Below are 60810 nucleotides of genomic sequence, written 5' to 3'. Positions count from 1 at the left end.
GCATGAAGCTAGCATGAATTAGCATGAAGCTACCATGATGCTAACATGAATTAGCATGAAGCTAACATGAATTAGCATGAAGTTAGCATGATGCTAACATGAATTAACATAAAGGTAGCATGATGCTAACATGAATTAACATAAAGGTAGCATGAAGCTAACATGAATTAGCATAAAGCTAGAATGATGTTAACATGAATTAGCATGAAGCTAGCACAATGCTAACATGAATTAGCATGAAGCTAGCACGATGCTAACATGAATTAGCATGAAGCTAGCACAATGCTAAAATGAAGAAGCATGAAGCTAGCATAATGTTAACATGAATTAGCATGAAGCTAGCATGATGCTAACATAAATTAGCATGAAGCTAGCATGATGCTAACATAAATAAGCATGAAGCTAGCATGATGCTAACATTATTTAGCATGAAGTTAGCAAGATATATTATGAAATTAGCATAAAGCTAGCATGAAACTAGCATGAAGCTAGTTTGACCTAGCATGAAGCTAGCATGAAGCTAACATGACCCAAACACCCAACCCCCATGTCTCTATGATGTTCGGATCCAGAGATATAAGGCTTTGTTTATTATGTTGCTAGGGTGCTCATATTTCGTTGCTAGGGGCGTGGCTTAATACCTATGTAAGGATCCTGAGAGACTGATTGGATGCCTGAGTAAAATGAGCCCACCCCCATGTCTCTATGACACTGTGGTGCAAAGATATCCATCTGGGCATTTTATAATGGCAGTCTATGGGAGATGTTGCTAGGGTGCCCAAAATTGTTGCTAGGGGCGTGGCTTAATAGCTCTGGGATGATCCTGAGAGACTGATTGGATGCCCGAGTAAAATGAGCCCACCCACTTATCTCTACGACACTGTAAAGCAAAGATATTCCATCTGTAACTGCTTTATTCCCTTATATGGGCATGTTTCCTGCCCCCATTTTAAGTCAATGGGAATTTTCGGGTGCCTCTTACACCCCAGGGGTACAACTTACACCCCAATGTCATGTATGTTCTTACAGAGCCTACCACCCTCTTCAAATGTTGTAACCCACATGTTTCTACAAAATCCTCGAGCGGAGCTATGACTCGTCAAAGTTGGGCGCAATGTTAAGTCAATGGGATTTTTCGGGTGGTTTTTCGCCCCCCTTTCAGAAATCCTGCACCCGATCGCCTATAAAAGTCATAGCACACCTCTCCTCAATAATCCGGTCGATTTGAGCCCTCTTTCATGGGACTATGTTAAACCGTGCGGGACGAGTTACGCGCCGAAAAAGTGTCCAGAAAAAGAATAATAATAACTAGATTGGTACATTTCCTGAAGAAAATGTGAAGTGGTGCTTGCCGTGGCAAATTTCGGGGGACAATATATGATTATACTCCAAGCCAAAAGTAAAACAATTCAACCCACATGTCTCTACGATATTCTGATGCGAAGATATAAGGCTTTGTTTATTCGGTTGCTAGGGTACTGTATTTGGTTGCTAGGGAGAAAATTGGCATCCACTAGTGATTACACTCCGAGTCACGAGTCAAACGGTCAAACCCCCTTGTCTCTACGATGTTCTGATGCGGAGATATAAGGCTTTGTTTACTCTGTTGCTAGGGTACTGCATTTGGTTGCTAGGGAAAAAATTGGCATCCACTAGTGATTACACTCCGAGATACGAGTCAAACGGTCCAACCCCCGTGTCTCTGCGATGTTCTGATGTGGAGATAAAAGGCTTTGTTTACTCTGTTGCTAGGGTAATGTATTTGGTTGCTAGGGAGAAAATTGGCATCCACTAGTGATTACCCTCCGAGTCACGAGTCAAACGATCCAACCCCCGTGTCTCTACGATGTTCTGATGCGGAGATATAAGGCTTTGTTTACTCTGTTGCTAGGGTACTGTATTTGGTTGCTAGGGAAAAAAATGGCATCCACTAGTGATTACCCTCCGAGTCACGAGTCAAACGGTCCAAACCCCGTGTCTCTACGATGTTCTGATGCGGAGATATAAGGCTTTGTTTACTCTGTTGCTAGGGTACTGTATTTGGTTGCTAGGGAAAAAAATGGCATCCACTAGTGATTACCCTCCGAGTCACGAGTCAAACGGTCCAACCCCCGTGTCTCTACGATGTTCTGATGCGGAGATATAAGGCTTTGTTTACTCTGTTGCTAGGGTACTGTATTTGGTTGCTAGGGAAAAAAATTGCATCCACTAGTGATTACCCTCCCAGTCACGAGTCAAACGGTCCAAACCCTGTGTCTCTATGATGTTCTGATGCGGAGATATAAGGCTTTGTTTACTCTGTTGCTAGGGTACTGTATTTGGTTGCTAGGGAAAAAAAATGGCATCCACTAGTGATTACCCTCCGAGTCACGAGTCAAACGGTCCAAACCCCATGTCTCTACGATGTTCTGATGCGGAGATATAAGGCTTTGTTTACTCTGTTGCTAGGGTACTGTATTTGGTTGCTAGGGAAAAAAATTGCATCCACTAGTGATTACCCTCTGAGTCATGAGTCAAACGGTCCAACCCCCGTGTCTCTACGATGTTCTGATGTGGAGATATAAGGATTTGTTTACTCTGTTGCTAGGGTACTGTATTTGGTTGCTAGGGGCGTGGCTTGAGAGTGGCCAATGATGTGCCCAGTGATTACACTCCGAGTCACAAGTAAAACGGTCCAACCCCCGTGTCTCTACGATGTTCTGATGCGGAGATATAAGGCTTTGTTTACTCTGTTGCTAGGGTACTGTATTTGGTTGCTAGGGGCGTGGCTTGGGAGTGGCCAATTATGTGCTCTGTGATTACACTCTGAGTCACAAGTAAAACGGTCCAACCCCCGTGTCTCTACGATGTTCTGATGCGGAGATATAAGGCTTTGTTTACTCTGTTGCTAGGGTACTGTATTTGGTTGCTAGGGGCGTGGCTTGGGAGTGGCCAATGATGTGCCCAGTGATTACACTCCGAGTCACAAGTAAAACGGTCCAAACCCCGTGTCTCTACGATGTTCTGATGCGGAGATATAAGGCTTTGTTTATTTGGTTGCTAGGGTGCTCAAATTTGGTTGCTAGGGGCGTGGCTTGGGAGTGGCCAATGATGTGCCCAACTGTTACACCCCTAGTCACAAGTAAAACGGTCCAACCCCCGTGTCTCTACGATGTTCTGATGCAGAGATATAAGGCTTTGTTTATTCCGTTGCTAGGGTGTTCAAATTTGGTTGCTAGGGGCGGGGCTTAACACCTCTTGGCATTCACTAGTGATTAGCCTTCAAGTCCTGAGTAAAACGGTGCAACCCCCGTGTCTCTACGATGTTCTGATGCAGAGATATAAGGCTTTGTTTATTCCGTTGCTAGGGTGCTCAAATTTGGTTGCTAGGGGCGTGGCTTGGGAGTGGCCAATGATGTGGCAAGTGATTACACTCCGAGTCACAAGTAAAACGGTCTAACCCCCGTGTTGCTACGATGTTCTGATGCCGAGATATAACTGTTTGAATTTTATGTTGCTAGGGTGCTCAAAAGTGGTTGCTAGGGGCGTGGCTTAGTAACTCTGCAAGGGTCCTGAGAGGCTGATTGGATGCCTGAGTAAAATGAGCCCACCCCCATGTCTCTGTGACACTGTGGTGCAAAGATATCCCTCTGGGCATTTTGTAATTGCAGTCTATGGGATAGGTTGCTAGGGTGCCCAAAATGGTTGCTAGGGTAACATTACAACCCCATTGCGGGGGACGTCCTGACAGAGTCTAGCACCCTCTTCAAATTTAGTAACCCACATGTTTCTATGAAATCCTGGCTCGGACCTATGACCCGTCAAAGTTTTTGCAATGTTAAGTCTATGGGATTTTCCCCCATTGACTTTTCATTGGGCATTTTTGGGCACCTCTTACACCCCAGGGGTACAACTTACACCCCATTGTGATGTATGTTCTTACAGAGTCTACCACCCTCTTCAAATGTTGTAACCCACATGTTTCTACAAAATCCTCGAGCGGAGCTATGACTTGTCAAAGTTTGGCGTAATGTTAAGTCAATGGGATTTTTCGGGTGGTTTTTTGCCCCCCTTTCGGAAATTCTGCACCCGACCGCTTATAAAAGTCATAGCCACCATCTCCTCAAAAAACCGGTCGATTTGAGCCCTCTTTCATGGGACTACGGCAAACCGTGCGGGACGAGTTACGCGCCGAAAAAGTGTGCAGACATAAGAATAATAATAACTAGATAGGTACATTTCCTGAAGAAAATGTGAGTGGTGCTTGCCGTGGCAAGTTTCGTGGGACAATTCATGATTATACTCCAAGCCAAAAGTCAAACGATCCAACCCCCGTGTCTCTACGATGTTCTGATGTGGAGATATAAGGCTTTGTTTAGTCTGTTGCTAGGGTACTGTATTTGGTTGCTAGGGAAAAAATGGCATCCACTAGTGATTACCCTCCGAGTCACGAGTCAAACGGTCCAACCCCCGTGTCTCTACGATGTTCTGATGCGGAGATATAAGGCTTTGTTTACTCTGTTGCTAGGGTACTGTATTTGGTTGCTAGGGAAAAAAATGGGATCCACTAGTGATTACCCTCCGAGTCACGAGTCAAACGGTCCAAACCCCATGTCTTTACGATGTTCTGATGCGGAGATATAAGGCTTTGTTTACTCTGTTGCTAGGGTACTGTATTTGGTTGCTAGGGAAAAAAATGGCATCCACTAGTGATTACCCTCCGAGTTATGAGTCAAACGGTCCAACCCCCATGTCTCTACGATGTTCTGATGCGGAGATATAAGGCTTTGTTTACTCTGTTGCTAGGGTACTGTATTTGGTTGCTAGGGGCGTGGCTTGGGAGTGGCCAATGATGAGCCCAGTGATTACACTCCGAGTCACAAGTAAAACGGTCCAACCCCCGTGTCTCTACTATGTTCTGATGCGGAGATATAAGGCTTTGTTTACTCTGTTGCTAGGGTACTGTATTTGGTTGCTAGGGGCGTGGCTTGGGAGTGGCCAATGATGTGCCCAGTGATTACACTCCGAGTCACAAGTAAAACGGTCCAAACCCCGTGTCTCTACGATGTTCTGATGCGGAGATATAAGGCTTTGTTTATTCGGTTGCTAGGGTGCTCAAATTTGGTTGCTAGGGGCGTGGCTTGGGAGTGGCCAATGATGTGCCCAATTGTTACACCCCTAGTCACAAGTTAAACGGTCCAACCCCCGTGTCTCTACGATGTTCTGATGCCGAGATAAAAGGCTTTGTTTACTCTGTTGCTAGGGTACTGTATTTGGTTGCTAGGGGCGTGGCTTGGGAGTGGCCAATGATGTGCCCAGTGATTACACTCCGAGTCACAAGTAAAACGGTCCAAACCCCGTGTCTCTACGATGTTCTGATGCGGAGATATAAGGCTTTGTTTATTCAGTTGCTAGGGTGCTCAAATTTGGTTGCTAGGGGCGTGGCTTGGGAGTGGCCAATGATGTGCCCAATTGTTACACCCCTAGTCACAAGTAAAACGGTCCAACCCCCGTGTCTCTAAGATGTTCTGATGCCGAGATATAACTGTTTGTATTTTATGTTGCTAGGGTGCTCAAAAGTGGTTGCTAGGGGCGTGGCTTAGTAAGTCTGTAAGGATCCTGAGAGACTGATTGGATGCCTGAGTAAAATGAGCCCACCCCCATGTCTCTATGACACTGTGGTGCGAAGATATCCATCTAGGCATTTTATAATGGCAGTCAATGGTATAGGTTGCTAGGGTGCCCAAAATGGTTGCTATGGTAACCTTACACCCCATTGTGGGGTACGTCCTGACAGAGTCTAGCACCCTTTTCAAATTTAGTAACCCACATGTTTCTATGAAATCCTGGCTCGGACCTATGACCCGTCAAAATTTTTGCAATGGTAAGTCTATGGGATTTTGCCCCATTGACTTTTCATTGGGACACTTTTGGGCACCTCTTACACCCCAGGGGTACAACTTACACCCCATTGTGATCTATGTTTTTACAGAGCCTACCACCCTCTTCAAATGTTGTAACCCACATGTTTCTACAAAATCCACGAGCGGAGCTATGACCCATCAAAGTTGGGCCCAATGTTAAGTCAATGGGATTTTGGGGGTGGTTTTACGCCCCCCTTTCGGAAATCCTGCACCCGATCCCTTATAAAAGTCATAGCACACCTCTCCTCAATAATCCGGTCGATTTGAGCCCTCTTTCATGGGTCTACAACAAAGCGTGCGTGACGAGTTAATCGCCGAAAAAAGTGTCCGGATGTAAGAATAAAATATAATAATATCCCTGAGCAATAGTAATAGTGATGCTTTGCATAAATGCAAGCACCACTAATAATAATATCCCTGAGCAATAATAATAGTGATGCTTTGCATAAATGCAAGCACCACTAATAATATCCCTGAGGAATAGTAATAGTGATGCTTTGCATAAATGCAAGCACCACTTATAATAATAATAAGTATGAGCAATAATAATAGTGATGCCTTGCATAAATGCAAGCACCACTAATAATAATAATATCCCTGAGCAATAATAATAGTGATGCTTTGCATAAATGCAAGCACCACTAATAATAAGTATGCAAGATAGTAATAGTGATGCTTTGCATAAATGCAAGCACCACTAATAATAATAATAATAATAATAAGTATGCAAGATAGTAATAGTGATGCTTTGCATAAATGCAAGCACCACTAATAATAATAAGTATGCAAGATAGTAATAGTGATGCTTTGCATAAATGCAAGCACCACTAATAATAATAATAAGTATGCAAGATAGTAATAGTGATGCTTTGCATAAATGCAAGCACCACTAATAATAATAATAATAAGTATGCAAGATAGTAATAGTGATGCCTTGCATAAATGCAAGCACCACTAATAATAAGTTTAAATACAATATCAGTATGTTGGCTTTGTCAAGCCAACATAATAATAATAAGTTTAAATACAATATCAGTATGTTGGCTTTGTCAAGCCAACATAATAAGTTTAAATACAATATCAGTATGTTGGCTTTGTCAAGCCAACATAATAATAATAATAATAATAAGTATGCAAGATAGTAATAGTGATGCTTTGCATAAATGCAAGCACCACTAATAATAATAAGTATGCAAGATAGTAATAGTGATGCTTTGCATAAATGCAAGCACCACTAATAATAATAATAAGTATGCAAGATAGTAATAGTGATGCTTTGCATAAATGCAAGCACCACTAATAAGATATAAGTTTAATAGCAATAACAATATGTTGGCTTTTTCAAGCCAACATTATAAGTATGAGCAATAATAATAGTGATGCTTTGCATAAATGCAAGCACCACTAATAATAACTAGATAGGTACATTTCCTGAAGAAAATGTGAAGTGGTGCTTGCCGTGGCAAATTTCGGGGGACAATATATGATTATACTCCAAGCCAAAAGTAAAACAATTCAACCCACATGTCTCTACGATATTCTGATGCGAAGATATAAGGCTTTGTTTATTCGGTTGCTAGGATACTGTATTTGGTTGCTAGGGAGAAAATTGGCATCCACTAGTGATTACACTCCGAGTCACGAGTCAAACGGTCAAACCCCCGTGTCTCTACGATGTTCTGATGCGGAGATATAAGGCTTTGTTTACTCTGTTGCTAGGGTACTGTATTTGGTTGCTAGGGAAAAAATTGGCATCCACTAGTGATAACACTCCGAGATACGAGTCAAACGGTCCAACCCCCGTGTCTCTGCGATGTTCTGATGTGGAGATAAAAGGCTTTGTTTACTTTGTTGCTAGGGTAATGTATTTGGTTGCTAGGGAGAAAATTGGCATCCACTAGTGATTACACTCCGAGTCACAAGTCAAACGGTCCAAACCCCGTGTCTCTACGATGTTCTGATGCGGAGATATAAGGGTTTGTTTACTCTGTTGCTAGGGTACTGTATTTGGTTGCTAGGGAAAAAATGGCATCCACTAGTGATTACCCTCCGAGTCATGAGTCAAACGGTCCAACCCCCGTGTCTCTACGATGTTCTGATGCGGAGATATAAGGCTTTGTTTACTCTGTTGCTAGGGTACTGTATTTGGTTGCTAGGGAAAAAATTGCATCCACTAGTGATTACCCTCCGAGTCACGAGTCAAACGGTCCAACCCCCGTGTCTCTACGATGTTCTGATGCGGAGATATAAGGCTTTGTTTACTCTGTTGCTAGGGTACTGTATTTGGTTGCTAGGGAAAAATTTGGCATCCCATAGTGATTACACTCTGAGTCACGAGTCAAACGGTCCAACCCCCGTGTCTCTACGATGTTCTGATGCGGAGATATAAGGCTTTGTTTACTCTGTTGCTAAGGTACTGTATTTGGTTGCTAGGGAAAAAATTGGCATCCCATAGTGATTACACACTGAGTCACGAGTCAAACGGTCCAACCCCCGTGTCTCTACAATGTTCTGATGCTAAGATATAAGGCTTGGTTTACTCTGTTGCTAGGGTACTGTATTTGGTTGCTAGGGAAAAAATTACATCCCATAGTGATTACACACTGAGTCACGAGTCAAACGGTCCAACCCCCGTGTCTCTACGATGTTCTGATGTTGAGATATAAGGCTTTGTTTACTCTGTTGCTAGGGTACTGTATTTGGTTGCTAGGGAAAAAATTGGCATCCCATAGTGATTACACTCTGAGTCACGAGTCAAACGGTCCAACCCCCGTGTCTCTACGATGTTCTGATGCGGAGATATAAGCCTTTGTTTACTCTGTTGCTAGGGTACTGTATTTGGTTGCTAGGGAAATATTGGCATCCCATAGTGATTACACTCTAAGTCATGAGTCAAACGGTCCAACCCCCGTGTCTCTATGATGTTCTATTGCGGAGATATAAGGCTTTGTTTACTCTGTTGCTAGGGTACTGTATTTGGTTGCTAGGGAAAAAAATTGGCATCCCATAGTGATTACACTCTAAGTCACGAGTCAAACGGTCCAACCCCCGTGTCTCTACGATGTTCTGATGCCGAGATATAACTGTTTGAATTTTGTGTTGCTAGGGTGCTCAAAAGTGGTTGCTAGGGGCGTGGCTTAATACCTATGTAAGGATCCTGAGAGACTGATTGGATGCCTGAGTAAAATGAGCCCACCCCCATGTCTCTATGACACTGTGGTGCAAAGATATCCATCTGGGCATTTTATAATGGCAGTCTATGGGAGATGTTGCTAGGGTGCCCAAAATTGTTGCTAGGGGCGTGGCTTAATAGCTCTGGGATGATCCTGAGAGACTGATTGGATGCCCGAGTAAAATGAGCCCACCCACTTATCTCTACGACACTGTAAAGCAAAGATATCCCATCTGGAACAGTTTTTTTTCCCTTATATGGGCGTGTTCCCTGCCCCATTATAAGTCAATGGGAAATTTCGGGGGCCTCTTACACCCCAGGGGTACAACTTACACCCCAATGTCATGTATGTTCTTACAGAGTCTACCACCCTCTTCAAATGTTATAACCCACATGTTTCTACAAAATCCTCGAGCGGAGCTATGAGTTGTCAAAGTTGGGCCCAATGTTAAGTCAATGGGATTTTTCGGGTGGTTTTTCGCCCCCCTTTCGGAAATCCTGCACCCGATCCCTTATAAAAGTCATAGCAGACGTGTCCTCAATAAGCCGGTCGTTTTGAGCCCTGTTTCATTGGTCTACGACAAACCGTGTGGGACGAGTTACGCGCCGAAAAAGTGTCCAGATATAAGAATAAATAAATAAAGATATAATAATAAGTATGAGCAATAGTAATAGTGATGCCTTGCATAAATGCAAGCACCACTAATAATAATAAGTATGCAAGATAGTAATAGTGATGCTTTGCATAAATGCAAGCACCACTAATAATAATAAGTATGCAAGATAGTAATAGTGATGCTTTGCATAAATGCAAGCACCACTAATAATAAAAAGCCCAGTAAGAACAGTACAGCGCATTTTCAATGCACTGTAATAAAAAGCCCAGTAAGAACAGTACAGCACATTTTCAATGCACTGTAATAATAAAAAGCCCAGTAAGAACAGTACAGCGCATTTTCAATGCACTGTAATAAAAGCTTCAGAGAAACCAGAAGAGGGAGGAGTTCCTATAGTGTCAGCGGACGCAATGTCTCGTTCCCGTCTCTCAGGGAATCGAGGTTACGATAGTAACTGAGACGATTTTTTCGATCGGGTAGGGTACAAGTGTTTTCAAACATTTCAGCCACTTCTAATTTTAATTTGCTGTAAACATGTTTAGCTAAAAAACTGCCAGTTTATCATTTGTTTTTCGTTCTGTCGATGTTGCGCTGCACTTAATGCTGCTGGCAGAGGCAATTTTGCCGTTTTAAAAATCCAGCGGTGCGTGTACTGTACAGTAGTACGCATGCACTCTTCTGATGACGAAAAATTGTGTCACGCACACTGTACACGGACCCTCGCGTACGTGTAAATAATGGACCATATTTGACTGTAAACCTGAAATGCTTGGAACAATGCATTATTATATTAGATCTCAAAAATATGGAGATTTTTTTATACACAAAAATGATAAAGAAAGACAAGTAAAAGTCAATGATCTGTCATGCATTTTTATTAAGAAATAAATGGATAGTAAGTAATATTTATATCTGAAAAATCTTTGCTGATAAGACCACATAATATGGCATTTACAGCAAACACACTACCAGCCCTGCATCTCAAAAGATAAAAATGACTTTAGTGACAATGAGAAGGGCTTTTAGAAATAGCTTTGTAATTCATAATCCAACATACTTTTGCATTTCTTTCATTTCCACTGTAAACCTTGACCCACGATGCACAGGTCTGGGTGTGAGGCAGACCTAACTGTGCCTCTGAGTTCAGTTTGGTCATTCCATTGTGTGTTTTCCCCATTGGAACCATCTTCAAACCTGTAACAATAAATCAGAGGTTATTAACATGCTAAAGAATTATAGAAGTAGGCGAGAACTAGTTACAATTAGTCATTTAGCAGACGCTTTTGTCCAAAGTGACTTACAAATGAGGTAACACATGGGTCTTTAACCGGGGGTCCGCCAAATTATGTTTAATCACAAGCACGTAAAATACGTAAAATATATGTACAAAACGTAACATGTCCCCATTAAATTGCGCACGTGCACGGCTGGCAGACCAAAGTAAAATAATTGAAGATTATAAATGTCCACTCAGAAAGCAGCAGTAGTGACAGAAAAAGCATGACAAAACAGTTAAATCATAAAGGCACGTGTGTCTTTTTTTAGAATGTTATTTTAGAATTATTGCGACATGTTATCTCATCTACATTTTGAACTTGGACGTCTGTTTCACGCTGTTCAGATTTGTAATTGCTAAAGCACTAATTCAACAGGCAAATGACACCACACCACGACTGCATTATAAACTGTGACAAAACTATCGCAAAGAGATGCTGCGGAGTCGTTGCATGTTGTTCTCCTGAGTCTAAACCTGCGCTACTCAAACTCATGACAATGATGATCCCCAAGAAAGGCAACAGACCTCAGAAATATAATGTAGCACAACCTCTATCCCCACCAGAATAGAGAGTTTTTGTGCAATTCACCATAATCAGTCATCTTTATAAACTGAAAGCCTGGTAAATGTGTCCATCTCACAGTAAAATGAAAATGTATTACACTGCAAATACCTTAAAATAATATTTAAACTAAATCTACTTTAGCAAAAAAATATATATACACATAAAATTATGCATGTACAACAACAGCATAATAGTGCTAATGTACTGTCTTAACTCTTTCACCGCCAGCATTTTTAAAAAAAGTTGCCAGCCAGCGCCAGCGTTTTTCATGATTTTCACCAAAGTTTAATGCCTTCCAGAAAATGTTCTTCTTTAAATATATAAACATACAATATACCAAATGAAAGAACAGACCCTCTGCTTTCAAACAAAAAAAACCGTTTCATCCTACCTTTAGTGGTTCTTTTGTAATCAGCTTTTGAATATGGGTAGGTTTTTGCAAAAACATCATATTTTGAGCAAAAAGCAGAGATAATTCCATTTTTATGACGGACTTTTCATAGAGATCCCATTCAGAGCGATCTTTAAAACAGACACGGACATGCAGCAGCTTGCCATAGGGCAATACTTCCGGTTTTAAAAAGTTGCGGAAGGGCGCCACCTGGTGGATAATAGCGGTATTGCGGAAAGACGGAAAATCTCGTCATTGGCGGGGAAGCGTTTTCTCTTAATTGACGAGATATCTCGTCAATGGCGGGGAAAGAGTTAATATAGTATGGCTGTGTGACAATATGGTTTGTTTCTATTTATTTATAAGTCCTTGATTCTGATTGTGCCTAATACGAAAAACAGCCTCTCATACCTTACTGCTTACTTAAATATCTCAGTTTTACACATTTAATATCAGGGAATCCCTGCTTCATGCCTCTCTCATCTAATTACATCTAATACAGCTTGTGTGGAAGAAGCCGACACTCGCATTGAGCAGACAGAGAGGGCACTGGAGACAGTTGAGACAGCTTTGGAATCAGTTACCAAACGAGTCACTTTCCTTGAGGCCAAAACAGATGACCTGGAGAACAGGGGAAGGAGAAAGAACCTGCGCATATTTGGGCTAAAAGAGGGAATAGAGGGAGAACAAACTCTCCTTAACTTTATTACCGATATGCTGCCAAGATGGCTGAGACTACCACAAGAAAAGTAATTCATATTGGAGCAGATTCATCGCACACTGGCCACGAGGAAACCAAATCAAAACAGAGCTTTGCTTGTTCGCTTTTTAAATTTCCAAGAGAAGGAACTTGTGTACCGGGAGGCAAGGAAATCAAACACGATGGGACCAAGTTCACATTCACTCAAGACCTTTCCGCGGAGATAATACGCATTTGACGGGGGTTTCACCCTTTCATACAACGGTTTGTCGACATAGGAACATTAATCTTTGTTGAAAGTGGGTCATATTTGTAGTCGAAATGTAACATAAATTTAGAATTTTGTGCCTATTTGACCGAGAAAAGACAGAACATGACTTTAGAGCACATTTGTATGAAAAACTACAACTCCCACTATGCACCACAATGCACAGCTCTGCAAGCCACGTCTCAGATATGCTATTGTGTACATAAATGCCACGTTAGTAAAACAAAGAAAATAGCCACCACTGTGTCTGACAGACACCAATCATGACTTACTTTTAAACGTGATGTTACATTGTGTTACACACAATAACACTCTGGCCTGGTGTGTAGCAAAGTCTTTTTCAAACAGTAATGTGTGGTTTCAGATCCGCAGTACAAATGTCTTTCCAAGTACTTAAAAAAGGGTATGCATATTAAATGTTTATTTAGTTTTACCAATTTTCTTTTGTCTCTTGTTTACTGTAATTACATCTGTGTAATATCAGCCTTATTGCTTTCACATAGACATATAAAACACCGCTCAGAAATGCTATTGTGTACATAAATGCCACCTTAGTATAACAAAGAAAATAAAAACACTCACTTTACAGTCAGACGTCCGTTTATCCCTGCATCCTGCACACAAATGCGTCCCCTGCACAATATCTCAACAGACGCGCGCCTCAGCTCTGTGCTCGTAAGCGGAAACACGTCTTTGAAATAAACATGTCCAAACACGCGCAAAGTTGCTCTCTTGCCTCGAAACATTCACCAAACAAACGTTCATATCCTTATATGATGCAGAAATGTTATAAATAAGGCACACAGCGAGAGTAGAGGCACTATCAGTCCGGGCTACTCTACACAGCAGAGGCCGATGGTTGCGGCGTCCTCCCCGGGCTCCTCTACTCAGCCTAAGCCCAGGCTCCAGCCTACTCCTCGGGCTTCTGTTCCTCCATCTGCCTCAGCTCTTTGCTGTATTGTGGCTCATAAAGGTGTAATGAACTGCGGATTAGAGAATCATGCTTGCGAAATCACTCTCTTCTATATCATATTGATTAACTTCCCCTGTTATTGTAACACAAAGTCTGACTCGCTCCACAACGTCTGTTTAGCTTAGCTTAGCATAAAGATGGTGGCTGATCGTTTTTTCGTCTGTGTTCGTATATTTTCGTAAGTCCCACCCACTGATCTTTAGTGTGAGTGGTCCCACCCATAGCCCCCACCTTGGAAAAATAAGGAATGAGTGTCTGTAGTCTTTCACACTTACAGGATTTCCTTCTTTCAATGACGCAAAATGACGATTTGTTTAAGTGTAAACCTCATGCCAGTGACTTTGTAATTTATCTTGTTTCGTTTCTATAGGTTATGTAACAAACTCTTTATCGCATAAGTTATTGTGCAGTAGCCATTAGATAGCTAATTACTTCAGAAAATAATATCACAGATCCCCTGACAGTTAGTACATCATACATGTTGGTAATCTCTTGAAAATTGTTGCTAGAAGATTAAGGTAACGCTTCAACACTGTTTATGTTTTAGATTTATTTACTAAATCTTTCACAGCGAATATAGCAAAAATGTTTGAAACTGTAAACTTGTAAAATCATCAGTGGCAACATAATACAGAATGCTTAGGTTTTTATTTAGTAATCCTTTTAACATAAAACTTGAGAGTCTGTTGCATGCAACAGCAATGCGATGAAACACATCGTGACAAACAGTAATGTGTGTTAAAACCTTTGTAAATTGAGTCACAACCATCTACAACTTGGTAATGTTTGAAATAGTATGGTCACATTTAAACAGGTACCATTAGATTGAAAACATCTATATGACGGTGAAGGTTGTTTTGCAAAATACTTAGATTTAACATTTCGGCATCGATCCTTAGTGTCAGTTCAGGCAGGACAACTTTTGTCATACACATTTGTTTAAAGATGAAAATAAACAGCTTGTGTCTAAAAATACGCCAACAAACCTTTGCATACAGGTTTTTATGTTATTAAACATTGAGACTTGTGATATGATTAGATCTGTGTGTAAGAAACATTACAGCTTACTGTTTTTAAAAATCAGGACGCATATAAATTATGTTAAAGTTCAAAACTTTTGCGTTGTTTCTCTGCATTCATATAATTCCCAAACAATCAAAGGTATTTGTCACAGCAACACATACTCATGGGAGCCACTTAAAAGTAAAATGTTTCATCATTTTGTAAATGTTAAAATGGTGTCATGTTCTGAAGTTTTCTATAAAAATCTAGACCGAAAACGCACAAACATGTTTAAAACGAAGTAAAACAGTTTGCACATTCAAAATTTTTGGTGCGTTTGATGTGAACGAAATAAATTGATGACTTTAAGGCGTTGAATCCAAAAGGTTTTGAATGTAAATGGATGTTTTGTGAAATCAGAGTACGCATACAAACAACATTTGTGGCTAATATTGATAGATCATCGATCTAGTTGAGACTGAAATCACAATGTGATGTACACATGTATACTGAAAACGTAAAATCTGTGCATTTCTGTGTGCTTAACTAAAATTTCAGTGTTGAGTTATACTAAAATAAACAAAAACCTTTCGGTACCTTAAAAGTGAGTGATGTTTGATGATGACCTCCTCATCTTTTTGGGCTTGTCAGAATTAGAGATCTTGACTGTCAAATGTATTTAGTTTACCGTGGTTTACATTTGATGTGTTGTGTATATGAAACTAAAGCTCTGTCAGGATTCGTAGAGACATGAAGTAGATGATCTTTGACTATGTGACAGACGTCAGGCAACAAAATTAGGATCATATCGTGCATGTGCTGTTTTAGATTCCCATACTAACACTGTTGACTTTTATTTTTACGCCTCTGAAAAAACATGTGATGTAGCCACATGTAATTTCTATTAATCTTTCACATTTCTCAGTGTGGATTTGCAAAAACATATGAAGAATGAGCAATGTCACACGTTGTCTGAACAAGATGTCTAAATGTTCTAATGGTAACAACACAGACATTAAGACCAAAAATCCTTGTATATTTTTTGTTTTTATGAAACCGGTACAGCAAAACATAAAAAAAAAAAAAACATAAGCAGTAAACAAAATCAATGATGAAAAACAACAGTGACCATACATTGAAACTACTAGAACATAGTTTTTGTTAAAGTATACAAATGTTGACGGACATGGATTGCCATCATAATGTTGAGTAAAAAATAAAACAGAATGAAACTTTTGGAAAACTAAAAAACAACTGTAAAACTTGCGTAAAAGATACCATTGGCTTACAGGTTTGGTTTTTTAGTCATCATTAAACGTTATGATATTATCTAGATACCATAGAAAGTGCATGCATGATCCAAGACCCCTATCAAACATGAAATCTACGGCATTTTCTATGATTTCACACACATTAATTTCTCGTTTCTTTACAAGGATATCAATGCATACGTCAATTACAAAGGCCGACATAAGTATGATATTGATGATGTAGAACTCGGCCTCGTCACATTCATAAAATATCTCTAGGGCCTTTCTAATAATCACACGGGGTTCCTCTTGGGCCTGTACAACCGTCTGTACCATGTTATTGAGAGAGCCATCTATACTTTTCACACCATCTGTTTTTTCCTTGAGTCTGGTTACACGACCGGCGTTAGCTTCGCAATAGTTTGGAGGCATGCACACATTGGCATCTTTGTATATCACAGTACATAGTAGATTGGACATCTCGCGCTTGTAGTTCTTTTTAAGCATATCTTTAAAAAGGTCGGTCCCGTACACATACCCCCTTCTGGCCATTGCGTAGTCGTTCGAATGATCTTTGTGCCATCTTTTTCAAGAATCCGTAATTTCGTAGACAACTTTGCTTGCTTGTTTGTTTCTGAGTTCAATCGCCTTCTCAGCAACAAAAGGCTCGTGTCCACTGTTTCCGCTGCGTTGCGTTTGATAGTTTGTTTGCGAATTCGGACACCTTGGCAGCATCAAAAGTTTCCACAGTTTCTGCAAAACATAAAACAGACCTCTGGTGTGTACGAATCCGACACGGTTGTTCAAATTGTTCTGTGATGTGTTAATCCGGGGTTACGTTTTTGGTAAATGTTCTGTGTTCAGAAGGAAAAACTTCTCATCTATACAGAACACATTCTTCGCTTCACAACCCCCGCAGCGTTGGTCGTTTGGTCCGCACCACGTGATAACAGCCATTACACACCCACACCCACACACACACACACACACACGCACACACCATATCCGCTGGGGGTTTTACGATGTAATTCGTAAAGCTATAGACACTGATTCATCTTAAACCTAACCTAATATCAGATTAAGGTTTACCTATTTAACGTAAGCCCGTGATTTTAATATTATGTAGAACCATGTCCTAACTGTTGTTGTGTTTATGGACGCACACAAGCATGTTTAACAAAATGTCAAATTTGTTAAATGTTTTGTCTTTAAAGAAATGATTGTTGTCACGTATGTGACAACCTGTTTTATAACAACATCAAACTTTGATAAATAATATTTGCACCCGTTTTGTTGTCCTCTAAGGGCTAACACAAGGGTTTAAGTCATCATAGGATGTGTGATGAAATGTCTTAAAACTTCTAAGTTTCTTTAAATTACGAATAAGAAATAACATGATTTAATCTGTATCTGAGTAATGAAGCCTGAAATCTAAAATAAGCCTTTTACTTTTTGACAATGGGGGGCTGAGTTTCTTTTATTTTACCAACACTCCCTCTGTCCAGACATCTGGGGGTTGTCTGCTGGTTGATAGCGGACTGGTGATAGAGAGTGTGAGAGAGAGAGAGAGAGAGAGAGAGAGAGAGAGAGAGAGAGAGAGAGAGAGAGAGAGAGAGAGAGAGTGAAACTGTTCGTCCAAACAACAAACTTTTTCCACATCAATAAATATGTCGAACACTCGCAAAACAAGAAACAACCATTGGAATAACATGTTCAAGAACCCTTTTATTTTGACAAATGTGTACCGTGTTACATTTATCGTAAATAGACATGTACACACTTGGATATTAGATGACATTAATGAATTAAACTCAGAATAGGGTGTGAAATGTCTTAAAACGTTTAAAAGGCTCTTAACGCCAGATATATGAGCGCATCAGCGTACGTTTTCTGGCAACGTTGGTACACGCATTCACATGTTTTAATCAGAGACTTTGGTTAAAGAAAGTCCCAAATCTAAAATAAAACCCCTATTATACCGGTGCGGACAGAATTACATTTTATTGTGTAATAAACACATATTCACAGTTGATTTTAAGATGTCATTAATTTAAAACAAACTCAGAAAATGATATGAAAGTGTTTTTAATCGTTTAAAAGTTTCTTAACTGTGGATATGAACACTCATCCGCGTATGTTCTCTATTGTAAACGCCGGAGCGCGATCTAATGGTGTGTTCAGAATACTATGTCTGAAAAGATTAAACTTTTATTTAGTTTAAAATAAATAGCCTTTAGTCTAAAGAATGTGTTATTGGTGTCCCCGGTGGTTTTGGCACTGTTCATCGCTATACCACTGCTGAATATTTCATTAAATAATTTGTTACAAACAAATGCTTTATTTTTGACAGAGTGTCCATATTACATTTTACCATTACAGTTTTAAAAGACTCTACATAGATTACAAACCGACCCTGCTGTGAAATATCTATCACATACGGTCATAAGTTCAGCATCAGAAACTTTGAGGCTGTTCAGTAAAATATAGCTTATAGTTAAATAGATAATAGTACATTTAAGGTTAACCAGTTACAACTAAAATATTTTATTCTTGCGTGACTTTAAAGAAGTCTCTTGCCAATACAAACGTATTATCAAGTTGTATTTATAAGATACACGCAGGCAATTGACCTAAAATCTACATAATAATTTATTTTTGTCAGAGCAGACAATATTGTATAATATACACATATTCACACATGTTTTAAGAAGCCTTTAATTAAAAATAAAACCCTAAAATGAGGTGAAGACATCTTAAAAAACATTTAAAAGTTTATTACGTCAGATATAAGTTTTCTGTCACCATCGGTTCACGTATACACATGTCTTAATCAGAGACTTGGTTGAAGATTCCCCTAAATCTAAAATAAATTCCTATTTTGCCATAGTGGACAGAATTACATTTATTAACTTTATTTTAAAATGGCAGATATGACCGTTCACCCGGCGCTTTGTCATGCACCGCCGGATCTTTAATACGCGTGAAACTATAGAACAGGTCATGAAAAGATTCACGGAACTCATGAATCGTTTAAAATTGTATTTAGTTTAGACTTTCGTCTAAATATTATAGTATTGCCGGCTCCGAAGGTTATGGCTCAGATCATTGCCTAAACTATACCCGTATACGGAATATTTAATTAAATAACTTGTGATGTTACAATCAAAAGTTTTAATCAGAGACATGGTTAAAGATTCCCCTAAATCTAAAATAAACTCCTATTTTGCCATAGTGGACAGAATTACATTTATTAACTTTATTTTAAAATGACAGATATGAACGATCACCCGACGCTTTGTCAGACACCGCCGGATCTTTAATACGCGTGAAACTATAGACCAGGTCATGAAAAGATCCCCGGACTTCATGAACCGTTTAAAATTTTATTTAGTTCAGACTTTGTGTCTGATCAGAAACTATAGCTCGATAGAAAACATCGGCTTTAAGCGTAGCCAGGTACATCTAATATATATATATATATATGATTCGTGATTGCCTTTAAATAAACTTATGCTTTTGCAAAACTTTAGATTCAACAACACACCCGCGGTGTGACACGCAGTATTGAGAAGCGCACGGGCGAGCAAAGGAGGGAGGATGGTTGAGAGCTGACATCAAATGTCAATAAACAGCAAATGTCACAAACACGAGCCGTCATTAAACATGACAGCATACGCTTGACATAAAACACACTCAGGAAAAACAATCACTCTAAATCACCGGCCATAAAACCATTAAATACTCTCTGTCTAAAGTTGACAAGGGGTCATAAAAACGACCTGTCAGACAGCAACTGTCACCGGGTGGGGGAGGGGGTCATAAAAGTTTGACGAATGCAGTCCCCATACAACTACTAGGGTTGTTTATAATAGGTTCAGTGTTGAGTGTGTGTGTGTGTGTGTGTGTGTGTGTGTGTGTGTGTGTGTGTGTGTGTGTGTGTGTGTGTGTGTGTGTACCTGGAAATTATCACGTTGTGGGGACAAAGATAGGAATACCAGTGTTTTTGTGACCTTGTGGGGACATTTTGATGTCCCCATGAGAAAACAAGCTTATAAATCAAACAAGATTATGTTTATTGAAAATCTAAGGTACAAGAAAGGTTTTTGTGATGGTTGGGGTTAGGGAATGGGGCAGGTAAAGGGAATAGAATATACGGTTTGTATGGTATAAAATGCATTACGTCTATGGAATGTCCCCACAAAACATGGAAACCAGAATGTGTGTGTGTGTGTGTGTGTGTGTGTGTGTGTGTGTGTGTGTGTGTGTGTGTGTGTGTGTGTGTGTGTGTGTGTGTGTGTGTGTGTGTGTGTGTGTGTGTGTGTGTGTGTTTGAATGTATGTGTAAACTTGCATCTCTATAATAAGGTTTGTCTTCTTCTTTTTTTTCTTCATTATTATTATTATTCCAGACATACTTGAATGTTAAAATCGTGTATGGAAACAGAAAAAAAGTTTGACTAATAACATGAGTTGGAATTTCAGAGGACTGAGGAAAATAACTAAATTAAAAACAAGTATTGAACAGGATAAAAGATCTAAAATCAAAGATTATCTTCATACAAGAATCACATCTGACCACAGTGGATATACAAAGACTAACAAAATGAAGACCTGGCCAGGTCTTTCATGCCTCCCTCAATAGTCAAGCTAGAGGGGTTGTTATTCTTATACACAAATTAATACTGTTCCAAACAATAAAAGTTTTCAAACGTTAACTGTACCGTAGATCCGGTTTTGGACAGAACTAAATTTGACAACACTACAAAACCCAGAAAAATTCTCCATACTTATATACATGACCTTAGACTATATGACATCTGGAGATTTAAAAATCCTAATTAGTGGGAATATTCATGTTATTCTAGTTCATATAAAAGTCATTCTAGAATGGATTATTTCATAATATCTGTAGAGTTACAGCCTCAGGTTAAAAACGGCTGGTATAACAGCATTGTAATTAGTGATCATGCAGCAGTGTCTATGGAAATCCAATTGGATAAGATAGGATGTTTTCCAAAAAGATGGAGATTACAATCATTTTTGTTAAAGGATCCAAACTTTGTCAAATTTGTTGAAAAGTCTATAGACACGAATTTTGAAATTATAAGCTAGAACAGTAACAACATAACCAATATAAACAAATACAGTCATTGGAAAAACAAATTAAAAAGATAGTGAGTGAGTTTTATTATGACAAAAATCCCAAAAAACTACAAAACCTGAACACTATGACATTTAAATATGATAAACTTACTACTTACAAGACTGGCTAGGAGTTTAATGTGGACTAAACAAGCATATTATGACCAAGGTGAAAAAGCAGGTAAACTACTGGCCTGGCGAATTAAGAAAACACAGGCTGAAAGGACAATCCATAGTATAAAGTCAAAAACAGGTACTTTAACGATTGACCCCACAGAGATAAATGATAACTTTAGAGAGTTTTATGAGCTGCTATATAAATCTGAATACAATGAAAATTAAGGGGCACAGAATACTTTTCTTGACCAGTTTCAATTTCAGACATTATCAGAGGAAGATAAAGCAATAGTTGATAATCCACTGACAAAAAAAGACATTTTAGATGCTATAGGAAATATGAATAGTAGTAAAGCACCTGGGCCAGATGGGCTCCCAATAGAATTTTATAAAGAATTTAAAAGTAAATTAGTACAGCCACTTCTAGACATGTACAATGAATCATATGAACTGGGTGTCCGAATTCATTGAGAGTAGCTACAATAACTCGTTTATTTAAACCAAATAAATCCCCAACGGAATTTTCTTCCTATGGGGGAATACGTCTTATGGGATGTGACACCAAGATACTATGTAAGGCTCTGACCAGGAGACTAGATAAATATTTACCTAAATTGATAACAGATGACCAACAAGGTTTTGCTAGAAATAGACAAGGTTATCATAAAATCAGACAGGTCCTAAATAAATTATATGAGAAACGCAACACTAAAGACACAGCAATGTTAACTTTAGATGCATGCCAGGCATTTGACAGAATAGAATGGAATTACCTCCTGGAATTGCTCACAAGTTGATCAGCCAGTTCATCTGGAACAATAAAAAAGCTAGACTTCGCCTAAAATTACTATATCAGCCTTATGAGAAAGGGGGGCTTCAGTTTCCAAATCTCAAGTGGTATTATATAGCAGCCCAATTGACATCAGCTACATATTATTTTTGTACTTCACCCCCATCCTGGGTAAGCATTGAACAAGAATCAGTTCCAAAGTTGTCCTTACATAGTTATCTATACTCTTCAGATGAAAAAGACTTAAAAAAAAACATACAAAAAATCCCTTTCTGAAAAAAACACGATTGTCGTAGCCATTTTGATATTTTTTACCTTCATTTGCATAATCATGCTCTTAGTAATAGCACTTAAGTTATTTTATAATTATTATTTAATGGTTTTGAATGTATGTGTTATTTGGTATGGGTTTAAATGTGTGTGCCTGTTTACTCTTAGTTTTATGGTAAGTGTGCCTGTTTACTCTTAGTTTTACGGTAATATGGAATACATGTGCAACTGGGAAAGGCCTAGGTAGTTGTTTTTTGTTTGAGTTAGGAAACAGGCAACACAAATGTGGGATCAGGTGAAGGTGGTTAAAACAATCTTTTGACCACTTTTCTCACTTATGTAGCATTTAAGTTGTAATATTAATGGAAATGTCAAGCCTGTTCAACCTTTAAATAAAAGGATATATTTTTGCATAAAGAAAGTGTTGGAAGTGCGTACAGAGGGACCACCTGTTCACTCGATCCACGGCCTTAATTTAGACTGTTAAGAACCATTGGAAGGCCGATACAACGATTTTAGTGTGGTTTGCTGCACATAAACTTATGGGGGACTCTCTATTACTCTCTCAGTTCACCCCTATTTGGGGTAATGAGCAATTCACACCTGGTAAAAAAAAGATGGTGGGTTTCAACTATGGCATGCCAAAGACATTCAGATGGTAGTGGATTTGTATACAGATGGAGTGTTGCTTACTTTCAATCAATTATGTGAAAAATACCAAATTCCTCCAAAGCATTTTTTTAAACATCTACAATTGAATTTTTTTATTGTATCCAGATCAAAGCAGATTATACACATCCCACCATTATCAAAAATAGAGGAGGTTTTCCTTGGGCACATGGGAAGGAAACACCTACTCTCTATTTATTATAATTTATTAATATCTACTTCTAAAGATTCAGCAATGGATAGATTCATCTTTGGGAACCATCTATGAACATTATAGAATATGGAATGTAACTTTTTCATCTGTTACATTGAAGTTTATAGAGACTTATTTTATTTCAAAATTTTACATTGATGTTGATTTTTTTCCACAATGAAATATGGATTGTGCAAGTTTGTGTGTGTGTGTGTGTGTGTGTACCTGGTATTTATTATGTTGTGGGGACCAATTGTCCCCACAAAGCAGGCGCGGAGCCCAATCAGAAATGTAAAAAAATACTACTCTGTAGTTAGACATGGATTACTACTTTATGTGGTGTATTTTATCTATAGCATGTTATGTTAAAAACAGTAAAATTATAAGTAAGCCTGATAACTATTTAAAAACTATTAAAAAGCAGTTGAATGTTGCGTTACAGTATGGTTCTAATGAGAAAAATATTCCCGAGCAGCTTTCAGCCATGATCACTTTGAGAACTTTGGAAAACGTATTTTGAATAACACCACATAAATATGTGCTGTGTGCTTTCCTCTCAATAACATAAACACACAACAAATATGACAGCGGGGTAAAAAATAGAAAGAAAACATCTGATCACAGTGATGTTGTTTGATATAGCCTATACCAGCTCTCTAACTCAGCACTATAAGTCACGCCACGTTTATTGCTACACTTTATACAATATAGCCTATTGGTTTTAAGCAACAAATAGCCTATCATAACTACCTATAAGCCTACTGTGTAATTGGGACATTAATTTAAGAAATACATTAAAAGCAGAAAGACGTAGGTTGCGGAAATAGTGGGTTCACTTCAATCCACACCACAGACGTTCTTGGTTTGCTTCTTATTTATTAAATTGAGGCAATTGTTTGATTAAACATTGATTAATATTAAGATACAATTTATACAAAACGAAATTTACTTTAAAGAAAGTCTTTCTACAAAACAAACCTATGCAGGGCTCGCAAAATCGCTCGACGTCCCGGGGCTATGGCGAATTCCTGTCGGGCTACAAAAATGTATTTGGAAAAAATTTTGTAATGTGTTTGCATTCTCTCTGATTTAGTTAGGTAATTATATTGTATGTAATTCGGCGTCATCTTGTTAGTCATTACTATCTAAGTGAAACTGTCAGAAAATGAAGTGAAAGCATAATTAAACCTATTATTCCTTTCGTGTTCACGTCTGACATGCGCGCTCCTCGGCTCCGCTCTTTACGAGTAGGCTACATGCTTGCTCTTGTGCTCATCAAAAGGTATATTAAATGTTTATTTATTTATCATTTCGTTTAACCTCAGAGTCTAACATTATTCTAGCAATTTCATTTTTCTTTCTTTATTTAGTAAGTTAACTTAAATATGTGAGAACGAAAATATATTTTTAGTGATTTGCATAAAGAGAATCAACCTGATCTCACGAATTTCCGTGGCATAGTCACGGAATTTTTTGCTAATTTTTCCGTGACATTCTCACGGATCTCCGCATATTTCCGTGGCCCTGCCACGGACTTTCTTTTCCGTGGCATTCTCACGGATTGGTAACTCAACTGTTTTGTCCTATTTTCTTACCATTGTCGCTTTGGTTTAGGGTTAGATTTACATAAAATGACATCCCTACCCAAACCCATCTCTAACCCCAACGCCAGGCAACAATTGATTAAAGTTTAGAAAATATAAAAGAATACATCAGAAAAAATAGTATAAACCAATACTTAAAGTGACAAACTAACGCAAACACCAAATCTAACCCTAAACTGAAGCGACAATGGTTTGAAAATAGGAAAAAGCAGCTGAGTAACCAATCCGTGAGAATGCCACGGAAAAGAAAGTCCGTGGCAGGGCCACGGAAATATGCAGAGATCCGTGAGAATGCCACAGAAAAATGAGCAAAAAATTCTGTGGAACTTTGTGAGATCATGTATAAGAGAATATGACGTTAGAAGCTTCATTTTAAGCATTTAGTAGCCTAATTTATTTAAACACTTTAATAGGCTATTTATAAAAGTATTAGGTTTTTTGTGTTCATTAATATTTCTTGTCACTGTGTGCGGGTACTTTTTTTGTAGGCTATGACAGCTTTTTTTCCAAAAAGGCTTAGTTAATGTCACGTTGCATTACAATTTAAAGTATCAATAATGTCAAAATGTGACGTGCAATTCGGGTGTGTGTTTATGCTGTTTAAATAGTGTTCTCACCAATACGCTTGTGATTCCTGAAGTTTTGACGAATTTTTTAGACTTGTTATAGTTTCTTATTCAAAAGTGACACCCATAGATTCAGGCCCACCCGGACTTAATCCATGCCCACCCATATGTCACGTTCTGCATCCGCCACTGCCACAAAGATAGGAATACCAGTATTTTTGTGATCTTGTGGGGACATTTTGATGTCCCTATGAGGCAACAAGCTTATAAATTAAACAAAATGATGTTTCTTAAAAATGTGAAGTAGGAGAAGGGTTTTCTGTGATGGTTGGGGTTGGGGAATGGGGTAGGTTAGGGGAATAGAATATACAGTTTGTATGGTATAAAATGCATTATGTCTATGGAATGTCCCCACAAAACATGGAAACCACAATGTGTGTGTGTGCATGTGGGACTGTTATTAGTTCTATCTATGATGTGTTGCAGTAGTTTAAAGGTATTGCTGAGGATTTTCTTATTCCGGGTGGATCATCAAGACTATTGGTCCTCCTAGTTGTCAATCAGGAGTTTTGCGCAATTGCATTTTGCAAAAAGTGGAGAAGGCGGTTATTTTCTAAAATTCAAGAAAATCCTCCGCTACACCTTTAATGTTCTATAATGCAATCAAAAACCCAATAAATATATTAGAAGATATGTCACTGCAGGCATGCTGAGATGCGGGCATAAACCGTGGACTCGCCATGAACAGCAAGTGGAGTTGTATATCATCCGCATAGCAGTGATAAGAAAAGCCATGTTTCTGAATGCTCAAGAGTCTTGGTAATGAAGGAAGGAAGACATACAGGTCTGTAGTTTTCTAACATTGCAGGATTATGTGTGGGTTTCTTCAGCAGCGGGGTTCTCCAGGCCTCTTTTTAAAGCTGTGGGAAATGTACCAGTGGAAAGAGATGAGTTGATAAGGTGGGTAATAGCAGGATAATTGATGGAGAAATTGGCTGAAGGAGATGGGTGGGTATGGGATCTAACGGGCAAGTAGTCAGGTGTTTGAAGCAAGATCTTTGAAACATCCACTTCAGATAAGAGAAAAAGAGGGGAGCGAGCATGCATCAAGAGTTTGAGCATCTGCAAGAGGTGGCAGCCCAGAGAACTGACTGCTGATAGAGTTTGTTTTCTTCACAAAGACAGAAACAAAATCATCAGCCATTAAGGTGGGTTTGCAAAGTGGAGACTCGCAAGAAGTCAAACGATGCAGTCAGGGTGTTGAAGTCGGCTGCCTTTCTCAAGGTGGATGTTGAAGTCACCAAGAATTATTAGAGGAGTACCATCCTCTGGAAAAAAAGCAAAAGTACATCCAAGTCCTCTAGGTCTAGGAAATGTCCAAGCTGACCCGGGGGGCGATAGATAACTAGAAAATTGATTTTAGTAGGGTGGATGATAGTAACAGCATGCAACTCGAAAGAGCTGCTGTCACACGAGGGTGAAAGCTGTTGAAATTCCAGTTGTTTGGAATGAGTAGACCGGTCCCTCCCTGTAGTGCGAGGACTGTGGGGAAAAAGTATAATTGTTAGAGAGGCAGCAGGAGTTTCCATGTCCTCTGGTTTGATCCAGGTCTAAGTAAGTCCAGAATGTAAAGCAATAGCTGTAATGAAATCTGTTTGTTGACAGCAGATTGACAGTTCCATAAGCCAATGGGAAAAGTAATTGATGCAGTCGTGGATGATGAAATAGTGCAGAGATTATTAGCATTGCATTGCCGTCGATGTGATTCAGCTGACTTACAAACTGTAGTGAGACTAGAGATTTGAAAACACATAGTCAAAAGAGGAGAATATGAAATGTAGAAGAGTGAAAAAGATAAAGATAAATAGATAAATTAAAAAATTAGTACAAAAAGTGCCCTGTGACCTTGCTCAGTGGAGCCAGGCAGGTAGATTTGCTAGTCTTTACACTATTCCTTATTCACATAAGGAGGGCTACTGTACACGTGATGACACTGCTGCGACAGCTGCCACAGTGGACTGAATAATGCTGGATGCACGAGAACAAACGCAATTTCAGCATGTGAGAATGGTAAAAAAGACAGTGTTTTTTTAGCAATGAGACTGCTTTAACAAGACAATGAACAAATACACATTTTTTGAAGACTTCTGTTTATAAACTGCTTCACCTAGAGACTAAACTCTTGACTGTTTAAATACTTTCCCTGGCGTGGGCCATGCCCAACAATATTCAACAACAAACAACTGAAACAAACGCGAGAACGCATGAGAACAAATGCAATTTCAGCAATGAGTAATTGAGTGATTACGTTTTATTATGTATGTGTCTTTTCATATTTATATTACAGCGTTACTATATTAAATTGACCCTTTTTACAAAATGTACTGTTATAAAAAGTCTTAAGTGTCCACAGAATGTGTCTGTGAAGTTTCAGCTCAAAATAGGGTTAGGGTTTTTATTATGCAGTAGCATAGGTTTGTACTTTGAATATCCTGGCAACAACAAAACAAGAGAATTTCTAAACAATCTGCATCTTGATTCAACAATGATCAACAAGCTATTCACTTTCACACATGCTTGATAGTTACTCTGACTTGAATGAGACAGTATTTTGCAGTGTCTGTTTTTAGTTGGAAAAGTTAGAAAGTTAATAAAATGAATTTAATGTATTAAACACTGAGCATCACATACTTTATGGGTATATCAACACAGCTGAGAAATTAAGTAGAAACAGGCAATAATGCATTTTACAGCTCTGATCAGCCCCGCCGCTCCCATAACGCGCATCACGCGCTGTGCGTAGGGCACCAGGTGCTGAGAGGGCACCAAAACAATAGCCTAATGAAAAAAAAATTATAATGCTGATAGAATTTCATTAGCCTATAGAAATATTATTAGGCACTTTTTATCCATGTAAATGTTACAAAAAAGGGGGGACGAGATAATTTAATTGCGCTAGTATAGAAAGTATGCCCCCCAGCCTTTGATGGTCCGTGCAGGTTGATCGCGCGGGCGCCTGACGAAGTTTGACAGAGGCCGTTTCTCAATCTGAAGGCTGCAGCCTCCAGAGGTCGCATTTATAGGCTGCATACATCATCAAAACGTTCTTATTTCGTAATATTAACGATTATGAAGTTGACTATTATTCTTAGTTAATCGTAAATTGTTTAAATATGCTTATGACTTGCTAATGTAATGTTCAGTTAACTAAAATAAACCAGGCTTGATGACGTATGCAGCCTGCATTTGAGACCTCGCGCAGGTTGCAGCTTTCGGATTGAGAAACGGCCAGACAGTAGGCAACTTTTGGAAATGGCCCGAAAAGACAGCAGGGGTCAGGATCGGAAAAAAGAAAAAAGATGAAACTGCGGGATGATGCCCGTGCATCACTTGCAGGTAAGTCCATCATGTTTAATTCCAAAATAAGGGAAATGCGCATGGGCTGCAGCTGCTGCTAATCGTAATGCGCCTCGAACTTGCGGTGCTGATATTAATGTTAGCAAACTATGTTGTTATAAGTTATAACTTCAGTGCAAGCTAAATTTAGATTTTACTGTAAAACATTACCTATGCATATGCATTTTACAAATAACTGACGTCAGCTGTTACTTTCTTTACTACGTTTTTTTAGATATTGAGCAGTTAGTTTATTTTGTGGTTTATTTTGACGTGACGGCGGTTAATACTTAGTTAATGTTAGCAGTCAGTGCACATGGTAGGCTTACAATTCCTGACTGTTAAATATATATAAATATAAAATGTCATCATGTATGATATGAAGCAAACATTACTGTGACACTTAGTTCTCTAAATCTTTGTAATATTTAAGAATTTTGAGTATTCTTGTTATTGATGTTTATTTAATGTAATTTATTTAAAGTGACATTGTACTGGGGAAAAACATGTCTGGATTATTTTGATAATTTAAGTTTTGTATTTTTTCTATTTTGCTATTCTACTGTATAAAAGTTTGCACTTTCAAATGTGTAGTGTGTGTTGACTAAAGCTGTGAAGATTTTACTTTCTGCTATTAAGTTATATGTTTGGTAATAAAAAGTTAAACTGGCAAAAACAAACAAAACATTTCTCAGGGTCGGGGGCATTATAAAGAAATTATGCTTAGGGCACCAAAATGGCTAGCAGGGGCACTGGCTCTGATACCATGTAGTTTCTGTGAAATTACTTCATTTGTTTCATGGTAGTAACAGATAAAAGTTTAAATTTTACAATCTATCTACTACAGTGACTTGGTTAGTCTCTTTGTTCACTTAGTTTTTATGCCATACATTTAAAAGTAACCATGTACTTACCAACATTTTACTCATTCACAGCACAATCAGGCTGGTGTAATTACAGAAATATTACTTCACAAAAAGTACATCCTGAACATGTATCATTTCAGTAAGTAAATTTTTACTACAATTATTACCATGTTATTATACCTTTAAATGAACACAATTTACAGTGTTATTGTCTAGAAACTGCGTAGTAATTGTCTGGATATTGCACAGTAATTACTTGTAATATATGGTTTAAAAAGAATATTCCCATGAAATTACATATATATTACCATAGCATTACCAAGTTATTATCTGTAAAGTAAAGTGCTACATCTATGTACATAATATTAAGATATATATATGTATATATATACATATATATATATATATATATATATATATATATATATATATATATATATATATATATATATATATATATATATATATATATATATATATATATATATTGTGCTATTTATAATTATATTAAATGTCAGACAATCATACAACATATATTACATCAATAGTAGGCATTTACACATCAACCTTTCCCTTAACACAAAAAGTGTCAGACTCACCCATGGGTGCTAATTGCTGGTTCACTCCCACATGTCTCTGCCACAGAAAAGACTGGAATCTTGGGTGGCAGGGTCAAACTGGGCCTCCTATCTGACTGGCTTCGTCTGATAAATGGTTGACGTCCTTGTGTAGACACTGGTAACCAACCACACTCACCCCAGGGATGAGGAAGAACACTGCTACCAGAGGAGGCCCATGCCTGGGGAGACCTGGAAACAGGCTGAGCCTCAAATAATGATGATGAGGCAGGACAAAACACTGATCGAGCATTGCTAAATACCCTCAAAGTACAGTCGTCGCTACCATTTTTTAGAGACCACTGTAGAACCTTTGGAGAAACCGGAGGTGATGGTGCCTTAAAAGAGTTGGCAAGCCCAGACATAATGCTGGGGTTTTGGTCATGCTGCATGGCAGAAGTAATTGGCAGGATCAGTTGTCCGGTGGAAGGAGGTGTTGGGAGTTTACGAACAACATGAAGACTTGATAAAGCTGTAGTTGTGGGTTTACTTATAAATACTGGAGGACTCGGCAGTCTACGATGTAACAGAGGTGTGGATGGTAAGGTGCGTGTTCTAGATACAGATGGGGTGGAAGGAGTTGGGCCAGCACTATTTGGTACTGTTTCATTGGTTCTGTTCTCCTCTTGTGTTAATTCTACTTCACATGAGCGGGAGGAGAGCTTACTGTGACCCTGCTTAGCAGTAGGTATTTTTGTTGGTGAGTTAGAAGAATGCCTCAAGTGAATTATTTTTCTTGTTTGTTTGTAGAGGGAGAAAGCCTCCTCACTTTCTATATGTGGTTCGTGACAGAAATCATGTTGACCATCCTTTCCAATTCCTCGGGTATCTTGGTGTATGGTACGGACTGGTGACATACTTAAAGAACCTTTACGAAAATGTCCCTTACTTGGTAGAACTGTTACAGACTGCAGAGATGCTTGCAATCTCTGAGTCATTGCTGTCTTTTTTGGCTGGGTTGATCTGCCTCTGCTTGCAAAGTTTTCTCCTGTGTCCTTTGCCTGTACATTTTCAAAGGAATTGTCCATGAGAACCTCAAGTGAAGGAGGTGGTAGACTGTCAATAATGTCAAGATCCTCTTTGATTTTAGAGAATTGTGAGACACTTCTGAGTGTATCATTAAGCATTAATGTGCCAGAGTAACCTAAACCTGGAATGATGGGAACACCACACTTTCTAACACCTTTAAGAGGTCCAAGCACTTTTGCATCTGGCATCTGTCTACTATCCTCTAGCCCCTGACTGAAAGTGTTAATCAATTTTTTTACAGAATTCCTACCCATGTATGCCCCTGAACACTGGTGTAGTGATGGTGGGGGGCTTGGCACAGGTGTTAATTTAACTGGACCCATTGAAGCTTTCTTGTCTTTTTGTTTTATGTCTATTTTTTCATTTTCTTTCCCCTTTATTTCCTTTATGTCTTCCTGCACATTGGCTTGCTTTTCTACTTTTGCTTTATCAGCCTTTCTGAGATTAATTGGAGAAAAAATATTTTTATTCAAAGAACACTGCCTGCCAGCAGCTACTGAGGAAATACCTTGTGTTTGCTGTTGTTTGACTTGTTTAGATAAATCTCGCTTAGTTTTTTCTTCAGACTTAACCTTCTTTATCCTCTCCAGCCTTTGGTTAATTTCCTTTTGAGTTGTTTTAAGTTCAGTGAGAGTAAGATCTTCATTTCTAATACTTAGAGAATCTGCTGATCTTGACCGGCACTGCTTAGTAACCATTGTCTTTATCTTTGGTGTTCTAGTTGCCGTTGTGTGTGGTCTTTTAGAGCTTTTGGCACCATCTTCTGTCCACTGGTGACTATTGCTCTTTGGGCTATTTATGTGTTTTGACAATGGGCTAATCATGTGTTTTGACAATGTCATTTCAACAGTTTGTGGATTTTCTATGCTCTTTGCTGGCATGTGACTTGGTTGCTTAAGATCCGGAGTAGAAGAGTTTGATAATATATTTTTTTTTTCATTTTTTCTTTCCTTTCTGCAATCATCTGTCTTATCCTCTCCTACCCCCTTTTCACCTTCATCCAAAGAGACATAGCCAAGAATTGATTCTGTATCCCTCTGTTCTTTTCCTGTAATAGTACAGGTTGGGTCTATGGAGTTTAGAGAACTGCTGTTGCTCATTGTTTTAAGAAACCTTTCCCTGTATGAGCCATGATGAACTGGTGTAAAACTGAAATTGGTACACATTGTTCCGTTTGAATCACATCTTTCTTTGCATGTGCACTGTCTGTCTGAACCTGTTAGTGAGTCACTTTCTGCCCCAATACCACTGTCTTCACTAAACAGCATAGAATCATCTGGGCCAGGTTTTCTTTGTGAGGCAGCCTCAATTTGAGAAAGCAACTGCATTAATCTTGATTCAAATGTGTGCTTTGTTCTGAGTTTTTCTTCTAGAATTTCAGAAATGGAATTAAAGTATTCCACTGCCTCCCCAAGTGCCATATCCCCAATTCCACAAACTGATTGACCCAGTAGCCGCATCCTCTGAACGGTGTACTGGAGGAGTTGCTGTAGCAGGTCTGGTTGGTGCTCACTACAGGTGGGAGATGTCAATTTTTTTTTCGAGCTAGATGAGAGGGAATAGTCTTGTTGGCAAGGCCAAGCCAGGTGGTCTCTATGTTTTTTAAACATATTCTCTCCTTCTTCTACTATTTGCAAAAGCCCTTTATTTATTTCTTCATATCGTAGGACCAGGAATGCCACCATGGGTTGTAAGGAGAACTGGGTCTGCGTTGCATGATCAAGAATCCCCAACAGGTCTTCATATTTAGTAATACTGGGGTTAAGATATCCATAAGCAGCTTGATGAGCTTCCACAAGTGGCTCTGGAAAGTCTACTTTTTCTACGACAGAACATCTTTCCTTTCTTTTCTTGTTTAATTTGACATCTTTAAAACTTTTCTTTGATTTCTTTGCACCTTTTTTTCCCAAAGCCTCTTGTTTTAATTCTTGTTTGTCTTTGGCTTGAGATATTATATTGACTGTAATCTCTTTTGTGCCTAGTTTGGCAGAAGCACCCCTAGCATTTTCTGGCTCTGCCAAAGATTTCCTTCCTATCATTGTGGAACTTATGTTGTTCTGACCTGTTGAGTTATAAATGTCACTTCCACCACATCCTTCACTTCCTACGTCATCAGACTGCGATTCTGCTGGGCTTTCCTGTGTCACTGGCAGTAAAGTTCTCCCCTTTCGGAATGGACTGTGGGCTGTTTGGAGACTGTTCCCTCGTGATGGAGTGCAGCCCATTTTAAAGCAATTGCAGTTCACCAGCTGTTACACCATAAAAATACAGTCCAGCACAGATGAAAAGGAAGAATGCTTCATCTTATACCAGGATGTTTCAGAGCCTTAGCCACCAGCTATGCTTGTCATTATGTATGTCTCTGTGTGTCCTAGGAAATCACTGTTATAAGCCTTTTATAGAGAAAACGAATGTTGTTAAGTGCCAAAGAAGTTGTATCTTTTTCAGGTAAAATCCAAACAAAAATATTATTCCATAAATGGTTTGCATTTCCTTTAAAGTATTGTCAAGCAGTTTGTCTGATGTAGTGTCCCTCTGTATTGTCTAGAGGATGAGCAGCTGAAAAGATTAGAAAGGATTTGGGTATAGTCCTTAGCATGCACATATGTCACCTTATACCAAATAAAACTCACACAGTTACAAGACCTTAAGCTCATTAAGGTAATCACTCCTGTCAGGTGGCTTTTTATATCTCAAACACAATGTCTCCCTGTTTGGCTCTCACATATGTATATCAGAAAATGTCAAATTAATTAGCATGTAATAAATGAGTGAACCATTCTGTACTGTTAACTGTTACGTCTGGCTTCAGCTTTGTTAGCTTTTTTTATAAATTGATTGTGACACATGTTAAAAAAAAAAACCCTGTTGTCTTTGTGCTGCTTCACTGATGTATTTGCACAGAAACCTGTGAAGAAGAAAAGCTAGAACAGAAAGTATAGTTTACTATTGAATGAAGACATGCATCTCTTAATTGTTTTTAAACAATAACAGATACAATGATCTTTTAAATCTTTTAATCTAAATGTGGACACTTACATTTTTGAGACAAAATATAATTGAACAAACAGTCATTTTCATATTGGGGCAGCGGTGGTTCATGTAGGTTGTCTACAAACCGGAAGGTTGGTGGTTCAATCCAGAGTATGTGAGCGGTGCGGAGTGGGAGCGGAGCGAGGAGTGGAGTGGCGTAATTTTGCCAGGGGCGAGTAGCGTTTTTTTTTATGTCGGAGCGTTGTGATGATCTCTCGCTCCGAAAACGCTCCACTATCGCTCAATTACGAGTCAGGACTCGTCAGACTCCGGACCAAACCACTGTGAATAAAAACGTAGGGGGACTTAAAATGTTTCTTAACATATTTTGCATTCGTTTGCATTTGTATTGTTGTCTTACTAGTACTTTCACAAACATTTATATACGCGACACTGGGAAACTACAACTCCCATGAGCACTCTGCACCAAGCGCAACGCAAAGAGACCATTTGTTGAGACGCGCGCGCGATCAGCGGAGCGTTGCGGACCAAAGCACCACCTTCCAGAGAGCGCGCGAGGGCTGATGGATTTGCGAATGCACAAGAGGACGCAGTCTGAGCGCATACACACTTCGGGAAATATAGAACAATTGCATGGAAGTGATTGAAGAGATATAAATTGCGTGCTCACTCTCAGGGCAAGAGCGGATAGAAATTCAGCGCAAGTGCTTGGCACCTGCGACTCGGCAAAAGCTCGTTTTTCATAAAGTGAATACAGCATTGGAGATATAGCTTTAATAAAAAATGTGTTCAACCAGCCAGCATTTGTTTTGTTTAGATTCAGAATAGTTCTAGTATTAATATAAAAGTTGGCTTAAAGTGAAGGCAGTAGACTATATCTATATTTTTTCGTTTGGCTATTTGTCTAAATTAATATTTTAGTTTGTGATTTATTTCTTTTATTTAATGTAATGTTTTTCGTTTGATAATTTATTTTATATGAGGTTTTTCATTTAATCATTTATTTAATTTCAACACATTTTTTGTTTTGCTTTGTTTAAAAGTGAGCTAAATGATAGCTTAATTTGTGCTAATATTAGCTATTTCAGTATGTGATGTTCTTCAGTTAATAACTGCGTATAAAATAAAAAATATGTTCAACCAGCCAGCATTTGTTTTGTTCAGAATAGTTCTTTAATTAATAGCCTATAAAAGTTGGCATAAAGTGAAGGCAGTAGCTCTATATTTTTTCGTTTGGCTATTTGTTTAAATTAATATTTCAGTTTGTGATTTCTTTCTTTGATTTAATGTGATGTTTTTCGTTTGATTATTTATTTTATATGAGGTTTTTCATTTAATAATTTATTTAATTTCAACACATTTTTTGTTTTGCTTTGTTTAAAAGTGAGCTAAATAATAGCCTAATTTCGGCTAATATTAGCTACTGTTTCAAATTCCAATAAAGTATATGATGTTCTTCTCTTAGTACTGCATATTCGTTGTTGTTTTAAAAAAAAATTTTTGCCGTAGAGCGAAAACGGAGCGATTCGTAAGTAAGGACGGCGCGGGGAGTGAGCGAGGAGCGGAAAATTGTATACCCAGAGCGGAGCTTGAGCGGAGTAATTATGAAATGCTTTGAGCGCGGAGGGCAAATTCTTTCCACTCCACTCCGCTCACATACTCTGGTTCAATCCCTGGCTCCACCGGACCAAGTGCACTGTCAGAAATAGGGGTACAGTAGGGGTCCATTTCTGTCCCCCAAGGTACAATCAACACAAAAGTACCCCATAGGGCTCATTATTGGACCTCAAGGTACATGTATGTACCTTTTTGAGGGTCAAAAAAGGTACATATTTGTTCCCAAGCATTAAAAGGTACATATTTGTACCATTTCTTTTAAAGGATAAGGAACAATGTTAAGAGGCAGCCTCTTGCCATTTTTTTTATTTGTTGTTCTAGAGAACTGCTGTAAATCTGGTCAGTAACGTAAATAACTATTGTGTCAATTTTTGTTTCCTGTAGTTGGACACATGGGTATTGAAGTAGTATTAGTTTTCTTCTGTTCATTGACAGTGTGTTTAATTTTAAATTAAAATTTTAAATTTTAATGAAAAAAAGTTAATTTCACGTAATAAAAACTGTGATATGAACTCAAAAACTGCAATTGATTAACCATTATTTAAACTGAATAAATACTGAATAACTGAATCCCTCACACACACCGAAAAAAACCCCGCGCTTTTATTTTGACACGCGCCCATCCCCCCACATCTCACGGTCGGAGTCAGTTTCACAGAGCAGCGCAGGAGGACGACAGACACATACAGAACATTAACAGGTAAGCACTGGAAACTCATTCATCATCTTTAAAACATTTTTAAACTTTAAAAATGTGTTGATTGTCGTGGCTCTTCATTTTAATACTGATTCGGTTACGCTTATTTGTGTAAAGTTGTATACGATGAGTCAACGCGATATTGACACAGCACTATTGCCTCAGACTCATTTTTATGAGCAGGTTAATGTGCATTAAGTACACCACAGTTCTGTAAGTGGAAAAAGTATTCATATTTATGTGTTTTCTCACAGTTTAGGGCAAACGTTTCCCGCGCAAGTTTGAATCTCTCTCAGTCAGTCAGGGGGAGATTAACTGACTGACTGTCTACACGCCACCAAACAGTCAGTTATACAGAAACCATTTTAAGGTAACGTTACCACATTTATTAATGTATTTATTATGTTGTGTGAGTACACCACAGTTATGTAAGTGGAAAAATATTTCATATTTATGTGTGTTTTCTCACAGTTTAGCACAAACGTTTCACGCGCAAGTTTGGATCTTTACCATTGAGGGTGGCTGACTGTTCTCGACCAACCATCATTCACACGCAAAAAGTTTAAAGGTACCACATTTATTTATGTTGTGAGTAGAGTATACCACAGTTCTGTCAGTGGAAAATGTATTCATATTTTTGTGTTTTCTCACAGATAAGTATGAACGTGCCCAGAGCAGTTTTCGATCTTTACCATTAAGGAGGCTGACTGACTATCCTCTACCACCCGTCATTAACACAAGAAAAACTAAAGAAATGTTACTCCATATGGACCTATTCAATTACTCATTATGCTGTGAGTACACCACAGTTTTATCAGGGAAAAAAATTATATTTGTGTGTTTCTCACTTCTTGGCAAGGACAGATGTGGCCCTGTTAAAAATGTTTAAATGTCGTTTGGTTTAAGGAACAGCACACTGATTTTGTTTTAAAATATTCCTGTTTGGACAGTCTGTTAAAGTCATAAAGGAATACTTGATATATTTCATAAGTAAAGTGTAAATGTAATATTAGTTTTTAATGTTGTAACTGATTTGGACTAAACAGCACACTTCTGTTTTATATCTAAACCTTTTGTAAAATAAATGATTGTTCAAATAAACTGTATTTTATCTTTTCTGTTATCATTTTTTTATACAAATGTTTAAAATGTACCTTTACGCTAAACGATTGGCTACACCAACACAAATATATTGAGTCATATGCACTTATAATTTAAAGTTTACAGTACTTAGATTGAGATATATGTATAAGTTTTAAAACCATAATCAATGAGTGTACCCTGTCAAAGCCAATTTTGTACCCTTTTTGAAGGGTCCATATTTGTACTGTTAAATAAAGGTACAAAATTGTCACCAGAGGTACAAAACTGGTCTCTTAAGGTACAAATCACAATGGTACAAATTTGTACCCTCTGCCAAGGGTACAAAAACTGTACCCTTGAGGGTACAGCCCCAGTGACAAGCCATTGTACCCCTAAAGGTACAATTATGTCCTTTCTTTTCTAAGAGTGTGTCGAGGTGTCCTTGAGCAAGACACCTAACCCCAGCTGCTCCTGACGAGCTGGATGGTGCCTTGTGTGGCTGACACTGCCGTCGGTGTATGAATATGTGAGTGAATGGGTGAATGTGATGCAACTTGTAAAGTGCTTTGGATGGCCATATGTCTGTTAAAAGCGCTCTATAAATGCAGTCCATTTACCATATTAGTTTTCAAAAATATAATTGTTCCAACATACAGCTTTCATTTGTTTTAACTGTCATTAAAAATCTAACAATGCTATTCTAGTATTGAATGACTCAATAATGAAGAAAAAGAAGCCAGTAGAGTCCAGAGAACTCATGCAATACTGTTTAAATGCACTGTAAAAAATCCAACTCGCAAAAAGTTTAAACAACTATTTTTTATTAGTTAACTGGACAATAAAACAAAAAAAGTTGACTTAACAAGTGGGAATAAGTTGGTTCAAAAATTGTTTAACCAACTTACATTTAACCGTTGACTGGATATACACATGCAAGTTTAAAAGCACACAAGTTGTTTTTGGTTGTTGGCGCATGCGCACTGTAGCCTATGTGGACGTTGGAGCTCATATGGATTGTGGAATAGCTCCAAACTTCATCGTTTAAAGTAAGTATATTTTTCTGTGTATTTGAAACTGAATTTAAGTAATGTAATGGCGCTGTGCAATCTTATTTTAAAGCAAGTTTTCATGAAATAACTAATCAAGGAGAAAATATGTTGGAATACCGGTTTTATATCTTGCAAATCTTAAACTTAATGTTTTCAAATCCTCGCTATATCCAACACAGTTATTGGAAATAATGTGCGATTCGTCTCATAGACTTAACTCAAAATGTAATTGTGTTGTTTTACATCATAAAAACGTCATTGCAGCTCACGTGGAATGATAGCCTTGCACGAACAGGACAAACGTAACGTTAATCTTCTCAAATTTCATCGTTAGAAGTAAGTATCTTTATTCTGTGTGTTTTGAAACTGAAGTCCTATTTAATAAATGTAACGTTAATGTCACTGGGCTAACGTTAACGTATTTTAAAGCAAGTTTGCATGAAAGAGCTAATCAAGGAGAAACTGTCGCAATCCCGGTTTTATATCTTGCAAATCTAACGTAATGTTTTTAAATCTTGGCTATATCCAACACAGTTATTGGAAATAATGTGCATACATTTAACTTGATGTTTATTGCATCACAGAAAACTCTGTTGGAGCTCAGGTGGAATGGTGGCATTTTTATCGTCAGTAAAACGTGCAGCACGAGATCGCGAAACTTCATCGTTTAAACAAAGTAAGTATCTTTATTCTGTGTGTTTTGAAACAGAAGTCGTGTTAAAGTAATGTAATGTCACTGGGCAAGCTTATTTTAAAACAAGTTTGTATGAAAGATCATCAAGCAGAAAATATGTCACATTCCCGGTTTTATATCTTGCAAATCTAACGTAATGTTTTTAAATCTTGGCTATATCTAACACAGTTATTAGAAATAATGAGCGATTTGTCACATAAACTTGACTTAATGTTTATTGCATCACAGAAAACTCTATTAGAGCTCACGTGGAATGGTGGCATTTTGATCTTCAGTAAAACGTGCAGCACGAGTTTGCAACAAACTTCATCGTTTAAAGTAAGTATCTTTATTCTGTGTATTTTGAAACTGAAGTCGTGTTAAAGTAATGTAATGTCACTGGGCAAGCTTATTTTAAAGCAAGTTTGTATGAAAGATCATCAAGGAGAAAATATGTCACATTCCCGGTTTTATATCTTGCAAATCTAACGTAATGTTTTTAAATCTTGGCTATATCTAACACAGTTATTAGAAATAATGTGCGATTTGTCACATAAACTTGACTTAATGTTTATTGCATCACAGAAAACTCTGTTGGAGCTCACGTGGAATGGTGGCATTTTGATCTTCAGTAAAACGTGCAGCACGAGTTTGCAACAAACTTCATCGTTTAAAGTAAGTATCTTTATTCTGTGTGTTTTGAAACTGAAGTTGTGTTAAAGTAATGTAATGTCACTGGGCAAGCTTATTTTAAAGCAAGTTTGTATGAAAGATCATCAAGGAGAAAATGTGTCACATTCCCGGTTTTATATCTTGCAAATCTAACGTAATGTTTTTAAATCTTGGCTATATCTAACACAGTTATTAGAAATAATGTGCGATTTGTCGCATAAACTTGACTTAATGTTTATTGCATCACAGAAAACTCTGTTGGAGCTCACGTGGAACGGTGGCATTTTGATCTGCAGTAAAATGTGCAGCACGAGATCGCGACAAACTTCATCGTTTAAAGTAAGTATCTTTATTCTGTGTGTTTTGAAACTGAAGTTGTGTTAAAGTAATGTAATGTCACTGGGCAAGCTTATTTTAAAGCAAGTTTTTATGAAAGATCATCAAGGAGAAAATGTGTCACATTCCCGGTTTTATATCTTGCAAATCTAACGTAATGTTTTTAAATCTTGGCTATATCCAACACAGTTATTGGAAATAATGTGCGATTTGTCACATAAACTTAACTTAATGTTTATTGCATCACAGAAAACTCTGTTGGAGCTCACGTGGAATGGTGGCATTTTGATCTTCAGTAAAACGTGCAGCACGAGATCGCGACAAACTTCATCGTTTAAAGTAAGTATCTTTATTCTGTGTGTTTTGAAACTGAAGTCGTGTTAAAGTAATGTAATGTCACTGGGCAAGCTTATTTTAAAGCAAGTTTGTATGAAAGATCATCAAGGAGAAAATGTGTCACATTCCCGGTTTTATATCTTGCAAATCTAACATAATGTTTTTAAATCTTGGCTATATCTAACACAGTTATTAGAAATAATGTGCGATTTGTCACATAAACTTGACTTAATGTTTATTGCATCACAGAAAACTAATATAATACTTTATAATTATGTTTAATGACAGGCTCACTGATGGTCATCATTCACTTGCATTCTGCAAAGGATAAATAATGCAATTAAATGTAAATTAGTATTAGTAAAATAATATGCAAACTTTTAGTGTGCGTGCGTGCGCGCGTGATATTTAAAGTATGTTAGGTAGGTGTTTTGTTCCTACAATATAGGTCAATTGGAACCAAAACTTTAACATACAACATGATAGTTGATTATGTACATTAGGGCTGTCAAAATGGCTGAACAAGTACATTCGAAATTCGTCCTTGAAAAATAATAAAATTCGAATTATATTCGAATTATAAAGACCTACTTTATCTTGGAGAAAATACTCCTAAAAGCCCACAAGAGGGCGCAGCACAAAGCCCCAATAATATAATCGTGCACAGCTTATTTTTTGTTAAAACGAATGTTATAAACACTACTAATGAAATCAAAATTAACCAGTATAGTTGTGCACCTGTAAATGTACAAAACGAATGCCATACATAGACAATGCATATTAATATATGGCATTTTATATAAGTAGATAAATTAACGTGTTTCTAATAAAGTATGAAAACGAATTAATCTTTATTTAAGCCAAAATAAGTGGGAAAGATCATTAGTCATTTAAATTTGGTCGAGCTTAAACGCTTTTCACAACAACTTATATAATATTTTGTGTGTTCCTTGGTTGAAAATATGTAGAAATATAAGCGAGTAATAAAGTACAGAACAGAAATGTTTAACTTACGCGCAGAGCGAAGCCGTTAATAAAGCAGACTCTCCGTAATTAATAGAGGACGTGCTGAAACAGTCGAGTTGGCAGATGATCATCATGTTTATATTTCACGCAGATAATGTTGATGAAAAACTTGCATATTATCAAATGTCCAGGTGAAAGTCAAGTTTCCAGTCAGTTAAAATAAAGCCACCGCGGCGTTACATTGCAACTCTCTCATATGCGGTGTGGACTCTGTAGACGCACATATGGTTTTAATGTTGCTAAACAAGCAGCTGTATTATGGCACTTTCGTGTTGATCAGTTATTTTAAACTTTAAAACTGCATTTAGAAGCAGACGACAATAATTCATCTCAGTTAGTTTCACTTTGCGGTTGAATTCCAGTTGATGCTCCAAAAACCAAAGCAGCATCACACAGCCTTTTAATATGTGTTCTGTCCGACTCGTAATCCCCACTGTCTTTTCTTGCTATTTTTCAAATGAATAACGCTGGCTTGCTCCGCATAGTTGGCTGAGCCGCTAACACTCTGTATAACAATCCGCGTCAGTTATGCATTATATCACGTTGCGTGAGCTTCCTGACACAGGTCAAATTCGAATGCAAAGTTTTACGTTCGAATATGCATATTTTTTTACATTCGACGAATATTCGAAATTCGAATTAAAATTTGACAGCCCTAATGTACATTGCATTTCCCTCCACATCTTAACCACATCCAAGATAAACAAATCTTCATAAACCATCCACACTAAACCTATAATATCTGGTTGTTTCATATAATTAGTTGTTTTTCAGAATAAAGTTATAAAACTGATATCAGCTGATAATGATGTATTTGTTGTTTCATTAGGACACATAGCCAATAGACAGACAGACCAGAGGGATAAAAATGGGAATTCTGGCGATAACTGAGGATGATGTCGCCTCTAGCGAATTGCCAACCTTTCAAAACTTTGCGATTGTTTTGGAGGAGGCAATTGTTCTGAAGGACATTCCAGACCTTCCATCTGCGGTTTCATACGGTTTTGCCTTGAATTTTGAATACCCCAAAGAACTGAAATATACTTTTGAAGTAATTGAGAAGGTGTTCATGGAAATGGGCACTCAGTGCTCTGCGAGGGTACAGTCCTTAAAAACAAAACTCTTGCTGTGAAAGTTAAATTGTGTGAATTGAAGTTGGAACAGAGTATGTTAAAAGGTAAAACAGATTGTTGAATTGTTGTGAATTGTTTACCCATGTTCAGGTATGTTTTAAGACTGTTTAAAGGGACACTTCACCCATTTGCATTAAGCCTTGTATAGTTAGAACCCCAGTCATGTTTTTGAATGGTCGTGCATCATTTCCTCGGTTGCCACTGAGACAGGAGAAATACAGATTTCAGTGTTGCACTTCCTTCTTTCAATGATGTAAAAATCATCATTTTGCATCATTGAAAGAAGGAAGTCCAATATCTTTGTTGAGGGGGTGAGACTACAAACACTCCTTTTCTCGGTCAGATAGGCACCAAATTCTAAATGTATGTTACATTTTGACTACAAATATGACACACTTTCAATAAAGATCAATGTTTCTATGGGTGAAATGCTCCTTTAATGACATTGTGATGATTTTTTTTTTGTGATATGCACATTGACACATTTGCTCTACAAGGGTATTATTGCTGAGAACTGTTAATTTAGTTGTGAGCATCTTTTGAATTAAACTAAGATTAAGACTAAGATTTTAACATTAGGACATTAATATTAAAGTTTTTGAAATGTAACTTTGAAGTCTTACAATGTCATTTTAATTGTTTTGTTTATTTGTATGCTTATTATTCATTTTCAGATTATTTATTGTAATTTTATTTGTATTTTAATTTGTGTTTGTACTTTTTTTACAAATATTTTATACAAAAGTGTATTTTTGTTAGAAAAATTTTAATTTAATTTTACATTTCAAAAGGTGGACTGACCATCCAGTGTGGAACTGCAACGTTTACATGTTCATTGATGTTTTGATGTTTTAAGCATTCTAAGGAATAGAGTCAAAACTTTTACATGTGAAAAGGGATACATTTATCTTTAGTTTTTATGTTTTTAATTTGTATTATTGATTTTGACATTTTCCAGTATTTCTTTATTTTTATTATATTGACACTCATATTTTTTCTGTTAGGAAGTATGACACTTATTTGACCTTGTTTGTATTTCTTTACAGAATGTTCAAAGTAAACAAAACTTGAAGCAAGCATTTGGTTTTATTTTACAAGACTGTGTAAATGCAAACTAGAACAGAAAAAGTTCACATAACATAATTTGAGTTGTGTCAAAAAAGGAATTAAGTCCAGTTAACTAACAAAATTGAGTTGGCTGAACCAATAGAGAACTTTTATTGAGTTGTTTCAAAAAGAAATTAAGTCCAGTTAACTAACAAAACTGAGTTGGCTGAATGAATAGAGAACTTTCATTGAGTTGTTTCAAAAAGGAATTAAGTCCAGTTAACTAACAAAGCTGAGTTGGCTGAACAAATAGAGAACTTTCATTGAGTTGTTTCAAAAAGAAATTAAGTCCAGTTAACTAACAAAACTGAGTTGGCTGAACAAATAGAAAACTTTTATTGAGTTGTGTCAAAAAGGAAATAAGTCCAGTTAACTAACAAAACCGAGTTGGCTGAACAAAAAGAGAACTTTGACTTAACTCAGTGATTCTAATTGAGTGAACAACTTTTTCAAAAGTTGAGTAAACTCAAAAATGCTGTGCAGCAAGTTGCCTCGAAATTTTGAGTTGAGTCAACTTTTTATTTTTTACAGTGCATCTTATGGCAAGACATCAGGAAGCTGCTTGATAAAATGCCAAGAAACTGTTTACAACTTTTAAGCTGACTGCAATGAAGATGATAATAATTTTAATTTTGAATTATTTGATTTTAGTCAACACTCTTAAAAAAATGTTCTATATCGAACCAGAAATGGTTCTATCACCCGCTTCATATATGGAACCCCCAAATGGTTCAATATAGAACCACTTTAATGTGTTCATTAAAAAGAACCCCAAATGGTTCTTTGAAACAAAGTTAGATGGTTCTATTTAGAACCATTAAAGGTTCTTTATTATTAGGAGTAATTTATTATTGATAAGAACTTATAACCGATCCAGAAAATTATAAAAGTTTACTATTTATTAATTGTATTATACAGAAATATAAATCTATAAAAATTACTTAAAATCACATCTCTTTATTCTGTATTAGACAGCAAAACTTTAGTTTACATTTAAAATGTCTCATTTCATTCAACCATTTAGTTATTTAATTATTTCCATTAAGAATTTTCACTTTTTAATAAACATACATACGTTTATATATTATATTAAAAAAAAAAAAAAATATATATATATATATATATATATATATATATATATATATATATATATATATATTAGGGGTGTAACGGTACGCAAAAATCACGGTTCGGTGCGTACCCCGGTTTTGAGGCCACGGTACGGTTAATTTTTGGTACAGTAAGGGAAAAAGGCAAACATTAAACTGCAGGTTGTTTACTATAAACTTTTTTACAATTTTATTAAAATATAATATAGAAAATATATATAAAATGAAAAAATAATAAATAAAATACTACTGCAAAGTTATTTTTTACATTATTTTATAACAGTAGGTAACTCTTTTCTTAACCTTCTCTTAAACTTTTTCTAATTAAACCTTGCACTAAACTAACAAATTCAATTCCTGAATACATTTATGAACTATTAGCCTACATTTTTGCCACCAAAAATTTTCAGTTTTGATTTATTTTGGATTGTTTAACTCATAGTATTGAATTGACTATGTACCATCTCTGTATAAAAATAATATTACTGCTCTATGTGTAACTGCATAGCAAGCAACATGATGATATACTTATTATACACTCATTTTGAGATTAGTGAGTTGCATACCATGCCATCTTTGATCTTTTGCACGTTTCTCCTAATCTTTGCTTGTGTCGTCAATGTAAGCTGTGACTTTACTAACGAACCCCTCCGCAGCTGAGTAACAGCTGAGTAAGCCCGGGTTACAGCTCTTCTCTGTCCCGACCAGCTGATCGCATTGTGACAATGATATGATTGACGTGAGGTGCAGATGAAAAATCTGATCACGCATTCCTTATTCTCGCTGTCACAGAAAGTGCGTCTCATGATTGCGTAGCAACGAAAGACGTGCATCCTCTCACGCACTTTTGAAAGAACAAAACAGCGCGTTGACACACGTTTAACATGCGCTTTTAGACACGACACGTAAACGTTTACATCAATAATCAAACGAATATACAACTAAGTAAATACAAATCTTTCTGCGGGCCGAATGATGTTATATGCTTGACAGAAGACTTGCGCTGAACACGGAGACTTCCGCCACTTAATATGTTCGTGTGGAAACCCACGTATTATGTTCCGCACAGGCGCACATAAAAGATTGCATTCGGCCTTTCGGTGCACCGTGCCGAAAGCCCTGAACCGAAACGGTCCGATACGAATACATGTACCGTTACACCCCTAATATATATATATATATATATATATATATATATATATATATATATATATATATTAAAATTGCATCTCTGTATTAAACAGCTAAACTCTTAATTACACTATACATTCAAAAATTTTGTTCAAGTTATTTCCCTTACGCATTTTCTGTTTTTACAAACAAAGATTGTCATGACTGCTGGGTGATCGATGGCTGTGTGTGGGGTATGTGTGTGTGTGTTTGTTTACCTGTGGTGCCGGTTCCTCGTGTGTCCACTAACTCCGCCCCGTTGTTTCGGTAATTGTTCACCGGTGGTGTCTCGTTTACCTTTTCCTTTATATTGCACGTAGTCCTGTCCTTCATTGCGCGCTCATTTGTTTGATCTTGCTTCTCTGCCTTGTCTTGTCTGACACTTTCTTGTCTCCTCCTCTAGTTACCCCAGGTTTGGATTACGGCATCCGGAGGCTCGTCTTCGCCCGGACCGCTCGCTTGTGGATTACTGGAACTCATTGACTTTTTGTGTCTCTCGGAACAGCTGGTTCGCTTCGTTTTTAGGCGGTACACCAGCTGTCTCTGTTTCACAGCGGCTTGCATCATCACCCGTGAGTGGATTACACTATTTCACCATTGTGGATTACATTGACTCTATTTACTGTTTGTCTCTCGGAACAGCTGGTTCGCTTCGTCATTAGGCGGTTACCAGTTACTTCTGGGTGGCTTCATCTACATCAGGATTCCACAGTGGATTACCCCGTCTGAGAACTTTGGATTTTCCACCTTCCATCTCCGCCTGTCATCCACCTTCAGGGCGGCGTGTTTCATCCCTCTTTTGCGTGTGGTGACTGTGCTGGTGTTCTCGACGGTGTGCGTGGGTGGCTCTCTCTCTCTCTTCGAATCTGTACTGAACTATCTTGTAGCGCCGACTCACTCTCTCCTACTGTTGGGCGTGCATCATTCCCACAGTAGTGTTTACATCCAGAGTGAGTCGAGGGTGTGTGCCGTGTGTGGATCTTACCAGTGACTTTACACTCCAGCTCTCTAATTCTTTATTTTTTCTCAATAAACATTGTTAACTTGCACTTGACTCCGAAGTTTTTCCTGACAGATGAGCACGCAACGAAGGACAGGACTACGTGCAATATAAAGGAAAAGGTAAACGAGACACCACCGGTGAACAATTACCGAAACAAGGGGGCGGAGTTAGTGGACACACGAGGAACCGGCACCACAGGTAAACAAACACACACACACATACCCCACACACAGCCATCGATCACCTAGCAGTCATGACAGTAGCCCCCCCTCCACGACCGGCACCAGACGGACCGGGAGACTCACCCTGTCGCCGACGGAGGTCCTCGATCAACCCAGGATCCAGTATATCCCGAGCCGGAACCCAGCTCCTCTCATCCGGACCGTATCATTCCCAATCCACTAAATACTGAAATCCTCTGCCCCTGCGGCGGGAGTCTAGTAACCTCTTAACAGTATAGACAGGGGCACCATCCACTAGACGAGGGGCGGGGGGATTAGGGGCAGAGATAGGAGGATTATAGCGAGCAAACATCACAGGTTTAACCTTGGATACATGAAAAACAGGGTGAACCCGACCAAGAGAAGGAGGTAACTTAAGCTTTACCGTCACCGGATTAATGACCTTAGAAATGCTGTATGGCCCAATGAATCTCGGAGCCAGCTTACGAGAAGGCTCACGGAGAGACAGATCCTTGGTAGAAAGCCATACCCTTTGACCACAAAAGTAACGGGGTGGAGGTCGCCGATGACGGTCAGCCGCAGCTTTGGTTCGTCTGGAATTAGATAATAAGAGTGTCTTAGCTCTCCTCCAAGTGCGTCTGCACCTGCGCACGAAAGCTAACGCAGACGGAACCGCTGCCTCGGGTTCCTGTGATGGGAACAGGAGAGGTTGATAACCGTTGGAAAGCTCAAACGGGGACAAATTGGTAGAGGTAACGGGAAGAGAATTATGAGAATACTCAACCCACGGAAGCTGATCGCACCAGATATTCGGATATTGTGACGACAGACAGCGGAGCGTTCTACCGAGATCCTGATTAGCCCGTTCGCATTGCCCATTGGTCTGCGGCTGATAACCAGAAGACAAGCTGGCTGTAGCACCAATCTGTCTACAAAACTCCTGCCAAAAACGAGAGATGAACTGAGGACCCCTATCTGACACTACATCAGTCGGAATACCATGTAACCGAAAGACGTGATTAATCAAAACCTGAGCCATCTCTTTTGCAGAAGGAAGCTTGGGCAGGGGAATAAAATGAACCGCCTTCGAAAAGCAATCCACCACAGTTAGAATAACAGTGTTACCACTAGATGCCGGTAAGCCGGTGACAAAATCAAGGGCTATATGAGACCAGGGGCGGGAGGGCATGGGCAAAGATTTAAGCAGACCAGCGTGTCACCAGGTGACAATCTGTAAGGGCGGAACCAAAAGTGTGGAAGACAGGTTCCGCCCGGACGACTAACTCCAAACACTGGAATTTCCGGGGTTTCCCCGAACACAAAATCAGGCCAAATTATACACAGGTGGGGGCAATTTACACAGAGATTTCTGATAGGTCGATCAGGAGAACAAGCAGAGTACAAAAAGGCCTTTGAAGACATCAGAGGGAAGCTTGTTGGTGTACTTTGTCCACGCTGTGTTGCTGCTGTGTAGGGCTGCCGTTTTGATGCACATCGATCCCTTGGGGAAGAAAGAGGCACGAACAGGAACCACTCGGTTGGGGAAGCCGTCTGCTGTAGGTCGTCTGGCCCTGCGAACACAAGAAGTGTGGGTGAGCCAAACAGGTAGTAAAATAACACACGAGGGTTGTGCTGATTTTTCCATTGTGTACTATACTATCTCTCCTGCGACAAGAGCGACGCCCAACCAGCCTCACTGATCGCTCGAGGCCAGGTGGTCCAGTCCCGAAATTCACGTGAGAGTGTGTCGAGTGCTGTGGGTGAGTGCAATTATCATTGGTGTCTACACAAAGCTTGCTGTGTGTGCTGTGCTTGTAGTGTCTAGAACTGCCCCAGCCTCGGACAACTCGTGAGGGAAGAAGAACACGTTGTGGCTCGTGCGAAGAAGAGACCAAATCTTTCGGCCCCCCTGCGTGTCAGTAATAACCGCATCACTTTGAAAGTAGGCAGTGGTGAAGTCCAGCGTTACGTCCAAGTGAGTAGCAACTAAGTGTACTGTACGGATTTTGGGTCGTGGCAATATTTGAATCTATTCCCCAGAAGTCTTTGGTGTGTGCGGAGCCTCATCGAGAGTTCGCCCCAGCTCGCGGCCCCCGGCTGTCCAAGCAAGGAGGGAGAGCTAGGGAAGCGTTTGGCTCTGTGGCACTCGACCCATCAGCCCCTACGACACCCCTGAGGCGTAAGCATTCGGGTGGAGGTATACGGTGCATGAACGTTGTTGCGAAAGCCCACTGTCCGAAGGAAACAAGAAGTTTAAACCTTGTGAGTAACCTATCTGTGTGATGTATTAACCTATCTATACTTACAGCAGCGCCCCGAGAAAAGAACGAACTGTGAGGAGAGAGTGAAATACCTACCTTTGCCCTAGTGCACTGCCTCGAAGCAACCGAGAAGTCCAAGCCTCGTGAGTAACTTACCTGTGTTATGTGTTAATCTGTCTGTGCTTATAGCAAAGTCCTGAGGAGGAAACGAACTGTGGAATACCTACCTTTGCCCTAGCGTACTGCCTCGAAGCAAACGAGAAGTCCAAGCCTCGTGAGTAACTTACCTGTGTGATGTGGTAATCTGTCTGTGCTTATGGCAAAGCCCCGAGGAAAGAACGAACTGTGAAGAGAGAGTGAAATACCTACCTTTGCCCTAGTGTACTGCCTCGAAGCAAACGAGAAGTCCAAGCCTCGTGAGTAACTTACCTGTGTGATGTGTTAATCTGTCTGTGCTTATAGCAAAGTCCTGCGGAGGAAACGAACCGTGAAGAGGGAGTGAAATACCTACCTTTGCCCTAGTGCACCGTCTCGAAGCAGACGAGAGGTCCAAGCCCCATGAGTAACTTACCTGGGTGATGTGGTAATCTGTCTGTGCATATAGCAAAGCCCAGAGGAAAGAACGAACTGTGAAGAGAGCGTGAAATACCTACCTTTGCCCTAGTGTACTGCCTTGAAGCAAACGAGAAGTCCAAGCCTCGTGAGTAACTTACCTGTGTGATGTGTTAATCTGTCTGTGCTTATAGCAAAGTCCTGCGGAGGAAACGAACCGTGAAGAGGGAGTGAAATACCTACCTTTGCCCTAGTGCACCGTCTCGAAGCAGACGAGAGGTCCAAGCCCCGTGAGTAACTTACCTGGGTGATGTGGTAATCTGTCTGTGCTTATAGCAAAGCCCCGAGGAAAGAACGAACTGTGAAGAGAGCGTGAAATACCTACCTTTGCCCTAGTGCACTGCCTCGAAGCAAACGAGAAGTCCAAGCCTCGTGAGTAACTTACCTGTGTGATGTGTTAATCTGTCTGTGCTTATAGCAAAGTCCTGCGGAGGAAACGAACCGTGAAGAGAGAGTGAAATACCTACCTTTGCCCTAGTGCACCGTCTCGAAGCAGACGATAGGTCCAAGCCCCGTGAGTAACTTACCTGTGTTATGTGTTGATCCATCTGTGCCCACAGCAACGTCCTGCTGAAGGAACGAACTGTGTGGAAGGAGTAAATTACTTACCTTTGTCCTAGTGCACCGTCCCGAAGAGAGTGAGGGGCCCCAACAAGGAAAAACCTAAGGGTGTAGGAGATACGGAGGAAAAATCAGATTAGTCGCAATCCCGCGTTGAAAACAAGTCACTAACAGTGTGTTACCTGTTTTGCCTCCAGGAGCGAGCGGAGGGTGCCACGGATTCAAGGACCAAGTGGACAGGAGTCTGGGCCCCCGCTCCATGGTCTAAGCCGCCCTGGGGGGCGAGAAGAAGTGTTTTTAAAGTGCCCTTTCCCCTTTTCCCCTCCCCTTTCCTATTTTTAATTATTTAAATAAAGATATATTTTTAAACGTAGTATACTTGTCTGTCTGGTCATTGGAGTGGTCTTGGGAACCTCCTCGAGGTGGAAGTTAGAGACGGGCGTGGCCTTTTAGTCAACTTGGGTCCGCCCCCGGCCGTGACAAGCGGGTGGTAGATTAGATGCTTTGTTACGAGCACAAACCGAACAGGCTAATACAAACTGTCTGACGTCTGTGGACATAGAAGGCCACCAAAAACGCTGACGGACGGCAGCCAACGTTCTCCGAATACCTGGATGGCCGACAAACTTGGACTCGTGACCCCACCGGATGACATCGGAACGTAACCGCTCAGGAACCCATAGGCAACCCGCTGGAAACCCCTCCGGAACTTCCCCCTCCCGACCAGCCTCTCTCACCCGCTGTTCGATTCCCCAAACGAGGGCGCCGACCACTCTCCCCTCCGGGAGAATGGTCTCAGTCCGCTCTGAATCAGATTTCTCGAACAGACGGGAGAGAGCATCAGGTTTAGTATTCTTCGAGCCAGGCCGGTACGAGAGAGTGAAGTTGAAACGATCAAAGAAGAGTGCCCAACGAGCCTGCCTACATGTTAGTCTTCTGGCCGAACGGATATACTCAAGATTCTTATGATCCGTCCAGACCAGAAAGGGCTCAGAGGTTCCCTCCAACCAGTGACGCCATTCACCCAAAGCGAGTCTAACCGCCAACAGCTCCCGATTCCCTATGTCATAATTACGTTCTGCTGGGTTTAACCGGTGAGAGAAAAAAGCACACGGATGTACTTTCCCATCAATAGACGATCGCTGAGATAAAACGGCGCCTACCCCGACATCAGATGCATCCATTTCCACTATAAATTGTTTAGCCGCATCGGGAATAGAGAGGACAGGCGCAGAGATGAACCGGGACTTTAACGCATCAAAGGCCTCCTGAGCCTCTCTATTCCAACGGAAACATACGTTAGGTGAAGTGAGAGCGGTAAGAGGCTTAGCGATCTGACCAAAATTTCTGATGAAACGCCGATAAAAATTGGCGAACCCCAGAAATCGCTGAAGCTCTTTCCGAGTGTCGGGTACTGGCCAATCGGCAACCGCCTTAACCTTAGCGGGATCGGGACGAATCTCCCCCTCGGCAATAACAAAACCCAGAAACGAAACCGACTTCCTGTGGAACTCGCACTTCTCCGCCTTAACGAATAGTTGATTCTCTAAAAGCCGTTGTAAAACCATGTGAACTTGCTGAGTGTGTATCTGCATGGAGGGAGAAAAGATGAGAATGTCATCGAGATACACAAAGACAAATCTGTTAATCATGTCACCCAGCACTTCATTGACCATGGTCTGAAAGACAGCCGGAGGCGTTACAAAGACCGAACGGCAGAACGGAATATTCCCAGTGTCCTGAGGGTGTATTAAAGGCTGTCTTCCACTCATCGCCCTCTTTAATACGTACCAAGTGATAAGCGTTGCGCAGATCTAGCTTGGTAAATACGCGCGCTCCCTGTAACAACTCGAATGCTGATGACATTAATGGCAAGGGGTACTTATTCTTAACAGTAATGTCATTCAGCCCTCGATAATCAATGCACGGACGAAGAGACCCGTCTTTCTTCTTTACAAAGAAAAATCCAGCACCAGCTGGAGACGAGGAGCGGCGAATGAGACCGGCTTTAAGAGCGTCATTAATGTATTTATCCATAGCCTCTCTTTCTGGTTTAGATAGGGAAAATATACGACCCTTAGGCGGAGAAGTGTTGGGAAGTAGTTTGATTTCGCAATCATACGATCGATGAGGAGGCAGCGAAGTGGCCCGGGATTTACTGAAAAACTGATACAGATCTGAGTACTCCGCCGGGACCCCTGAGAGATCGACAGCCGGAACCTGCGAGACAGAACAAGAGACAAGAGAAGGAGCAGGACCAAGGCAAGAAACATAACACGAAGACTTCCAAGATAACACAACATTGTTCTGCCAATCAACGTGAGGATTATGTTTGGATAACCAGTCATGCCCTAAAATGACTGGTGATTGTGAATCCTCTAAGATGTAAAATTCAATCTCCTCACGATGATTGCCAGAAACAAACAAACTCACAGGGGGTGTGCGGTGCGTGATCACAGCCATATGCTGGCCCTTCAATGTCCAGGCAGACAAAGGAGAGGAGAGAGAGATGAATGGGATACCCCAGGACTTGGCCAACCCAGCATCCAAAAGACACGCCTCCACACCGGAATCCAGCAACGCCTGTGAATGGAAAGCATTAATAATAACAGGAAGTGTTGTGCTGCTTACGGGAGATTTAAATGACGATGCGCCCACCGAGACTCCCAAGTTCATCGGCGGGCGTGAGCCTTTTACCGGACATGTAGCCGCCAGGTGCCCCGGCTTGCCGCAATATAAGCAGAGACCATTTGACAGACAACGACTTCTCTCACCAGCAGAGATACGAAACTTGCCCAGCTGCATAGGCTCCTCGGAGGGCATTTCCGAAGCGGTCTCCCCTGGTTCCGACATCAGATGGCGAAATGAACGGCGCAGATCTCTCTGCCGATGGCGAGACTCAACCCTCAGAGCCAGATCGATAGCAGCTTCCAGTGACGTGGGTGGCTCCCTCAGTGCAATCTCGTCTTGATTACCCGGTGTGAGACCCTCGAGAAATTGAGCTCTTAATGCCGTGTCGTTCCAATTGCAGCAAATAGCGAGAGTCTTAAATCTGATGGCAAAGTCAGTAACAGAGTCATTACGTTGCCGTAATCTCACTAATTCAGCCGCTGCCATGTCTCCCTTGAGTGAACGATCAAATAATTTCAACATCTCCTCCTCAAGAGCCTCGAATGAAAACGTAAATGGAGCCTTAGCCCCCCAGGCGGCCATACCCAGTCTCTCGCTCTTCCCGTGAGTAACGTCAGAACATAAGCCACCTTGGAAGTGGATGAAGAAAAGCGACGGGGTTGGAGCGCAAAGACGAGAGAGCACTGTTGCAAAAAGGATCTGCAGGTGTTGGGATCGCCGTTGTAGGTAGGAGGTGTTGCCATGTGTGGCTCCCGTTCCGTCAAAACGACTCCTCCGGATGTAGCTGGAGGTTCATGGTGAGGAGTCACTTGGTCCAAGCGATTACTAAGCTCCTTAAGTTGCTCAGACAAAATGTTGAAATCTCTGGCCGCAGCAGACAATAATGAGGAATGTTGTTCAATGGCCTGCTGGTGAAGGGCGGTCTGCACCTCCAGACTCTCCAAACTTGCTGACTCCATTAGTGGCGCGCTCATCTGTCAGGAAAAACTTCGGAGTCAAGTGCAAGTTAACAATGTTTATTGAGAAAAAATAAAGAATTAGAGAGCTGGAGTGTAAAGTCACTGGTAAGATCCACACACGGCACACACCCTCGACTCACTCTGGATGTAAACACTACTGTGGGAATGATGCACGCCCAACAGTAGGAGAGAGTGAGTCGGCGCTACAAGATAGTTCAGTACAGATCCGAAGAGAGAGAGAGAGCCACCCACGCACACTGTCGAGAACACCAGCACAGTCACCACACGCAACAGAGGGATGAAACACGCCGCCCTGAAGGTGGATGACAGGCGGAGATGGAAGGTGGAAAATCCAAAGTTCTCAGACGGGGTAATCCACTGTGGAATCCTGATGTAGATGAAGCCACCCAGTAGTAACTGGTAACCGCCTAATGACGAAGCGAACCAGCTGTTCCGAGAGACAAACAGTAAATAGAGTCAATGTAATCCACAATGGTGAAATAGTGTAATCCACTCACGGGTGATGATGCAAGCCGATGTGAAACAGAGACAGCTGGTGTACCGCCTAAAAACGAAACAAACCAGCTGTTCCGAGAGACACAAAAAGTCAATGAGTTCCAGTAATCCACAAGCGAGAGGTCCGGGCGAAGACGAGCCTCCGGATGCCGTAATCCAAACCTGGGGTAACTAGAGGAGGAGACAAGAAAGCGTCCGACAAGACAAGGCAGAAAAGCAAGACTGTGATCAAACAAATGAGCGCGCAACGAAGGACAGGACTACGTGCAATATAAAGGAAAAGGTAAACGAGACACCACCGGTGAACAATTACCGAAATAAGGGGGCAGAGTTAGTGGACACACGAGGAACCGGCACCACAGGTAAACAAACACACACACACATACCCCACACACAGCCATCGATCACCCAGCAGTCATGACAAAGATACTGTACAGTATATGCAGTACTAATTTTTAGTAACTTTTACATGTGTCTGAAATGATGAAAAGAAATCACAATGCATTTAAAGACAATTCATGAACAATCTATTAAATAGAATGACAATTTACACAAGTTGATTGTACATTTGTTTTGTACAGGTATTTAAATTTAAGCATATATTTTATAAATTAAAGTCACTGTGTGCTTAATGGCAAAAGGGTATTGAACATTGAGGAGAAAACGGAACAGAAGCCAACAAATAGACTTAAAATTACCCCATAATAACACAAATAAAGTATGACAACTAGGCAAGCGACACTCAAGAACCAACAAGACTCATAATAATTGATGTGGAGCTGTATGCTATCTAAGAGTAAACAGAGTAATATTTTTATATTTGCATTGAATGTTACTTTAAATGAAGTGCCTCAAATGCTAATTAAATTACAGAAGACTATACTTACACTATTTACACAGTAAAGGAAGCTGGGATTTTCTTGAAATAATGCTTGCAATAACATAAGTGCAGCATTCCTCTCCAGACCTACAAAGAAAAAATTATGGTACATTAGGTACAGAAATCAATTACAGGGACATTTTACTCAAAAAAGAAAACTCATTCACTTACTCGTTATTTCAAACGTTCACGGCTTTCTTTCTTCAGCAGAACACAAACACAAAAAAGATTTTGAAGAATGTCTGTAACCGAACAACGCTGGTAGCAATTTAATGGACACAAAACCAATGCAGGTCAATGGGCACCATTGTTGTTCAATTACCACACATTTTCAAAATATTTTCTGTTGTGTTCTGCTGAAGAAAGTGACAACAATTTTCATTTGTGGGTAAACTTTAACTCTTTCTCAGCCAGTGTCTCTTAATTAACAAGTTAACTCTTCAATAGCAAGGAAAAAGTGTATACTATTATTATTTTTATATTTTCACTTATACAATTTAAAGGTGCTAGAACCTTTACATTGACAATGCAAATAAGGCTACTTTACACTGTGCAAAGAACAAGCATATGTGACCCGTCACGGAAACCAGGGACTCAAGTCGGCAGCACAAGTTTCGAGAAAATGAGAAACAAAGTTTTTTTTTCGAAATTTGTGATTTTCGTTTTATTGCAGAATCTGTTAGTTGAGATCACGAAGAAGCCTCTCCATGTTTGAGATAGCAGTTTTTGTATATTTAAAAGCGTACATTTTGCGGTTAAAATAGGCTTGTTTTTCCGGAGATTCTAGCGTGCAGCGGGGGGCGTCATTGTCTGTGTGTATATTTACATACTGTATAAGCTTGTGTTTTCGCCTCCGCCCCCAAAGGGAACAGCGTGACTACTAAATAAGGATAGTTCGCCCAAAAATGAAAATAATGTAATTAATGACTCACCCTTATGTCGTTCTAAACTCGGAAGACCTTCGTTCATCTTCGGAACACAGTTTAAGATGTTTTATCGTTAGATTTAGTCCGAGAGCTTTCCCCTTCATTGAAAATCTATGTATGGTTTCCATGTCCAGAAAGTTAATAAAAACATCATCAAAGTAGTCCATGTGACATCAGTGGGTCAGTAAGATTCTGTTGATGCATCGAAAATACAGTTTGGTCCAAAAATAGCAGAATTACGACTTTATTCAGCATTGTCTTCTCTTCCGGCTCGAGCGTGAAGTCACGTGACTGTAGTGACGCGCTGCCCTGTTCCTCAGACATGTTTGCTAAGTTTTTTTTTTTTTTCAAACTTATAGCCTGCGTCTCCCCAGACTGTAAAGCTCGGGCGCACAAAACAAAAGAAAAATAAAAGAAGCTGGGGCGGAACAAATAACAGTCAGCTGCATCGTACGTCAGCCGCGTCACTGACTTTATGCGGCGCCGCAGTCGGATGACGTCAAAGTACCGCGAGAGCTCTTCAAGAAATCTTACGGAGTAGTTTAATTTCGACTCGCTCTCGCGGTACTTTGACGTCATCTGTATGTCAGTTCTTGCAGCGCAGCATGAGTCCAAACACACAGAAGTTACACAGATATAGTTGTATTCTTCATATAATTGGCTACATGTTTTGTCTATCAATATTTTCCATGAAGTCATTGGCTGATGGAGGAACGAGCGAGCCATTGGTAACCTCTCTAAAGGATGTCACATTTTCGACGGCGCTGTTTGGATGATCTATTATACTACTTCCCTATTTTAAATACAAACTTTGAAGGCGGGTTCATGTGTTTAACGGAGTGTAAGCTCATATACCCTTACATGTTACGATTTAAATAGTCTTCAGATTATATATTATATTGTATTACCAGACATTCATGCGAAATCTGATGTAAACAATCTATATTTCACGGATTATACGCATTTGTGGACAAATATGGTCATTGGATAATCTGAAACAGACTGGATTCGACTTGTGATCCCCACAAAGGTAAAAGAGTCATGTTTATTTTTGCGGGTTGTCATTTGGTCATAAAATACTACATATGATGCTAGAACATCTCAAAAAGGGTTTTACAGGGGGCATGGCTTAGCTAAATGAGATGTAAATGAGCCCTATTGTCTCCCCCAGCTGAAAAGAAGAGTCCCTTTCATCTTGATTTTCTCGGTTTGAGTATTTCTGAGTTCCTATATTCAAATGGCCACAACTTCTCCAAATCTTATCAGATTTCCATGTGTTACACATCGTTGGAAAGCTTAGAAACTGAACTTTTAGAATCCGTGAATAACTCAAAATGCCCAGATCCGACTTGTGTCCCTACTTTCCGTGACTGGTCACATATGATCAGGGACGTAACTATCGGTAAGCAGGGTAAGCGTTGCTTACGGGCCCGGACCAATCAGGGGCCCGCCCGATCTGGAAGAATTTGATTGACAGTCGGCGGGCCCTATCACATATTCGTTGCTATCCGCTGTTCCCAGGCTTTCTCACGGGTTTTCAACGGGGCCGTCCGGGGCTAAGCCCCGGCACATAGGCTGAAGGTCTCGCTCTGCTCTTGCCAGTGTACCAGATGCGCTTGTGCGCGTGCACTCGCTGTGCTGGTGCGTGTGCACTGAAGTGAAGAGAATTATGCGTTTCCATTCATTATAGGGCATACTCACGCAAGTTTAACGATTTGCGCGAAGAGATTACATACAAAGTCAATGCAAAGACGCAACCAGGTGCGTTCTCACAGGGCGATGCAAATGACGCGAATTGGGCTGCGCAAGTGCCGCGAAAACACGCGCTTTCCCCTTTAAACGCGTCTTCGCGCAAGTTATGCAACACAAGCGAAAAAACTCAACTGCAAGAACGCGCTCTCACACAGGATCATTTGACATTGTAGAGGAGAGAGAGAGCGAGCGAGAGAGAGAGAGGTAAGAATGGTGCCCACGTCGAGAAAACTTAATAGAAGACTAGAAACGTGTAAAGAATTAAAGTATTTGTCACTCACATTTAATTACAGTATGTTAACTGGATAACACTGGATATAACTCATTGTATAGGTGTCACACTGTGACGATTTCCGGGGGCGGAACCAAAAAAGCACCGAAGATTGGTTCCGACCGGAAGGTTTCCCACCCGGAGGTAAAAACGGGAACACCGGACTTCCGGGAAAACGCCACGAAGAAAATTAGGCAAACGAGACCCAGGTGTAACAAATAAACGCAGCGATCTATGATTGGAGGAAGAGACGGATAGAAGGAGGATAAAGAGGACCTGAAAATGAAGGTTAGTGTGCAGTTGATTTCGGGGAAAGAGTTGCTCTTGGAAACGCTCCGCTCCGCCAAGGGCGGATGAAACGTCCACTCCTTAAACGACACCGTTGATCCGGGGATCGCTTCGCGAACAGAAAGAGGACGGCTGAAGGAGCCGATAGGAAGGAGGAGGACGTTTATTCGAGGAGTCCCATAGAGAAGATCAGTTTGGCTGAGTTTGGTTCAGTTTTGTGGCGGAGTGTGGCGGTACGGTTTGGCTGTGTATTGTGGCGACGCAGTTTGGCTGTTTGGTAGGCTGTGCATTAGGAACATTTGTATTGGAGTAACAAGCAAGTGACTGGGACCTCAAGACGGATTGATCTTGGCTGGGCTGAGTATGATCTAAACCCCTGTTGTATGTAAGATGTCTGACTCGCTTGATATGTAGAAGTGTATGTGGAGTTCTTTCACTACAGTTACCGAACCACGTGATACACGAAGGAGAAATCGAACGGTAGGGGAGCTAAGAAGACATAGAGAGGAAGTAATATTCACCACTTGTGAGTACCAAAGGTGTAAAAGTGTTACGTGTATATGAAGTATACCAGCTGTTTCATGTGAGAGTTTTAGCAACAGGCGTAGCGGCCCCATCACGGAACAGAGCGGTGGGAGAGCCGGGAACGCAACACCATTGGGAATCTGGCATCAGCAAACCCATTCAACCTCTGGCTTATTCGTCGCAGTGCCCCGCTGATTTTTCAACCGATTCTTCAAGTGTGTCGTGGGTGAGTCTGGATTTACAGAGTGAGTGTGTTCACGTGATTGTATTGCAGTGAAGTGCTGTGTACTTGTTGTCAGAAGCTACCATTGTTTGGAGTCGGCCGTATTCGAACGGAGAAGACGCTGTGTGGCGAACGAAGAGTCAGCCTATCATACGCTGTCCATATACCCTGGGTGTGGAGGCTGGTGAGACACTACGAGGTCTCCGCCCCGGGCAACGTGTATTACGGTGGTGACGGTGGAAAAAGGGTATAGAAAGAAAAGTTTGCACGTGAGTACAATTCAGAGTGTTGGTTTGCCTGTGAGTGAAGTATTACATTGCTGAAGCTTAGTCGGCTATTCACTGCCTGTCACGGAGTCTCTTCAAAGGTGCGCCCCTGTTCCGAGTCCAGCAAATCCCACGTATGGGAAGGAGAGGGCAGCGTTTGGCTCGGGAGTGACGGCATCCATTTTCTCTGACTAAGGCCCGGGCAAGAAAGATTGCTGACCTACTACTCACCGTACTCATTCGCCTGTTCACCACCTGTAAGTAGAGAAAGCCACCGTTAAAGGAGAAAGTGTGATTTGTGTTACAGCCCCGAGCCCTCTAAAGGAGGAAAACGACGAGTCAGTCACCTGAGAAGTACCTACCGTATCCACTGCTACCAGCCACCTGCAAGTAAGAAAAGTACAGTTAACGGAGAGAGTGTGATTTGTGTTACAGCCCCGAGCCCTCTAAAGGAGGAAAACGACGAGTCAGTTACCTGAGAAGTACCTACCGTATCCACTGCTACCAGCCACCTGCAAGTAAGAAAAGCACAGTTAACGGAGAGAGTGTGATTTGTGTTACACCCCCGAGCCCTCTA

The 60810-nt window shown here is 39.8% G+C and overlaps 1 protein-coding gene and 1 long non-coding RNA gene across 2 annotated transcripts; one reads left to right on the top strand and one right to left on the bottom strand.

Moving 5' to 3' along the window:
- Positions 1-10551: 10551 nt before the first annotated feature.
- pcare1 (photoreceptor cilium actin regulator 1) lies at positions 10552-34292 on the bottom strand. The gene is made up of 3 exons (XM_065288849.2): positions 31014-34292; positions 30329-30983; positions 10552-10886 (listed from the first exon to the last, which is right to left on the bottom strand). The coding sequence occupies exons 1-3, from the start codon at positions 33598-33600 to the stop codon at positions 10763-10765; spliced, it is 3366 nt and encodes a 1121-aa protein (XP_065144921.1). The 5' UTR covers positions 33601-34292; the 3' UTR covers positions 10552-10762.
- A 2423-nt stretch (positions 34293-36715) lies between these two features.
- LOC135778379 (uncharacterized) lies at positions 36716-37771 on the top strand. The gene is made up of 3 exons (XR_010544559.2): positions 36716-37053; positions 37155-37251; positions 37337-37771. It is a non-coding gene; the product is annotated as an uncharacterized lncRNA (long non-coding RNA).
- The last annotated feature ends 23039 nt before the right edge of the window (positions 37772-60810 follow it).

The sequence above is a fragment of the Paramisgurnus dabryanus genome, chromosome 17 (assembly GCF_030506205.2).
Source record: "Paramisgurnus dabryanus chromosome 17, PD_genome_1.1, whole genome shotgun sequence".
Lineage (NCBI taxonomy): Eukaryota > Metazoa > Chordata > Actinopteri > Cypriniformes > Cobitidae > Paramisgurnus > Paramisgurnus dabryanus.
Note: the sequence above shows the minus strand (reverse complement) of the source record. Positions and strands in the feature narration are given on the sequence as shown.

Coding starts and splice junctions, on each gene's coding strand:
- pcare1 (XM_065288849.2), bottom strand. CDS start 33,600: ATGGGCTGCACTCCATCACGAGGGAACAGTCTCCAAACAGCCCACAGT. Junction 30,984..31,013: donor TACTGCTAAGCAGGGTCACA/GTAAGCTCTCCT, acceptor CATGTGAAGTAG/AATTAACACAAGAGGAGAAC. Junction 10,887..30,328: donor CCAGCAATTAGCACCCATGG/GTGAGTCTGACA, acceptor TTATTGTTACAG/GTTTGAAGATGGTTCCAATG.